The sequence below is a fragment of the Eublepharis macularius genome, chromosome 2 (assembly GCF_028583425.1).
Source record: "Eublepharis macularius isolate TG4126 chromosome 2, MPM_Emac_v1.0, whole genome shotgun sequence".
Classification (NCBI taxonomy): domain Eukaryota; kingdom Metazoa; phylum Chordata; class Lepidosauria; order Squamata; family Eublepharidae; genus Eublepharis; species Eublepharis macularius.
The window spans coordinates 11,029,892-11,087,555 of NC_072791.1; the positions used below are offsets into that span (position 1 = coordinate 11,029,892).

Consider the following 57,664-nt stretch of genomic DNA (forward strand, 5'->3'; position numbering starts at 1 on the left):
TCTATAAGAAAGTAAGAGAAAAATTTAGATTAGACATCCTAAATAAAATCCAAGTATTAGAATACAAACACAAAAAATACAATAGTGAAAAGGCTTATGAACAATTATTGCTAGAATAAAAAAGAATTTACTTTTTTTGAAACAGAAATACTGGCACAGCAATTCTAAGACACTGAGTTTTCTTGCTTGGAAGGTTAAAAGAAAAGCCTCCTCTCAATAAATTCACCTAATCAAAAAAAGCAACGAGGCTTATACTTCCAACAACAGAGAAATTTTGGAAGTATTCCATGCTTTTTAATCTTTATAAAACCATAAATCCCCTTCCATCAGAAATGGACAATTTTCTAGCTTCCTGTACTTCTCTAAAGCAACTCATTATAGCACATAGGGAATTTTTAGACTCTCCCATTTCCACTCAGAAAATCACAGGGATCATTAAAAAGCTCAAACTTAATAAAACCCTGGGCAAGGATGGTTTCCCTGCAGAATTTTATAAAAGTTTTAAGCACATTCTAGTGGAACGTCGAAGGCTTTCACGGCCGGAGAACGATGGCTGTTGTGGGTTTTCCGGGCTGTATTGCCGTGGTCTTGGCATTGTAGTTCCTGACGTTTCGCCAGCAGCTGTGGCTGGCATCTTCAGAGGTGTAGCACCAAAAGACAGAGATCTCTCAGTGTCACAGTGTGGAAAAGATGTAGGTCATTTGTATCTACTCAGGAGGGGTGGGGTTGAGCTGAGTCATCCTGTAAAAGTTTCCCAGGGTGTGGAATGCTAATGGCGGGAGGCTTCACTGTATCCTGAGGAGGTTCTTTTGCATATGGATTGGTGCTTGATGTGCTAATCTTCTCTGCAGGGCTATTGTCGGGGATAGAATGTTTTGTTAGCCTGGTGTTTTTCAGAACTGGAAACCATGCTCTGTTCATTCTTAAGGTTTCTTCTTTCCTGTTGAAGTTTTGCTTATGCTTGTGAATTTCAATGGCTTCCCTGTGCAGTCTGACAAAGTAGTTGGAAGTGTTGTCCAGTATTTTGGTGTCCTGGAATAAGATACTGTGCCCTGTTTGAGTTAGGCTATGTTCAGCCACTGCTGATTTTTCAGGTTGTCCAAGTCTGCAGTGTCTTTCATGTTCTTTTATTCTTGTCTGGATGCTACGCTTTGTGGTCCCGATGTAAACTTGTCCACAGCTGCAGGGTATACGGTATACTCCTGCAGAGGTGAGGGGGTCTCTACTGTCTTTTGCTGATCGTAGCATCTGTTGTAATACAAAAATACTGCTGGAGAGGCTCGTGGCTGTCTCCCTGCCTGCATTCCAGTACAGTCTCTTAATATTATCAACTACTGTAATACTAACCAAATTGTGGCACTGTTATTGGCACTGGACACAGAAAAGGCTTTTGACAGCTTAGAAACTAATTTTCTTTTGAAACTCCTGTCAAAAATGAGTTTTGGCCCATCCTTTATACACTTGATCAATTTGCTTTATGCCAACCCTACGGCTCAGCTGAAAATAAATGGAATGATATCAAAGAGCATCAAGCTAACTAGAGGGACCTGACAAGGATGTCCCCTCTCCCCATTATTTTTTGCCTTCTCTATTGAACCATTGGCAGAAACCATAAGACAAACATCTGAGATTGCAGGTGTTAGAATCAAAAAACATGAATATAAAGTCTCCCTCTTTGCAGATGACATGGTACTCTATATTGTTAACCCACTTGCCTCATTAACTCCCCTGGAAAATATCTTGTATAAATTTGGGCAACTATCAGGCCTCAAAATTAATAAATCCAAGTCTGAAATTTACCCTATTAATCTAACCCCAGCCATATGTTCACATATAGCTTCTACTTTTGAATACCACTGGATTTGTAATAATTGGGACTATTTAGGTATCATGATTCCCTTAAATTTAGCCAATCTAAAAGATTCTCATTTTAAACCCCTGGAGGTAAGGGTTAAAAATAAGTTTTATGATTGGGACAAGTTAAATTTGTCCTGGGCTGAAAAAACACTGCTAGTCAAATCCATGATTTTACCTCTTTTCTTATTTAACTTTCGTATGCTGCCTATTCATCTCACGGATCAAGATGTCCAGTCATGGCAAAGTCTCATAAATAAATTTATCTGGGCTAACAAACGCCCTAGAATCAACTTCTCAACCACGAAACGTGCCTCCAATAGAGGTGGATTGGCTATACCTGATTTAAAACATTATTACATGGCTGCTCAATTAGCTAATATAGTGCTTTTGTTAAATCCTACAGAAAATTTAGACTGGAGCTATGCTGAAACAACACACATTTCCCCACATGACATAAAAGATATAATCTGGACAGATCATAAAAGTAGACCAGTTCAAACATTTACCAATCCTTTTCTGAAATCTACTCTAATAACTTGGGACAGGGTAAGGCAGTATCTAGCCCCCACTCCTTCTCTGTTATCATCCTTCCTGGACCAATCTTGGTTTCCACCTGGAAAGGATTTAATCTCATTCCAGAAATGGAAGATACTTAAGAAAAGTAGAATTATGGATATAACCAAACAAGGGGCCATCCTAAGTAAAGGGCAAATTGAAAAAGATGTAGCTGATACCTTGCCATGGTACCAATACTTACAACTGTCACACCTTATAAGCAGCCAACCAATTGCAAATGCTTTGAAACATGAGCTAACAGACTTTGAGTTCCTGCTAAAACAAATATCATCTCAACGTAAGGGACTTATAGCAAGAATTTATTCCATTTTAAACCTAAAAAAATGAACATCCACCCTTAAAATACCAAATGAAATGGAATAGGGATTGCAAGAACATACTAACGGACAACCAATGGGCCCTGACTTGGTCAGGCAGACACCTAAAAACTAAAGCAATCAATATTAAAATGTCATCTTTTAAAATAATGTCGAGATGGTACGTGACACCTAGTTCCCTCCACCACCTTAATCCTACTATAGCCCTGCTTTGTTGGAAGCAATGCGGCCAAATTGGAGATTATATTCATCTCTGGTGGATGTGCCCTAAAATCCAGTCATTCTGGGACTTAATCTTGAGGTCTGTTACAGAAATCACAGGCTATGATGTACCTAAAAATCCTGAGACAATCCTGCTGGGTCTCTGGGAAGACCCAACAGTACCAACGATCAGGAGAAACTGAATACTCTTGTTATTAGCTGCAGCGAAAATGCTTCTTGCGTTATACTGGAAACAAGACAGACTTCCAAAATTGCAGCAGTGGTACCAGAAAGTGTGGGATATCTTCACCATGGAGAAAATAGCGGATTATCTTCACTCTACTGATAATCCACAGCATCATTCAACGTTCTTTACACAATGGATACCTTTTTTGAACCATCTTCATGCTACCAATCAACTGCCGAATGCAGATATGAACATTTTCAGCTTTTTGGCAATCTTATGAGTCTTCTCTAGTATTGTACCTTCTCTAACAATAATGTACTTTTCAGTGATAGCTGATCTCTTATTGACTGTTCCAAGGTGCCCAGTGGGGTGCCACAGGGCTCGGTCCTGGGCCTGGTACTTTTCAATATTTTTATAAATGATCTGGATGAGGGTGTGGAGGGGCTATGCATTAAATTTTCAGATGACATCGAATTGGGAGAAGCAGCAAACAAAATCAGTAGATAGGGATAGAATTCAACGAGATTGGAACACATTGGAAAAGTGGGTGGATGTGAACAAGATGCAATTTAACAAGGATAAGTGCCAAGTTCTACATCTGGGTAGCAAAAATGAAGAACACACATACTGGATGGGGGATACACTTCTGGTTAGCAGTGTGAGTGAAAAAGATCTTGGGGTTCAGATGGAACGTAAGTTAAATATGAGCAGCCAGTGTGATGAAGTGACAAAAAAGGTGAGTGCGATCTTGGGGTCTATCAACAGAGGCATAACATCCAAATTGCGTGATGTCATAGGGGGGCATGACTGCTCTCTTTCAGTATTTGAAGGGCTGTCACTTAGAGGACGGCAGGGAGCTGTTCCTGTTGGCAGCAGAGGATAGGGTTTAAATTATGGGCCAGATGATACCAGCTGGATATTAGGAAGCACAGTAAGATGGACTTCGGAGGGGTATAATGCCACAGGCACTGACCTCCAATGACACCATTATCTCTAAGAGAGATAACGTCACCATATGGAGTTCAGTTGTAATGGAAACAGATCTCCAGGCGGGTTGGCAACTACTGTAAGGAGGTGCTTCAGACACTCCAGTTGCCAATACCCAATACCACCATTGTCTCCAATTTAGGTAAAATAGGACATACGGAGTTCAGCTGAAATGGAAGGAGATCTCCAGGTACGGCAATCATAATATGGAGGGTCCTCAGTGGGGTATAATTCCACAGAAGCCACACTCCAAAGCCACCATTCTGTTTGAGATAATTAAAACTTGTCATTTGAAAGTCATTTGTAACTCTTGGAGTTCTCTAGGTGGGTTGGCATCAATTATCAGGTAGTACCTATGTGGGGTATAATTCCACATAGGCCAGCCTAAGAAGCCTCCATGTCTCGGAGCATGTTAAAACCTGTCAACTGGAGATCAGTTGTAATTTGTGGGGATCTCCAGGAGGGTTGGCAACCACAGTGTCATCAAGCCAGGTGGCCTTAGCATGGACCTGCCTGCTGCCAGACCTGCTGCTGTCTCCCAAAGAACCTCAGGAGCAGCGAAGGCTGAGGGTAAGGGCAGAGGCATGGACCAAGCACAGGAGCGCATGCCTGGCAGCCCACGGCCTTCCCCCTGCTGAAGAAATGTCAGGAGAGCCAGTGCAGGATCTGATCTACTCCTCCTGAGTAGCAGAGATGAGCCAGCTTGGAGAAAGAAGCTTAATGAACCCAGCTTCACCTGTAGGAGAAACTCCCTTTATAAGGCCTCAGCTGGCATGGGATTAGCTAGTCACAATTGTGGTGTTCTGGACTTGGCTGTTGGTGAGCTCTTAGGTTCTGGCTGCCTGAGCCTTGGTGGGTCACAGTCTTTGATTTTGGAATCTGTTACTTGACCATGGAGTTTGACCTGAGAATCTTTGTTGTTGGCCCTGTTGTCGTCAGAACTTGCCTCCAACCTAGTGAGCAGGATACTTTTAATCCTTCTGTTTCTATTTGTTGGTCTCCATTATACTCTTAGATTATGTTGCTGCTGTTTCTGTGGGTTTGTCATGAAAATATGGTTTAGAGCACATTATACTAAGTGATACATGTGTATTCTAATGAACTTTGTTTTAGAATTTCATTAGGCTGTCTTGGTTTGGGGCATAAATTGAGCCAAATGTGTATGTTTGGTTTTCTATAGTGCCTTTAATAAATATGGATCTGCCTTTCAGGTCTCTTAGTGTATCTTTACGTTGGAAGGGTAAATATTTTTACTTTACCCTTCCAACATAAATTTTAAATTTCAAGCATGGGAGAGATGGAGCTCTTTCAATGTGCTATCATTCTCTTCATCACCAACACCACACCCTCCGCTTTTCTCCATTTCTCAGCTTCTTCTGGTGGTAGCTAGGATAATTCACCCCATGAAGTAGGTTCAGGTATTTCTGCTGTTCTTAGTGCAGAGGTAGTCAAGTCAAGTTTATTATTACAGTCTGCGACCAGTACATATAAAACCATTTGCAAATCAGTTTAAAAACAGTCGAGACTGGATACCGGGGAAGAACGATGAATAAATATAAGAGTAAAAAAATAAGATCATCATAAATTAGTTGTTTAAAAGGTTAAAATACATTCAGTCTGAATTATGTGATTTACGTTGCTTGTAGACCTGGGCACAGAATCTTGCTACTTGATGTGGTGTCTGGTGATTCCGATCAGACAAAAGATAATCAAGTTTGATTTTATTTGAACTTCCAGGGAATCTTTCTACTAATGGACTGATGGTTTCCGCTCTGATTTTACTATGACTTGGGCAGTTAAAGAAGCTCCTGACACTGATGTGACACTGCTCCTGACACTGATGTGACACTGAGAGATCTCTATCTTTTGGTGCTACACCTCTGAAGATGCCAGCCACAGCTGCTGGCGAAACGTCAGGAACTACAATGCCAAGACCACGGCAATACAGCCCAGAAAATCCACAACAACCAAGATGTGCTCCATTGAGTCCATTTCTCTTAGGGGACAGGAGCAAAGCCTAAGAGAGTAGTGGACAGCTTTAAACTTTCCTTCCAGAACGGCAGAGGGTAGAGTTGAACTTCTAGCTAAACTAAATGCCCTTCTGGAGTTACTGAATTCAAGAAAGTAAAAATAGGCTGCAGGAGTGGCAATATATTTAGTAGTATCTGAAGAAATAAAACCTGGTGCTCTAAGTAAATGTTTGTCTTTCAATGTCTGTCACTCTCTGCTTAATGAGTGATTTTGCTCGGTCTAACCCCATGACTAGCAAACTTTGAGGGGAAAGACTCAATTTTCCCAGGGATTTCAGAGTCGCCTTTTGCCAATTAGATTGAAATTTGTCTTGGAATAACAGAGGGAGCAGACCTTGCGGGTTTAGACGTCCTGACAGCCATTTGAAAATTGAAAGGATGGTGATTCTGGCCTCTACCCTTAACATTCCTGTTTCCAGTCTAACCCATGAGTTAGGCATGCATTTGGGCACTTGTAATAGGGCTCTAAGGAATTTGGACTGCACTCTCTCAAGTTGAGAGAAAGAGGAGGATGGCAGCCCCAAGAATGATCCGTATACTAATTGGGCCAACGGTTTGGCTTTAAACAATCTGAGTGCAGCCGGTACATACTGCCCCCCTTGTGATCGATAGAATTTCAGTATACCGTGTGCTGTTTTTTCTCCCACATCAGCAATGAAGCTGCTATGTGTTGTTTTGGTACCTGAGGCTTGCAAAACTACACCCAAATATTTGAAGCTCGTAACTTGTTCTAACTGATGTCCCTGAAGCTCCCATCGTCTGATCTTTGGATTTTTACCGAAAGCCAGGATCTTAGTTTTTTTGGTAATTAGTTAGAAGGTGTTCAGTATCGCAGAATTGGGAGATTTTTTTAGGGCTCGTTTCAGCCGTATGGGGGTCCTAGAAAGTAATACAGCATCATCTGCATAGAGCAGTACGTGAATGTGCCTATTTGCTAATTTGGGAGGGTGCAATCCAGGGGCATTCAAAAGGTTTACCAAATTGTTGACGTAGAAGATAAACAGAAAGGGGGCTAGAAGGCACACCTGCCTGTAAGTTTGAATGGGGTCAGTCAAATGCCCAATTCGGCTGCACCTTACTCAGGGCAGTTTGCTTGTGCATAGCCCCCCAAAGGAACAGCAGTCGCCTATCAATAGAGAAGGCCTGCAGTTTCCTCCAAAGTCTATTTCTAGAGACTGTGTCAAAAGCTGCTTTTAAATCAACAAATGCCCAGTAAATTGATGCTTGGTCTCCTGTAGCGTGTTTCTCTACAAGGTGTTGCATTGCTAGGCAGTGATCTATTGTTGACCTGCCAGCTCTAAACCCAGCTTGCTCAACAGCAATTATATCCTCCTGTTCTAGCCAGTCTAAAAATTTCTCCAGCAGATGTTTTGTAGACAACTTGCTTACAATGCTTAGTAAGCTGATGGGTCTATAATTGGATGGATCCTCCTTCTTTCCCTTCTTATGGAAGGGGACTACTATAGCCATTCCCCAATCATTGGGGATGTTGCCGGTTTCATCAATATAAGTAAATAAGGAGGCTAGGAAAGTTGCCCACCAGTCCTTATTTGTTTTTAGTAATCCTGGAGATATTCCATCAAGCCCAGGGGCTTTTGCATTCTTTAACTGGCTAATATAAGCTTTTACCTCTTCGGCATGAACTGGGGGGCATTTGGCCAGATTTTCTATTGTTAGGGCAGGAGAGGGTTGAATAGGATCATCATACATTTTTTGGGAAAAAGAAGTCCATTTATCTGGGGGGATACAGGAAGCCAAGGGGGAGGCATTTGACACTAGTTTCCAGAACACCACTGAGTTTTTGCTCGTAGCTGCTTCAGTTATATTGGCCCACAGTTTTCTGGTATGTTCTTTCTTACAGCGGGCAACCAGTGATTTATATTTCTTTTTGAAAAATGAAAGAGAACAATATGCATCCTGTCTGGTCTTTTCATCAGCTCTCAGTGCTAGCTTATAGGCATAGATTAAAGCATTTTAAGCACAAATACAGCTTTGATCAAACCAAGGTTTAGATGACAAATTGGTCTTGACCAGTTTTCCCTCTCGAGCACCTACCAAAAGTGGCCTTAAGGATTGGACGAGGTCATCATAACTCTTTAAAGGATTTTCAGATTTTGAGGAAACCTTAAAAGCTTGACTATATAGTTGTAGGTTCTAGTGCAGAGGTATTTTCCCCTGCATTTGTTCCTCTGCAGCAAGTATGCTCTGTGATTTGCTACAGCAGAATTTCCCTACTTTCCTCCCTTTTATTGCAGCCATGAAGCTGACTTTCTGCCCATTTCTTTCCAGACACAGCAGAATAGCTGTGAAGATTTTAGTGTTTTCCACTCTGCCTCTTCCCTTGGTGTTGCTGGGATACAGTTTGCTCAGTGAAGTGGGTTTTTTTCTTAGCTCTGGAGGCAGTTTCCCACCTTTTCCCTTTCGTTTTCCTTTTCACTTCTTGCTTGGCTTCCTCAAGTTGCTGAAAAGTTTCTTTTTGTAGCATTGGAAGCTATTTCCCCACCTTTTTCCTGGCTGGCACAACAGAGTGTCTTCTACTCCCACCCCCTTCTCATGTTTGCTGTGAGACAATGAGAGAGAGAATTATGTTGTACATGAAAAGGAGATACTTTTGTCTGCAGTTACTTAGTTTGTTTGCTTTCTTCTTTTTAGCTGGCTCTCTGGAGAGCTAAAAAGGAGTAGTTTCAGTAAGGATTGTTCCTCTCAAGTTGACTGAGACTTCTGAGATAGCCTTGAGTCTCCTAGACTATTTTGAGATGCAGCAATGACTGGCAGTATTATCTGAAAGCTGGATGATATAGCTCATAAGGTTTGCCTTGAGAGTTAATGATCTCATATTGCCTATCCAAAGCCATACCATACTGCTGTTATTCAAAGAACAATATACACGAATCACTAGCATCTTTTTCACCTTAATAATTACTTCAACTGGTCCACTTTGTGGGAGGAAAAGGTTAAAAAATAGCTTTTCTTCAGAGGTGCAATGGATCTTGAATCAATAGAGAGTCAGCACAAGAGTTTAGCTTTTAAAATCATTTACTTCTAAAGGAAAAAATGTTAACAGGATTGCCTACAAAATAACAAATGCCTGGAGCTACATTCTCACTACTGGTTACAAACAAAGAGCTGGGATAACTGAATGGAGAATCTTCTTCTTCCTCTGTCTTCTTGACTCTGAAAGAAAATCACCTGACCTATTGACCAGTAACAGTTTACAAACACTCTCAAGTTTCCCGGGCTTGCAGATTATTGGCTTTGAGCCAGGTGTGGGCCTGGTGTGGGATGCCAAGGAGAGTATAGCCATCTGTCTGGTGTACCGATCGCCCAGCGCACCAGCAGATGCTGTGCCTGGCCTGTTAGAGGAGGTGGCTGGCTGGGCCTTGGAGTAACCCAGGCTTCTGGTCTTAGGGGACATCAATGTCCATGCCGATGATGCTACCTCCTCACAGGCCATGGACATAATAGCCTCCATGGCAGCATTACGACTCTCCAAGTTTGTATCAATGCCCACACACATCGAGCAGGACACACACTGGATTTGATCTTTGGATTTGGGATACAGGTGGATCTGGATGAAGCTATAGCAGTGCCATGGTCAGACCACCTCATCCTGAGGGCTTGTCTGGGCACCATGACCCCCTCCTGCTTGGGCGACGAGCTGATTTATGCTCGCCCGTGGAGTCAAATGGATCCAATTGAATTGCAGAACGCTCTGCAGGATCCTATGCCCCCTGGTGGCTCATTGGATGAGCTGATAGAGGACTGGAATGCCCGTTTCTCTGAAGCTATTGATGAGATCACTCTCCGTCGCTCTCTCCACCCCCGAACTAGAGTAGCTCCTTGGTATACTGATGAACTACGACAAATCAAATGGGAGCTGAGTCGGCTAGAGCGAGTGTAGCGGCGACTCCATGATGAAGTGACAAGAACATCTTATAGGACATTTATGAAGGCCTATGAGATGGCTCTGAAAGCTGCAAAGAGAGACTACTATGCAGCTTCCACTGCATCCACTAGTTCTCGCCCAGCACAACTTTCCAGAGTAATTTGGTCTTTAACGTCCCTCACACATGGGACAAATAAAAATGTAAATTCGGTAATCAGCTGTGAGGCTTTTGGAGACTATTTTGCGGATAAGATCTTGTCACTCCGCCGGGATCTGTCCACCACAGTTGATGCAGTATGTGTACTGGAGGCCCCTTGGTCGTCCTCAGGGTTGGTATTAGATCAATTCAGGCCACTCTCCCGGAGGAGGTGGGCAGGGTCCTGCATGCTGTGAAACCTACCACGTGCCCACTGGACCCATGCCCATCATGGCTGGTGGAAAAGTGGTGGTGATGGGATTTGGGCACCATTAGCTGACATCATTAATCTTTCTCTGAGTTCTGGGTTTTTTCCAGACTCACTGAAAGAGGCAGTGGTGCGGTCCTTATTAAAGAAACCATCACTGGATCCTGCTGATCCAGCCAATTATCGCCCAGTTTCGAATATTCCGTTCCTGGGTAAGGTAATTGAGAGGGTGGTAGCGGAACAGCTGCTGGTATACCTGGGTGATGCCTCTATCCTGGATCCTTTCCAGTCCAGCTTCAGGCCTGGCCATGGTACAGAGACGGCTCTGGTTGCCCTCACAGATGATCTGCGGCGACACCTGGACCAGAGTGTGTCAGCACTGCTGATACTTTTAGATCTTATGGCAGCATTTGACATGGTCAATCATAATCTTCTGACCCACTGCCTTGCCGATGTGGGGATTTGTGAAACAGCCCTGCAATGGCTGAACTCCTTCCTTCACAATCTAGGACAGAGGGTGGCACCCGGGGAACAGATGTCTGCCTACCATTCTTTGGTATGTGGCATCCCTCAGGAGGCGATTCTTTCCCCGATGCTATTTAACATCTATATGTGCCCCCTTGCCCGGTTAGCCCGCAGCTTTGGGCTAGGTTGTCACCGGTATGCGGATGACACTCAGCTCTATCTGCTGATGGATGGTGTTATGACCTTTACTTCCTTTAAGGTAGATTTGTCTTTTAATCTATCCCTTAACCCTCTGGGTAGTCTGCTGCCACCAGGAATATTTTATTCCAAGATATTTTATTTAAATTTTCCCTTTGGTAACGTTCCTAAGCGTCAGGCTCCTTCATGGTTCTATGTGGCCCTGAAGATAGGAATGGGATATAGCAATGACAGCTACACTGGGATATAACAAAACAAAAATAAACTTTTATTTAGTCAAGAAGCGTATTGGTTTCATAAACATAGTTCTCGGTTCTTAAAGTTACTTCATTTACTCTCATTCACACAGCTGGCCTCTCTTTCCCTGACTGAGTATCCTTTCACAAACATGCTCAGTTCAGGTTCCACACACTTCAACATATTCAGGCAGCACACAGCTAGCCTGCTTTCTTCTGACTAAAAATTTTCTCTCTACTCTCAGTCTCAAACTGCATTCACTCCACCCACCCTCTCAGTCTTCAACCAATCATATCACTCACTCATCCATTTCCTTCACCCCCCACTCTTCACCTATCTCATCAAGCATTTAAAGATACATGCACACATTTACTTGGAATCATTACAAATCCCCCCCTTCTCCTTAAGCGGAACACATCTCTTTTCCAGAAGAGTTGTGTGCAGCTTCCTCTGGCTTAGGGTATGTTTTATAGTGTCTGCAGTTCCAGTTAGGTCCATTTCTCACTCTTCTGTGGTTTTTTTTTTGTTTTAAAGTCTTGTGTTTCTTTATCTTGCATTCCTCCTCTGCTGGGGTGTCATCTTACTCTCTGGGATGTTCCACTGCTGGGCTGAGGTCATCTTCCTCTCTGGGATGTTCCATTGCTGGGCTGAGGTCCTCCCGGCTTTGGCCTTCTCTACTAGGTCGTTGTTGGCTTCTTCTGGTTGTTTCTCTATCAATATTCTGTTCCAACCTGGCTTCACATCTGGATAAGGCATCTGCTACTACGCTATCTTTGCCTTTGATATACTGGATGTTAATACTGAATTCCTGAACCACCTTTGCAATTGTGTATTGGTATTTTTCATTGATTGAAGCCACGTCAAAGAGTGATGGTCCGTTAATAGCGTGAATTCTTGTCCCCATATATAACTTCTCAACTTGTTTAAAGCCCACACTATTCCTAGACATTCTTTCTGCACTGAGTAGTTCTTCTCCCTGTCTATTAATTTCCTGCTTAGATAAGCCACTGGGTGTTTTATAGCATTATCTTCTTGCAGTAACACTGCACCTAATGCTAATTGTGAAGTGTCTGTGGCGATGTAAACACTTTTCTTATAGTTTGGTGCTCTTAAAATAGGCTTTGATGTGAGTGCTTGTTTTAGAGAGTTAAATGCTTCTTGGCATTTTTCATTCCAAACTGTTTTATCTGGGTTCTGTTTCTTGGTCAGCTCATGTAAGGGTATTGCTAGTTCCCCAAAATTAGGAATAAACCTTCTATAATAGTTCACCATTCCAAGAAAGCTTCTTACTTGTTTCTTTGTCTGGGGAATATCTAGTTTCTGGATAGCTTCCACCCTATCCCACAATGGTGATACTTTTCCATTCCCTACTCTGTGACTCAAATAAGTAACTTCTGGCAACCCAAACTGGCATTTGTTGACCTTGATGGTAAGCTCTGCCTCCTTTATTCTAGTAAGCACTACTTCCAAATGTTGTATATGTTCCTCCAGGGTCTGACTAAAAATAGCAATATCATCAATGTAAGCGACTGCAAACTCATTAATTTCATTTAACAGTGAATTAATTAGTCTTTGGAATGAGGCTGGAGAATTCTTCAAACCAAAAGGCAAAATGTTAAACTCGTATAAACCATCAGGGGTTATGAAGGCTGTTTTGCATTGAGACCCCTTCTCCATTCCTAGTTGCCAAAACCATTTACACAGATCTATCATGGATATAATCTTAGCTGCTCCTAAGGTTTCCAATAATGTATCCACTCTAGGCATTTGATAAGCATCTGACTTTGTGATTGCATTCAACTTCCTATAATCTACACAGAAACGGATAGTGTGATCTGGCAACAGCACTAGTACCACTGGTAATGCCCATGGACTAACAGAAGGCTGTATAATTCCTAGTCCTAGCATCTCTTTCACCTCCCTTCGTATGTTGTTCAGCACTTCCCCATCTGCCTTATAAGGTGGCATTCTAATAGGCGGGTGATCTCCTGTGTCTGTGATGCTCAGCTAAGGGTGTCCTGCCAGGTTTAGAAGAGAACAAACTCTGAAATTTCTCTAGGAGCTTATAGATTTTTTCTTTGATGTTAGGCCCTATAGGATATTCCCACATCAGCTGTTGAAGGGTATTGTCCCCCCTGGTCTCTTCTAACAAGTCCATAAGGGTGACTTCCTCCACCTCCACCTGTCAAACTATCTGTAAGGTGCCATCCTCCCTGGAGTAATAAGGCTTCAGCATATTCATGTGTACAGTCTTCCACCTCTGGTCATTTTTATTCCTAGAGATAGCATATGTGAGCAGGTCTTGCCTATCCCTTACTATAAATGGTCCTTCCCAGGCTGCTTTTAACTTATTGGTTTTTACAGGTAAAAATACCATCACTTGCTCTCCCACTTCAAAAGCTCTTTGCCTGGCATTCCTGTCATAACAGAGTTTTTGCTTTGCCTGTGCACTTGCCATATTGCGCTGTGCCTGCCTCATCATGTCTTCCATTTTTCCCCTGAGACTTAATACATAATCCACTACAGATGTTTTTCTTTCTGATATCTTTCCTTCCCATTCCTCCTTCACTAGACTAAGGGGTCTCTGAGGATAAAGCCCATACATTAATTCAAATGGGGAGAACCCTGTGGATTCTTGAGGTGCCTCCTTATATGCGAAGAGAAAATAGGGAAGCTTGTCATCCCAATCGTTTGGGTGATCTTGCACATATGCCTTAATCATGCTTTTTAAACTGCCATCGAACTTCTCCACAAGACCATTGGTCTGAGGATGAAATGCAGTAGTCTTCAAATGCTTTATGCCACAGCATTCCCATATAGCTTGCATAATTTCAGACAGAAACACTGTACCTTTATCAGATAGTATTTCTGCAGGGAATCCTAATCTCAGAAAAATCTTTAAAAGTGCTTCTGTAACTGATTTTACATCCACAGAAGATAGTGCCTCTGCTTCTGGGTATTTAGTTGCAAAGTCTATCAAGGTTAAAATATATCTGTGTCCCTTTCTGGTGGGTTTAGGGAGTGGTCCCACTATGTCAATTCCCACTCTATAGAAGGCTTCTCCAATTATGGGTAAGGGATTGGGAGGAGCTTTTGCTTTATGCCCTTGTTTCCCTACCCTTTGGCAAATCTCACAGCTTTGGCAGTACTCTTTCACATCTTGTGAAATTCTAGGCCAGTAATATTCTTTCCTTAACCTCTTCTTGGTTTTGCTAATTCCTAAATGACCGGCACATGGAATGTCATGTGCCAGTTCAATCAAGGATTGTCTGTGTATTTTTGGAATAACCAGCTGTTTTTCAGGTTCCCAATTTGACTTGGTCCCCTTTGGTTTCCAGATCCTGTAAATTAGCTCACTTTCCCACACAAAAACGTCTCTTTCTGTGTTCATTTCATTCTGCCTGGCTTTCTCTCTTATGTCTTTTAACTCACAATCTGTCATAATTTCTCTTTTAAACTCCTCAGTTTTTATTTATGGCGGCTCCTATTTCTTGGGACATTCCAGCAGTAATACTACTGACAAGAGTGTCTCTCTTTTTCTCTCCTGCAATGTATCAATTGTGTCTGTTGCTAAGATACCTAGGGACTTGTCTTCTGCTCCCTTGGCCTCAATCTGTGGAAAATCATTGGAGTCAGTGCATATTTGAATTCTTGCCTTTGCTCCCATTACATCTCTTCTTAATACTACCGGTATTTTCTGTTCTTTAATAACTGCTACAGGAAAATATTCTTCTTTCCCTCTCCAGTTAATTTTTAGCTGGGCTAGTGGCACTCTTTTAGAATTTCCCCACACACCTTGCAAGGATATTTGTTTATCTGGAATCAGGTTTTTCTTATCAACAAAATCCTCCCTGACCAGTGTTACTGAGGTGCCTGTGTCTAGAATGGCTAAAGTATCTCTCCCATTTATTTGTACCACCTCTCTCAGTTCAGTATCCTGAGTGACCTTCTCTATCTTTACCCCACACAAGTAGACTGTTTCTTCAGTGTTTATGGGTAAGGTAGTGTTTTTACTGGGTGATTCATTTGTGTTTGTTGAGCTTTTGGAGTTTCTAGCATCTTCATCACTCTGATCATCTGAGGCAGTTCTAGTGACCCTCCTTACATGCTTAAGTGTTGTTTGCTTGGGTTGGTTCTTTCGACATTTGTAAGCTAAATGTCCTTTCAGACCACATACAAAACATCTTTTATCATTCCAGTATCCATCTTGGTTTCTCTCTATATTTTTATCCTGACCTTTTATAATCTGAGCTCTCTCATATGTTCTTTTACTTGATTTAAACTCTGGTTTGTAGGAATAGTCTTTCTTTTCACGGCGATCCCAACCTCCTCTATTAAGTGTCAATCTATCTGTCCACTCTGATGCTTGGTTGATATTCTCTGGAAGTTTATCTTTAACTAGAAGTCTGATCTCTGAAGGAAGTTGAAATAAAAACTGGTCCAAAATCATTAGATCCCTTATTCCCTCTTTAAAGTTAGCTTTGGCAGAGGAAATCCATTTATCAAAATAGTCTGTCAGTTTGGCTCTAAAAGACTTATATGACCTCTCTTTCTGAGGCACTAGGCTTCTAAACTTCTCTCTGAAGTAATCAGCACCTAGCCTAAATCTGTCATATACTGCCTCTTTGTATTCAGCATAAACAACAGCTTTATCTGAGGGAAATGTGTTGTAGATCTCAGCCAATTCCCCTCTAATTAAGCTGGGTAAATACTTCATATATTGTCTCTGGTATTTCCCAGTTCTGAGCAGATCGCTCAAAAGTGGACAGGAAAATTAGAGGATCTTTTCCTGACACATACACCATGAAATCCTTTGGGGTAACTCGAGGTAAATCAGCTCTGGGTTCAGAGTTTCCCTCCTTTTTGTCCCCATTCTTAAGTCCCTCTCTTTCTAATTGTAATCTTTCTGCTTCCAAACTGGTGTGTCTTTCCATCTCTTGAACTCTTAAGTTCCATTTCAGCTTTCCACTTTTCCCTCTCAAACTGTTTTTGTTCTATTTCAGCTTCCCTTTCCCTTTGTTTTTGTTCTATTTCTCGAGTTCTAAGTTCTGCTTCAACTTTCAACTTTTCCCTCAGAAATTCTAAATATTCTGGACTAGGGTTGTACATTCCCTCAGAGTCTCTCTCCTCTGCAGTTCTACTTGGCTCCACACTGCTTTGTATTAGTATAACTCTCAGTTCTTCTACACTTTTCCCCTCATGAGGTAAATTTAACTCATTGCACTTCTGAATCAGAGCCTCCTTTTTCATCCCCATAAACTCTGCCATTTTCTCTTTTACTTGTATTTCCTTCTACAATTTTACTAAACTTCACCAGAATATGTTCTCTCTTATAAATCCTACTAGTTCTTCTGTGTCTTTCCTTTATAAAATTCTATATTCCTCATAGGATTTAACTGAACACTCGGTCTCTTTGGTTATCTGTCCCCTCAGAATGCTTTTCTCTCAGAATGTTCCCTCCTCCCAGGCTATTATATCCCACTTAAATATTTTTTTCTCCTCAGGATGTTTGAGATCCCACTGCTATGCCTCCACTTGTTATGACCTTTACTTTCTTTAGGGTAGATTTTTCTTTTAATCTATCCCTTAACCCTCTGGGTAGTCTGCTGCCACCAGGAATATTTTATTCCAAGATACTTTATTTAAATTTTCCCTTTGGTAACGTTCCTAAGCATCAGGCTCCTTCGTGGTTCTATGTGGCCCTGAAGATAGGAATGGGATATAGCAATGACAGCTACACTGGGATATAACAAAACAAAAATTACTGCAAGACAGTAAGAATCAACAGAAAATGGTTTCTTTTAAAAAGGATTGCTTTCAAGTGCCAGATGAAACAATTACCGATCATATCTGAGATTCTACTGGAGGAAAGTCATAAAAGAAATCAGATTACTTCATGCTGCTTTTTATTTTCCACCCACAGAGAAAGTAAAACATGTTTATTTCAAACTAAGGAGATAGGAACAATTCCTTTTGTGCAGGAGAATAAACATATTCAGGCATTACACTAAAAATTAAAATTGACTTGTTAATATTGTGTACTATATACTTTATTTTATTTAGTACATTTTTATCCTACCCCTCCATCCAAAGACTTCTGCACGGTGTACATTGTAATGTTCTCTCTCTTCCACTTTATCCTCACAACCTTGTGATGTAGTTTAGGTCCAAAGTCACCCAGCAAGCATTGTGGAAGAGTGACGTCCTGAACGTGGGCCTTGCAGATCCTCGTCTGACCCCTTAACCACTAACACCACACAGGTTCTTTGTTACTTATACTATGTTCCCAATCTTCTGAAGAGAAAGGAATTGATACAGGAGACGCTAGTCATGATTTTGCCAATAATTTGTTGTTTGCAGTAAAAATGCTGTGGGTTACGATTGAAGGCTCTGAGAAGGTAATCGTTTTGGATACGTTTTATTTTTTAAAAGATGGTTTGGGCAGATGTGAGACTTATGCTAGAGAGAGATCATGATATCAAGGCGCAAGGAGAAAGAACAGAAAGATCATCCATGTGGTAAATGGGAGGGTTGGGTGTCAGTTTATGATTTTACACAGGATAGTTTTCCGATATGGAGGTGCACGATGGCAAACTCCTCGATGTTTTTAAAAATACACCCTTGGGTGAAATGCCTGCAGGGACCCTCTTTTGCTGATGGAAATGTACTGAGAAGCACAAAATGGACAATGACCAAAGAAGTCCATAACAGGCAGCTGAGCTGAGTCAGACAGCCTTGTAAACGTTAAGGTGAAGTCAACTTCAAAGGATGGGAGAACAAAGTGGTCATTTAACAGGAAGGCAATGTTGATTTCTGTGCTATGGAATAAAAGGATCCCAGATGGAAACATTTGTAGGTCAGAAGCATCAATAGTCAAGGAAGAAAAATTTTACCTTGGTGTCGTTAGAGTGAAGCGTAACAAATTAAAATAGAAAATAATGCCACCAAAAGTTCATTTAAAAAATCTGATCACATTAAAAGTACCTTGTTGCAAAGCCTTTGCAAGGGCAAGGCCAGAGGTGAGCAACTAATGATTGGCAGCAGCTCCAGTGAGAACCTTTCATGATGCATGTGTATATAGTCTGTAAAAAGTGCTCCTGCCAAGGCTGTGTACACAAAAGTATTGCTCTAAGGTAAAGGAACATGGAAAAAATGATTTGCAAGGAACAATGTAACAAATGTTCCCCAGGAATGATTTTAACACAATAGGTTGTGTGATCACTTACTCCCATACCAAATCCTAGTATTCTAGAGGTTCACCCACACGTTATACCTTACAAGTTATTCACTTTGAAATTTAAAAGATGGGTTGAATATCCCCACACTCCCACGCAGAGTTATGCAAACAATACACTTTGACATTGGGACCAATCTCCAGAATGCACAAATGGGAACTGGTATAACCGACTCGATACTTTACAACAGTTTCAGGAATTGAACATACAAGAATTGCCATTTTGTCTAAAAAAGTTTACTGTGCTGTTTGGCCTTTCCTACAATAACACTACTTCCACTATCCAGTTCCTTGCACTTTATTTCCAAGGTGTGAGGCAGAGCATTAGGGTCTTGAGTTCATGACTGATACATCTCCATGAAGCTTTTCATGTGTGCTGACAACTTCTGAACATCTTCTATAGTCACAGCATTATATAAAGAAGCACGGATTCCTCCCACAGACCTGAAATACAAAGAGTTATGTTTTTACAAATACAACGCTATGTTTTTGTCTGCTTACTTTTAAAAAACGGTATATTAATTGAAGGGTTACTCAATTTCACAAGTTTATTGTATAGAAGAGCATGTGTATAAGTAAGAGACCGGACAAGAGTAAATCCCTGGTCAAAGGTATCTATGCTGAACCATTCTTCATTTAGCACTACTTTGGAAAAACATCAGATCTCAATAGGAAAGCTGTCCCAATGCCAAAAGATCTCAGTATTTAAGACTATCTTGTATGCTAAACTGCCAGTCTAAAGAGCAGGATATGAAGAAAAGGTAGTTTCAGTGGTGTATAAAAAAGAATTGGGAAATAACTCCTATAACATTATATATAATTTTATCATAATTATGGCTTCACCAAAAGAGGGCCTACATGCCATTACTCTGCCTCTTAGTCTAGATTTTCTCATCAAGTACCATAGGAAGGAAGTCCCTCTTTTATTCTATACTGCCCCTGTTACCAGAGGATGGGGAAATCATCCAATATCCTTTTTCCGTAGCAATTCCACAGCATTTTCCACAGCAATTTGAAAATATTTTTATTCATGTCTAACACTGATTTTGTTATATCGTGGCAAAGTTGTGAATTTGGTGATGTTCCCTTATTGAACTGTTTAGTTATTTCCCCCTGATCCCTTAGAGCCAAAAGCTTGTGCTATAGTTTCAGTTTCCCTTCTGGTTGTTGGCTGTTAGTTTCTACTCAGCAAGAGGCCAGGAAAGGCCCTGCTTTTGTTCCAATAAAACTTTCAATTCTTCTGGCATGGTGTACTTACAGAATTATTACAGATTTATTCCACCCTTATATATTTCACAACATCTTTAACAGGAAGAAAATTAACTCTTCCCTTAATTGAGTCACATTTTGAGCTTTAGTTGCCTTGGATCTAAATTTGTCGGGAACTTATTCTCCCTCTAGAGTTAATTCTTCTTTCCTTCCCGAGGCCTCTAGAATTCTCGGGCTTTAAACTGAGAGCCAAGCTACAAGTGACGCCTTACACAGGTTGGACACTTGTCAGCTTCCCTCAAGTTTTGATGGGAAATGTAGGCGCCCTGGTTTTACAGCTTGGCTCTCCATTATAGCTGCAAGACCAAGATGCCTACATTTCCCATCAAAACTTGAGGGAAGCTGACAAGTGTCCAACCTGTGTAAGACGTCACTTGTAGTTTGGCTCTGAGGGAAATATTTTTAGAACCTAATTTGGAGTGAATGTCTTGAATCTCCATTAGAGGGAGCAGTTGAAATTCTTTTTCAGGGATAGAAGGATTCTCCTTATTCTGAGTGCTCAGTTCTGTAGTACAATGGCAATACACATTCACGTAACTGAAAATATCCAGAATGAAGTAATATCCAGATTTTCACACGTTTCCATAAAATTAATGAAAGCTGCCAGCTCAATAAAACATTTCCAATTGCTTATCATGGTTCATGATTATCATGGGCTGAATTCACACTTACCGGCATAGAGCTAAACAGTCGGAATGACAGCGTCTTCCTGGCGCTTTTTCTGACCTCATCGTGCCATGAGAGCCGCATCGTGGCGCGATGACATCATAAAACGTGCCACGAAGACGCTATCATTCCGACTGTTTAGCTCTATGCCGGTAAGTGTGGATTCAGCCCATGATAGGAAGAATAGTTAGAAGAATGTATTCATGCTCTCTCAGAATGAGAGAAATGCTAAAAAGAATAGGGAGTGATTTACATACAGAATTAAATTCAGACTACAGCACAAATTACTGAGTTTTAAAAGCCTAAATTTACCCAACATATCCATAATTAGGTTAAATCCAAAAAGGTTTCCTTTTATTTATTTATTTAATGTATTTGTTCGATTTATATTCCGCCCTCTGCACATCAGCAGGCTCAGGGTCAGGTACAATGATTTCCTGTATTATATTCGGGGGAGAAGTTTTTAAGTTCTGATGTAGAGCCTTTACCACTTGTGCATATATATGAGAAAGATTAAACCTATCATTTGAACTTTGGAAGCTAAAACTGTCATCAGAGTTTTAAGATTTACTTTAAACATTCAATATCAGAAAGAAAAGATCCCTAGCTTCAAGGACCATTTTTTTTCCAGTTCAGGAATCAGAAATTTTAGTTTGTTTAAAAACAGGGAGGGATCGCAACACTACTGAGCTTTTGAGCATCTTACCTGAGAAGTAAAAGTTTATATAGATTTCTATACATATATATATTGCCCTGTGGAGTGAAAATAGGCATTGAAAGATATAGAACAAATACTTTTCTAAAAATTTAGAGACAATACATTTGAACTATATAATCCCAAACCAAACCTTCAACAATGTGGAAGTCTCTTAATATTATAAGAAATAATTACAAAAAACAGATTAAAGGATTGGCAACCATCGTATTGCAGAAATAGACAGTTGGGTTTTGAGTTTCCACATTCTTCCAGACTATCAAAGCACACACTGCTTTCACACACTGATATAAAACTCACAATCCAGGTAATTTTAAAATTTTAAACCAAAACAAAGGAACCCAAATTGAAAAGGGAAGGGGGGAAATGTGTAATTGTCTTGCCATCCCCCCTGCCCAGGTCAGGGGAAATCTGCTCCTACCTGTAGTGATCTGGCCCCACTCACCTCACCAGCAGGGATGGGGGGAGGCAGAGACCCAGTGGGAGGAGCACATGATTTTCCAGTGCAACGGAGGAGCTGCAGGGCATGCTGAAACCCAGTTCACTAAAAATCACCTCCAAGTAACTGGCAATTTTTACTGATCTGAGCACACTCCACAGGTACTCCATCTTCTAGTGAAACTAGAGAGCTGTGGTTTGTAAAGCTCAGTTCAGTAAGAAATTTTGCATCAATATCAGGGGATGGTGTCTTTTTAGCAACTGCTTCGAAAGGAGCTGAAGTTTTGTTTGCCTCAGCAACTTCAGCAGGAAGACGAATCTATATGGTCCTTGTTTAGCTTGAATCATTTGAGGAAAAAGAACAAAGCCCAAACTAATGGGGGAAGGGGATGACATTGAGCACAAGCAAAATGAAAAGGGAAAATTGCAACAAAAAACATCAGAACGGGTGAACATAAAGCATTTGAGGGGAAGCACTAATTCCAACCACCACACAAACTGGTAAGAACAAATAATCAGTGCGGCTTAATAACAGTATTTTTTCAGACAATTCTGAGAATATGAGATAGTTTTATTGTGCATCATTAGCATTGTCTTTCTTGTGCACCAACTGATCTCTGACAAACATTCTTCAGTGATTGCCTTACCTATGTCCTTTCAGAGATATCATGTTGTATTCTCCAGCTTTATCAAGGAATTTCTTCTCCAGGGCCTCATCTCCCTTAATACTGCCAATCCGGAAAGGAACATTCATCCTGCTTCGGTTCTTTCTCTCTACAGGGCACCTGAAAATTTCACAGAAGTATATTAAGATGCAGAGGCAGGCAATGGCAAACCACTTCTGTTAGTCTCTTGCCATAAAAACCGTGTAAGGTCGCCATAAGTCAGCTATGACTTGAGGGCACTCTCCACCACCACATTAAGATGACCTTTTATTTATTAACTAGCTATTAATCTACTACATTTTAAGTAAGACAGATTGTGGCTGGGTTCAATGCTGTTGAGAAGTAGGTTTTTTCCAGCTTCCTCATAGCATTATGGTCCATTTAAGCACATCCCGAAGTTTCACTATTTTTTGCCAATCTTTCTCAAACCTTCTTTGCTGTGAAATTTTGAAAAAAATCACAGCAAACCTTAGATGATTGCAGCGTGGATGAAAATGTTCCAGATTTGCCTTGTCTCACCTACATGGCAGCCATTTTCCCAGTCCCCATGGCAGCCACCTCCCCCCACCATCATAGGGCTTTAAAATTGGCATTTGTTATAGCAATATAATGCTAGGACAATCTGTTTATCCAATTCTCTGAAATCCCAGCTTCCCTTTTTTTAAAAAAAGCTAAGCATATAGCCCTTTCATTGGGGAAAGGATTGTGCTAAAGGTAATGGTACACAAAAATGTGAAACACTGTAGACTGTAAGGGGAAAGAAGTTAATATTTGGTTGTTGTGGGTTTTCCGGGCTGTACTGCCGTGGTCTTGGCATTGTAGTTCCTGACGTTTCGCCAGCAGCTGTGGCTGGCATCTTCAGAGGTGTAGCACCAAAAGACAGAGATCTCTCAGTGTCCCAGTGTGGAGAAGATGTTGGCAGGTTTGGGCTGAGTCATCCTGTAGGAGTTTCCCAGACTCAGCCCAAACCCACTTTCCTGAGTAGTTATAAATTACCTGCCAACATCTTTTCCACACTGTGACACTGAGAGATCTCTGTCTTTTGGTGCTACACCTCTGAGGATGCCAGCCACAGCTGCTGGCGAAACGTCAGGAACTACAATGCCAAGACCACAGCAATACAGCCCATAAAACCCACAACAACCATTGTTCTCCGGCCGTGAAAGCCTTCGACAATAGATTGATTAATATTTATTTGTATTTATTTACTTTGTATATAGCCTGCCTTTTCTCCCCAATGGGGACACAAAACAACTTACATTGTGCTCTTCTCCTCCCGTTAGCCTCACAATAGTCCTGTGTGCTAAGTTAGGATGAGAGAATGTGACTGGCTGTGACAGAACCCTGGGATTCAATATGGCTCAGGAGCAGCACCTAAAGTGTCTGGGTTCTTGTATGCCTGGGGCTGACATAAGAAAAACACTTTATCCACCAGTATCAGGAGAAGGGAGCTCTGAGAGCCAAGCTACAAGTGACGCCTGACACAGGTTGGACACTTGTCAGCTTACCTCAAGTTTTGATGGGAAATGTAGGCGTCCTGGTTTTACAGCTTGGCTCTCCATTACAACTGCGAGACCAGGATGCCTACATTTCCCATCAAAACTTGAAGGAAGCTGACAAGTGTCCAACCTGTGTCAGGCGTCACTTGTAGCTCGGCTCTGACTCTCTAAATCTTACACTCTGAAAATCATGTTGGTCTCTAAGCTGCCACTGGCCTAAAATCCTACTTTATCCTCCATTTCACATTGGTGTTGCCTGGACAACTTAATCCTTTTTTGACAAAGAGCAACTGGTTTGTGCTAGATCCCCTTTTCGTCATGGAAGTGTAGAGAAATTAATGTGGGACTATCCTGTTCTCTGATTGGTAGCAGTAGTCTTTGACATCAGCGATGGAGCTTTGCTGGGGATTGGTTAGATCCACTAATCAATCTTGCTGAGGAGGCTGGCTTAGGTCAGACTCCATTGCCCATAAATATCTGGGAGCTCTGGACTTTCCTTTGTCCCCACTTCAGAACATCTGGAGACCCCAAGACCAGCGGGCCAGGAATTACAATCTCCTCTACTATCTTGGTACTGCAAGGAACTCTGTGTATGCTCTGAGGAACCTGCTATAACCCAGGCAAAAGTGTCCTTAGATGAGTTAGATCAACACTATTGATTTTATCTGAGAGACTGTGCGCTGTGTGACAGTGTGTTCTTCCCTGTGTTTTTTATTTTGTCCTCTTTCCTACCCCTTTTGAATCCACCCACCCCCTTTTTTTCTAAAACAAACCTTCTTTCTATAAAGACATTTGAGGAAGGGCTTCCATAGTACAATAGTTTTCTCTGGGATATTTCTCTGAATCTCTTCCCTATGTGCCAGACTGCATGGGTGCTACATAATTTGCTATAAGGTACTGTATGTAAGGAGTGAGTTGGAAGGACACCTTCTCAGAGGGTCAGTCTATATGTTCTCAAGAGGTCCCTGTGTGGCAGCAACTGATTACCAGGGTGCTTTCCAAGGAAACTTTCTCAGTAAGAAAGGTCACTCTTTCCCCCCTCCTAACCATAACGCTGACCCAAAGTCACCCAATGAGCTTCCATGGCACAGTGAGGCTTCAAACCCGGGTCTCCCAGGTCCTACGCTGACCCTCTAATCACTACCTGCCTCAGCAGGACACTGACTTGGAAGTAAGGCACATTGAACTTGGGGGACACTTTCTAAGTTAAACGTATTATTGTTATTATAGGTATTTTGTGGATCATGCTGAACATTTGTTCTTTCCGCTCAAAGCTCTCACTTCATGGCAAGCTTATCATTTAAGGGACTGAAAGCTGTATCTTTCCAAAACTAACACCCACATATCACAATGTCCTGGAAACTGGGGGAGGCAGTTTTATCACATCCATTGATCGCCAAATCTGAGTCTCTTCTTTGTATTTGTATTTGCAGATGATACCCAACTCTATATCTCACTATCCAGGCACCCACAAGATTCAGTAGAAATCATGGGTTGCTGCCTGACAGCCGTGGTGAAATGGCTGAAAACATTTGAAACTGTACCCAGACAGGATGGAAGTGATGCTTGTTGAGAAAGCAGAGATTCTGAAGGACATTGTCCTCCCCACTTTCGATGGAATTCGTCTGACCCTTGCAGACTCAGAGCGGAACCACAAGTGACGCCTGACACAGGTTGGACACTAGTCAGCTTCCCTCAAGTTTTGATGGGAAATGTAGGCGTCCTGGTCTTGCAGCTTGGCTCTCCGACTGCTGTCCAATGGACTTTTCAATTGTCACTTGTCCAACATTCCGCCAAGCTGCCTACATTTCCCGCCAAAACTTGAGGGAAGCTGACAAGTGTCCAACCTGTGTCAGGCGTCACTTGTGGTTCCGCTCTCAGTTAAGAGCCTGGAGATTGTACTAGAACCAGTACTATTTCTAGAAAAACCAGTTAAGGCAGCCACAAAAAATGCTTTCTACACCCTCTCCCTAGCCTGGAAAAAGGCGGACTAGAAATTAAATAAAATACATAAACAAACAAACATTGTAAAAGCAACATAGAGGCCAATACAAATTGTTCCAGGAGAGGTTCAAAATTAGTTTTTAAAAAAACTGCCATTTTCACTAACTTTCAGTTCCAAAAGGTTATTAGCCTCAGAACACAGAAAGGAAGGGAACATTAACCAATGTTGACCATTAACGAAACCTAAAGCAAACCAACAGATCTGCAAATCTTGCAGATTTGAAGGAGGGTAGCGGAGTGGTGTAATCTAGCCCCACTCCGATCAATAGCAATTCTTCCTCATGAAGACATAGCTTTTAACCATTAACTCCTCCCTTCTGCAAAGAAAAAAAAAGCGTCACGTGGATATTTTGCAGATGACTCATGAGAGAATCTAGAGCAGAACCACAAGTGACAAAAGGCACAGATTGGACACTTGTCAGCTTCCCTCAAGTGTTGATGGGAAATGTAGGTGTCCTGGTCCTGCAGCTTGGCTCTCCAACTGCTGTCCAATGGACTTTTCAACTGTCACTTGTCCAACATTCCGCCAACCTGCCTACATTTCCCATCAAAACTTGAGGGGAGCTGACAAGTGTCCAATCTGTGCCTTTTGTCACTTGTGGTTCTGCTCTAAGCGACAGGGTGTGCAGGAGAGCCCAAGTACCAGGTTTGATTCCCCACTCCTCCACGTATAGCCAGCTGGGTGACCTTGGGTCAATCACAGCTTCTAGGAGCTCTCTCAGCCCCACTCACCTCACAGGGTGATTGTTGTTGTGGGGACAATGATAACATACTTTGTAAACCACTCTGAGTGGGTGCCAAGTCATCTTGAAGGGCGGTATATAAATCGAATGTTGTTATTATTCGAATGATCCAAAACACAATCAACAATAAGCAGAGGTCACATGTTATTGACTGGCCTTGCTAAGCTGATACAGGTTTCCACCAGAGACCTAAGTATCAAACAGATATCGGCATAATATGTACGCTGTTCCTAGGAGCGCCATCTTTTGCAGTTCTGTAGGTGTTATGTCAGAAAGCTGTTGTTTTTCCATACAAATTGCAAAGTTCTGCAGGAAAATGATTTGTCCTTAAACTGCGACTTCATATGTCCAGTAAAGCAGGTACTGTATATTCAGATGTGCATTTTTTTATTTTAAAAAATTGCTCTGAGGAATCACAGCAGAACAGGTAATAGTTAGGCTAGAGGCCAGTAAATTGCCCTACTTGACCCCATCAACTAGACAAAAAGGCAGCAGTCAAGTTAATGCCAGCTGGCCCGTTTAGCCACATCTGATGACACAGTGGAAGGATAAGATTGTTTCACCATGGCCGTCGTCACACGGGCCCTTATTTCGTCACTAGACTTATTTCGTCACTAGAAATAGTTTCTTCTGTTATCATTATTAGAACAGATTCTCCCATCTTTTGACGACTGCTTGCGCTTCCAATCAGTCACATTAAAAAGGAAAAGCGCAATTCGACAGTCTGTCAAAGTGCCTCTGGAAACGGGGACCAAAAAATCCCGCCCCTTTAAAAAAATTTTTTTTTGCATATTTGTGCTATATCACTCTTCTATTATACCAGTGTTGTGCTAGGCCAACCCAAAAGTCAACCGTGATAGGTAGCAGAGGTTTCCCGCCCATGGCAGAATAGTGCTATAGCACTATAAGGCTGACGTTTTTTTAAAAAAAAATTACTTTGAGGCTTAATTGCGGGTCCCGCTGGGGCTTGTGGGAGTGTAGGGCAGGAGAATCAGTGTCACGTGAGACAGATGATTGGGGAGAGCGAGCGTTTTGGTGTTGCAAAGCATTCATAGTCGATCCAGGGCATTCACATGGAAGTGGATAAAGACGACATAAAGAGTCACAAAGCGTGAATTGGGGGAAACGGCAAAACCGCAAGAGAGCGGGAATAAGGTGAGCATTCAGTGGGAGTTGGCGCTAGTTTGGCACTAAATTTATGGCCGTGTGACGACGGCCCATATGTAAGCTTGCAGATAAATATGAGAAGCAACTCCTACTCTTTACCACAATGCTCTCAACAACTCATGCAACAACAAACAATTGCTGTCTATAACCACAGGCACAGAGAACAGGTATTGGTTATACAGAGCGGAACCACAAGTGACGCCTGACACAGGTTGGACACTTGCCAGCTTCCCTCAAGTTTTGGCAGGAAATGTAGGCAGCTTGGTGGAATGTTGGACAAGTGACAGTTGAAAAGTCCATTGGACAGCAGTCGGAGAGCCAAGCTGCAAGACCAGGACGCCTACATTTCCCATCAAAACTTGAGGGAAGCTGACAAGTGTCCAACCTGTGTCAGGCGTCACTTGTGGTTCCGCTCACAGTCCATGTCAGTCCTGGTCAAAACAGGTCCATATCAGAACAAGTGTTCTGTTCACAAAACGGTCAGATCCTAAAACTGATCACTTTTTTTCAAATAACCTTACTTGTTTGAAAATTTCCACAACGTTTTGTCAGGGCTAGAGTCTGATACCCTTCAAATTAACATGCATAAGACATTACTGCCATAGCAATTGTTCATACTGCCATATAATACAGACAGGAAATGGAAGTGGAAGGGAAGGTTCAGAAAATCTTGCAAGGCAGGACATAGACAGTTCCCAGTGCTTTAAAAGGCATGTTACATTTTGGTCTGTCCAGTGAAGCATTTCCTTGCCTCGGTGGCATTTCCCAGGTAAACAGCCCTACTTCAGATAAGACTTTGCCTTCAGTCAAAAGCACGACACAGACATTGCCACCTAAGCTGCAAACTGTAGCAGTACTTACTGATAAGGTAGATACACAGCTCAGCAGTACTGTAATTTCACTGCAGTAATGACCACCACTTTCATTTTAAATTTCTAAATTTGCTAGAGGCAAAAACTGAATTAGGTATCTGGAAAGAATGCTCCTCTAGGCTTTAATCTCCAAATACCTGATGACTAGATGTTATATGCAAGATGAAGGTGCAAATATTACAATCTACAGACCATTCAAAATGTGTTTTTTTTTCTGTATGATTCAATTCTCATCAGACCTTGGAATGAACATGAAGTTAACTTTTCTTTGAAAGCACCCCTGAAGCTCTCTGCATGATAAAAGCTAGCACATCAAGAAGGAAACCTTCCTCCTGATGTGCTAGCTTTTGTCATGCAGAGTGACCCAGACTTGACGCCTTCACACAAGCCATTTCCTGTGTACATTCAGAAGTGGCAAAATACCATAAAAGGAGTGCCTTTTATCTGAGTTGGTCCCAATTTGGTTAACCTGGTTAACATCACTGCTCAGAAGATCTCAGTGGAACCTGTGACAACCCCCCCCCACCTTGTTTCCTCCCTCCCCATCTCTCTCTCGGCCTAAACTGCCTCAAACATTTTGTTGTGAGGATAAAGTGGCGGGGAAGATAAATCTGTATGATGCCCTGAGCACAGAAATTAAATGAAGGCATGCACCTGATCACCAGCATAGGTGAAGGCAAGAACTGGGGGAGGGAATGACTATGGTACAGAAGTAATGCAGAGGAGGGCTCTGGTAAGGGTTAAAGATCTAAAAGAAATGAAGTTTACGAAACATGCAGATAGCTCTCTTCTGGAGTCACTAACAAGTAACACGCTAATCTAATCAATCAAATAAAATCCCACTGCCTAAATATACTTAAAAATAAAAACAAAGCTAGTTCTGATTCATGATTTTATCTGAGTCAAGTTCCACTTTTGATCCACAATGAAAACACAAGCAAGTACCTCGTGGATGTGGACTGTTTTCCAATATCCCCCCCAAAGCTAAATTTCACAGAGTGAGTAACATCGGACAAAGGAAATTATAGTAATAACATTCAATTTATTATTATGTGTTAAGATAGCTTGTTAACTCTAGTCTGAATTTCTGCAAGTTTGCCTACAGCTTTGTTGCCTTTTTGCCCCATTTTTACTTTCCCTGGTCAATCCCAGACCACTTTCTCGTATTGTACAGAAGTCTGGCATGTTTTAAAAGATATCAGCTCCTAATTATTCAACGTGAAGATTTTTTAAAAAAATCTAGCCACCGGCAAGACTCTTCATCAGGGCTTTTTTTCTGGGAAAAGAGGTGGTGGAACTCAGGACCGCACAATGATGTCACTTTGGGGCAGCTGGAACAAGAGGGGAGTTTTTTAAAGTTTAAATTGTCCTTGGCAAAAATGGTCACATGGCCGGTGGCCCCGCCCCTGATCTCCAGACAGAGGGGAGTTTAAATTGCCCTCTGCGCTGCGCCATCTGCACAGTGCAGAGGGCAATCTACACTCCCCTCTGTTTGGAGATCAGGGGGCGGGGCCACCGGCCATGTGACTATTTTCAAGAGGAGCCGGAACTCTGTTCCACCGTGTTCCTGCTGAAAAAAAGCCCTGCTTTTCATTACCTCTTTCTAACATGTACTTCAGCTAAAATTTAAGGCATGTTTTCCAGAGTATTTCTTCATGTCCATATCAGAACAAGTCTGCACAGACAAATCATTGTCTTACTGTTGCTAGCCAGTCATGTTCTTCCATGCATACTTATCACAGAAGAGCAATCTTAGGTCGCCCTTGAGATCATTCGCTTTTTTGCCTGCTGCTCACAATTCTAACATTTGGATATGTTTCAGCAGCAGTTTTATAAGGTTTAGTCCTACCACTTCACGAAATGAAGGACATGCAGGCAGTGATCTATATCTTACAGTAAGCCACTTTGCGGTACGATAAAAATCATGTAATGAAAAAAATGAGAACAACTTACACATAGAATCCATTGGAATTGTCAATGATGTCATAAATCATTTGGGATTTAATTTGGCTAAGTTTGTCCATAGCCACAACTCCTCCATTGTTTTTTATCCACTCCAGGACCAAACCCATGATGTAGACACTAGGATCAAACCAGAGGAGGCACCCGTTACTTGAAATAAACTATCATCCATTCATTTTGATGATGTTTCAATAAAACAGGAAGACATGGTTTAGCTTACATTAGATCCAACAACTACCACAGAAGCAAAGGGAGAAGTCATCAGTTTCCAAGGCAGAAGCCTCATTATCTCTTTTAGAAACACACACACACAATCTACTCGCAATAGTAGAGTGGTTAGAGTGTCAGGCTAGGGTCTGGAAGAGCTCCAATCTCCATTTTGCCATAAAGCTCTCTTGGTGACCTTGAGCCTATCACACTCTCTCAGCCTCACCCACCTCACAGGATTGTTGAGATGATAAAATGCAGGAGGGAGAATGATGAGGTCCTTGGATGAAGTGCCCCCTCAAAGAGTACTTAATAAATAATAATTTCAGGTAGGTAGCCATTTTGGTTTCCAGTAGGACAGCAGAATTTGAGTCCAGTGGCACCTTAGAGACCAACAAGATTTTTAATGTATAAGCTTTTGAGAGTCAAAGCTCTGTCTGAAGAAGGGAACATTGTATCTCAAAGCTTATACCTTTGAAAAATTTTGTTGGTCTCTAAAATGCCATTGGACTCAAAATCCTACTAATAAATAATAATAGGCAAAGCATCCTTTAATAGAAAAGTGAAATTTCTCAGGCAATGCAGGATAACTTTCTGTGTGAATTTTTAAAATTTGTTTACAACAAATGTAAGGCTGCATATAAGATACAGATTTAAATAGGATAAAATATTCAGTATAAACTTCTTCAACTGTACTGATTTGCAGAAATTAAGACTTAGACTTTAGAAAGAGAAGGGATGATTTCAAACATTCCTGATGTTTCAACAAGAAAAATTCTCTTTCAGTTTCATTTCTCCCATGTGTGAATTGAATTTGTGATTCTTTATATTTGTGCCATTTTTTTCTTTCCTCACACCAAATTTCCCCATAAAACACATTTGTGCATCAATACATTGGCACAATCCATAGACATATAAATACATATACTATTTTTATAAATACAGTACAAAAATAGCACATAAAAAGCACGACTTGGATACACACAACATGCATACACAATGCAGTTAAATCTACAAAACAGCAAGAAGTAGAGAATTTACCTCCTGACAAAAACAAATACAAAGAGAGACAAAACAGGGAATGTTTGTCCATCTCTAAATCAAAGTGCCAAGCTTTGAATGATCAGGTGACATTAATGAATCTTGCCTTGAATAGCAACTGAAACACGCCACAAAGATATTGTCTACACTGGTCTCTTCATTGCATGAACACAAACATTTTCACCACAAATGCATTTCAATCAAAACATAAATTTTTACTTGATCTTTTTTTTCTAGTAACTAGATAGTTCCTTCGTAGCTTACTTTTCAAACCAAAGTTTTAAAAAAGCAAACACACCAAGAGTCCAGTTGCTTTCATGCGCTTATGAACTAACCAGTTATTGAATGAAAACGCAAACATCCATTGCTCACTTTTTTGTGATTTTAACTGCAGAACTCTGCTTAACAGAGCACAGACAGTTCCCACGGATGCCACTTGGCATAATACATAGCCAGCAAGGTTTTTTTAAGTGGCACCCTTCCAATAGGTCAGCTTTCATTAGCCCCACCATTAGACTCTCCAAAGGAGTGTTTCAAAAATAAGTTACGCTTAGAATTTCTCTCAAATGCAAATGCAAGTGTTCCATTTTTCATTCTAATCTCTTTACATTATTAAAGTTTAGACTTTTTTTCAGAGCCATATCATCAGACCTAAGGTCACAATCCCAGACCTGTATGTGATTACTAAATTATAGTCTTGGGAGAAATTTAAAATTCATTTATGTGATCCTTGTCCCAGCATACACTGCAAGTGTCCACAAGCCATAGATTGCAATTACATTACAAACTTGAAAACTATGGTTTCTTTCTGTAAACTAGCACGCAATGCTTATTTGCAAGCACAGATCAGATCTTACTCATAATTAAAACCAAACAGTGGTTAATTATTTCATGGCATGTGAAGGCAAGAGGGATGGACTGGGCAAGCAAACCTCAAGTTCTTTTCAGTATTTTTCAAGTAGTACCCAACTATGGTTTGGCACTGCATCTGAACCAAGTTATAATGTTTAAGACTTTTCATACAGTATCTCACAGTCGAAACACACGAGATGAAATACCTAGATTCAACTCGTGTTCTCTTACCTAAAGGTTTGTCGGGAAGTGTAGGCGTCCTTGCAGCTTAAAGTTTAGCATTTACAGAGCAGAGAGGGAAGTGCGGGCATCCTTGCAGCTTAAAGTCTCCCGGTGCAGCCAGGCGTCGCTCTGCAGGGCCAGGCCGGGTGAGCGGAAGGGAAAATGCCGTGATGCACCTTTAGAGTGGGAGGAAAGGCGCCCCACGCCTGCACTTCCCTCCTCGTTGCTCTGTAAATGCTAAACTTTTAGCTGCAAGGACGCCTGCACTGTAAATGCTAAACTTTAAGCTGCAAGGACACCTATACTTCCCGGCAAACCTTTAGGTAAGAGAACACAAGTTGAATCTAGGTATTTTGTCTCGTGTGTTTTGAGTCTCAGTAATCCTTGCAACAACCTGTTGATATTCCAGTACTGCATATGGGAAGCCCAGGGACAGTAGCTAGCCAAGGCTACCTAGAAAATCTATGGCTGAAACAAGATTTGAAGGAAGAACTTCCCACATCTCAGGCCAGTGACTATACTACTTAAAAGGCAAACAGGAAGTTTTTCCCATTTAACTCAGTGTGGCCATGACTCGCACTTCCTTCAGATCCCTTCTGAAAACCTGGATTTCCTTTGCAGCCTTTCAGGACTCCTTTGCCCCCCTCTCCTACTATAACCGAGTCTAGGCATAAGCAAATAGAATGAGTATATTCTTCCACTATTTATCTGCACCTTCCTCTCTCCCTTCTGTTGTTTTCTTTGTCCCACAAGTTAAACTATAAAGCTCCTTATGGGAAAGACCTGTATCAACTTGTACTCTGTCGATGACAACTATTCAGTATCAGCCCCATAAACAGCCCCATCTGCCTAGTCACCAATGAAACCTAAGCCTAGGAGTTTCATTTTATTTATAAGGAGTTTATTGTGCCGGTTGTGGAAGAACTCAACATAGGACAGATCTGAATGTTTCTAGGGATGGGATGACACTTTCAGTGCCACAATGTAAGCCACTGTTTGTAGAGCAGCATTACAACAGATTTATAGGATCGGGCTTGTTTTGCTGATGCTCATCATGATGACCTGTCACATGTGTAGTACAAGGAAGATCTTGCTTTACTTTACTAAAGTACAGTTCTTCATTCACCCTCTCTTCTCTCTGCTTTGCAAACCCATAGCAACAACAACTCCTTCCAAAAAAAATCCTGCCAACCCATCCAGCTAAACTAACGCCAGATTCAGAACTCACCCTATTTGGCATCAGACTAAAATATGGAAGTCTTTACTGTCTAGCAAAGTGCACCCGCTTAATAACTGGGCAAGAAGGGAGTGACCCACTTTAAAACCATTCAGCAAGTTTCCATGCCATCCACAGGACAGCTTTAGTCACAGATTGAAATATCAGAAAAATCCTTGTAGCCAGAAAATGAGATTTCTCCCAGGGTAAAAAAAACCACTATTAATCTCCACTCAGGAGATTAATGTCAGGAAGACAGGGCTCCGTTTGGCAAGAGGTTAAAACGATCAGCATTGCACTAATTTAATTCAGTGCTTCGCTAGGCCACTCATGGACATTCAGTTCAGGTTTCCAGTCCGTTGATGCCAGCAACGTAGTAGAAAGAGAAGCAGTGAAAAGGAGGGAAACAGGGGGGGGCAATTTCTTGCAATACAGAAGCAGAATTTTAAAATCAAGTCACAGGCAAGGCAAGGGCCGTTTCCAGATGGCTTACCTTCACCCGGGACATCGCGCCTCGTTGCGGGGAAAATGCAAAATATCGCGTTTCCTCGCGCGACTTTTGCGCGACATCGCGCAAAACTCACGCGAGGAAACGTGATATTTCGCATTTTCCCCGCAATGAGGCGCGATGTCCCCGGTGAAGGTAAGCCATCTGGAAATGGCCAAGGTATCCTCCCACATTTACAACTTAATATTAAGACATCGATACAAACGTCCTTCAATATGGGCACCAGCACACACACAAAAACGATGGCAAACGTTTTAAAATTGGGAAGGTTTCAGGTGTGCAAACTGCTTTCACCTTCATTGCCATACTCAGTTCAATGTATTATAGAATTCTGAATTTTTGGATAAGAATTCAGAGGTCGCTGCATACATATTTGCACATGCATGAACTAATGACCCACTTGACAAAGCAAAATTTCACCAATGCCAGCAATTTGGATCAAGTTTGCAAATACAACTTCTATGGGAATTCCTTTTTCATAACCCCAATGCTGAACTGGCAATTATTTATTTTTATTTATTCCATTATACAGCATGTATTGTCTACCTTTCTCAAAAACCCTCAAGTCAGACAATTATTAAGAAGGGCAGCATCGCCATTTCCCAAGACTACAGCAGAAAAACGCAATCTGGAGAGATTAAACACTAAACGAATGAAGGAAGAATTGAAAGGATTGTGGAAATCATAGACAGAAAAAAAATTATTCGCATGAGCTCCTGAATTTAGATCATCCACAGAAGACTGACCCAGGAGAAGCAATACTGTATCATTTACTGGGGTTGAAAATTAGTTCTAGTGCGCTAAAGACTTCCACCATGCCATTTTATACCCAGAAGAATTTGATTATGCAACTAGATCAGCCTAACATTACATTGTGACACTGGCAACACAGCACAATGCAAAAGGCTATTTAAATTAGAGGATTGTGCTATAAAAATTCTCTCACAGAAGATTGTCTTCCTTCTCGTTACTGACCTATCAGAAAGCAAATACGTATTTTCTCAAGCAGCTTTACATAGTAAACAATATGTAAACAACTAGCGGGATATCATATTTTTCCAAATTACCTGAAGCAGGGAGGAGTGTTGTATAATGAGGCATTCTCCGACTGTGTTTTGTAGTCTAACACTATCGGGCACTCTTTGAGTGCAAAGCCAAGTAAGTCCTCCCGAACTATTACGGCTGTGACTCCAGCAGTGCCTATATTCTTCTGGGCACCAGCAAAAATTACACCAAACTTTAAAAAAAAGAAGAGAAAAATATTAAATATCAAGTAATGCATACATTATAAGCAGAAATTCCACATATAAGTACTTTCATATGTAAATGTTCAGTAGACCATGACTAACAGACATCAAGAACTCCACAGAACTAGCCTCTTCACAATCTGGAAAAAATATAAGGTTTATATGGAAGATGGAATTCTTTCATGGGTGGTACCATACGAAGTAATAGATCCGAGAACTGTCGATAACGAGCAGCAATGTTTAACTTACAAGGAGATAACACAAATACAAGATTCAAGATTAAAAATAAAGTCAGAAGAAGAGTTGTCTCCTTGTTATGGATGGTTTCAATATAGACAGATCAGAGATCTTTACAATTCGGACTGTTTAAAAGGAGGAATAAGAATGGAAAATTCAGAAATAGAAGAAGCGATATTACAAGAAGATAAGAAAGAAATTTCAAGAATTTACAAAATTCTTCTAAAATGGTATACAGAGGATGAGACAGTGAAAGTACAGATGGTGAAGTGGGCAATAAACTTTCATAAAGAGATATCAATGGAGGCCTGGGAGCACTTGTGGAAAAATACATTGAGGATTTCAACTTGCATGAACATTAAAGAGAATGTATATAAAATGATATACAGATGGTATCTAACACCAAAGAAAATCGTGCTAGGAAACATTAATATGTCAGATAAATGCTGGAAATGTAAGAAGCATGAAGGATCATTGTACCATATGTGGTGGACTTGTGAAGTAGCTAAGCAATACTGGGGAGATATAATTGAAGTAATTAAGGAGATTTTACAAATCCAAATAAATAAGAACCCAGAATTGTTGCTACTAAACTTGGGAATGGAAGATGTTCCAATGCAGTATAGAACATTGCTATTTTATATGATTACATCAGTGAGACTTTTGTATGCGCAGAAATGGAAAGTACAAGAAGTGCCAACTGTAGAAGACTGGATTTACAAATTGCTGTACATGGCAGAGATGGATAAAATGACAAGAAAACTCAAAGATCTTGATCCAGGACAATTTACTGCAGAAACTAAAATAAAATAATTCTTGGAAAAAAAGTGGGATGTGAAAGGAGAATTGTGGCAGTTTGAGACTTACTAAATTGAAGCATTTTATGTGGAAGAGAGAAGCGACTTTACCGTTAAGAACAATTTTAAGTATTTTACACTAAGCTAAAATTATAGTTAAGTATATGGTATGTAGAATATATAGTTAATTAATGGAAAGTACGAGTGAATTATTAGTAAATTTAATACAGTATATATATAGAAAATTTAATATAGTGTATATAGTATATATAATGGAATTTTAAATTTGCTTAGAGTAAGAAAAGTTAGATATAGATTTTTATGGTAAAATATGTAAGATAAAGTTTGTTAAGTAATACGAGGGGTTTAGGGTTGGAAAGCTGTTGAAAGTCAATAAGGAGGGGGGAAAGGGTGGGGGTTAGATAAAATTAGATAAGATGGGAATGTAATCAATAAATGTAAACTATACTCACCTAATAAAAAAAAATTTTTTTAAAAAAAAGAACTTCACAGAACTGTTGTGAGATTGAGATTGGGCAGGGGAGGGGAATTCTATTAAGAATTAGCGAGGGGCCAAATTTACCCTTTTGCCTAGAAAAGTAAATACAATGACTTAATATAAGAAACTGACTACTAGTTGGCTTATAACATATATGTAATAAAGTAATTTTAAAAAACTCACAAAGCCATCTCCACGTTGGAATCCTTAACCCAAACTATGAATCTTATATGGCATATCCATGCAACACAGTTAAATTGCAGTTAACAGTTGTTCTCTGTTCCCAGTGAATCCTTGGAACTGGAGAACATGCTAATTTGTATACACTTAAAACTAACCAAACACTACAGAGAATTTGAAAAAATCAAGTCCCTGCCAGAAGGCTCAAGATGTAAATATAGGCAAGAATAAAAAATGACAGAGTAGAAGACCAGAATGCTGGGGCTTCAAACATAAAATGCTCACAAAACATTCCCAGGGTTCTTTGAGGGAAGTCATAATAATTATAGTGATATAAAAGCAATCTAGGCTTACAGATATATCCCATCTACCAGCACAACAAATCCCTTCTTGAACCTAGGTCTAAGTTACACCTTGCAGAATCAGCCCTGTAGGAACTTTACCTTAGAGACATCTACTGGCCTGGAAAGGAAATTTGAGGACATGTCGCAAACTAGGACTGCCTTTCCCACGTCAGGTACAAAATCAAACTCCACACCATGGACAGTCTCGTTTGCACAGTAATAGACATAAGAGGCGTCTGGGTTAAGGTTCCAAGCGCTTGGGTCAGGGACTTCTGAATCAGGTAAGAAGACAAAGAAAAAAGGGCGATTTCTCAACTCAGCCATCTAATTGCAAAGATACATGGCTTTCATTTAAACAGCGAACTTCCAGTTATGATTCTGCTCAACATATTTCTATTAGTTTGCCATCCATTCTTGATCATCCATTCTTTGTTATTTTAACAGAAAGCATCCTATTCACCAAATGAGTATATGCCAGTTATTTTGGACTTCACTAGCTACCTTACGGATGAAGGGCCACTGTTTATCCAAAAAGGATGCTAACTTCATGGCAGATGTCATCCTCTCCCCAAAAGAAGATGATGCCCAATGTAAGATGGTGGTGGTGGAAAGTACCATCAAGTTGTAGCCAACTTATGGTGACCCTTGCTGGGATTTTCAAAGCAAGAGACTAACAAAGAGAGTTTGCCATTGCCTATCTCTGTATAGTGACCCTAGTCTTCTTTGGAGGTCTCCCATCCAATTATTAACCAAGGTCACCCTGTTTAGCTTCTGAGATCAGTATGGCCTTGACTATCCAGTCAGGGCAACTGCAAATGGCCCTCACCAAAAAATTAGAAAGCCAAAGCGGGGCGGTGGGGGGGGGGGGAGAGAGATAACACTGAATTTAAGAGAGTTTCAGATGGGTAGCCAAGGACATAGGGGGAGAAACTGCATTTAACCTCCCCCACCATTTTCTTTTTTCATTCCCTGAAAGCCCCCACAGCCTCTTCAACTTCCAGCTTTATTCTCTCCTTCCAACCACCAGCCAACATACCTTTATCTGCCTCCCTGTCTTCAAGCTTTCCCTCCTTCAATGGCGGCATCACCCTGGGAAAACTTGGGATTTGCAGCACCAGGAGGGGAATCTGCAAAGACTTTAGGTGACCTTGTCCTGTATCTTCATCCCCACATTATTTCTTCTTTCTCTTGTCCCAGCAGCTCCCGTATCCTCTCCCCTTTCCCAGCTTTCTTCTCTCCTTCCCATCCACCTACCAACCTCTCTCTTATCTTCCCCAATCTTCAGCCATATTTATTTACTTCACTTATACCTCGCCTTTCTCCACAATGCGAGACCAAAACATCATGCGTCTCTCCTCCATTTATCCCCACAAACCTGTGTAGTAGGTTAGGCTGAGCATGTGTGACTGACCCTACATAGGGTTGCCAGGCCCCTGGGGAGATAAACTGGTGGATAAGGAGGGTGTGTGAGGGGAGTCCTGCAGGGGGGAACTTACCTCATGCACCCTTAAAGTTGAAGCATGCTACTGAGTGCCCTACATCATGCGAGGAATGGCATCATTCCTGGCACAACACAGAAGTAATGAGTCATGTCAGGTGCTGATGGAGTGAAAATCACTCCCCCAATTTAAGAGTCTGGAGCTGACTTTCATTCAGTCAACTCCTAGCCTTATGTCACTCAATGAGCTTTCATAGAAGACTAAGAATTCAGATCTGGGTCCTTCCAGATCCTAATATGAAACTCAGCCACTACACCACACAGACTATTGCGGGATGGCTGCTGTTAAACAGTAGCAAGCAGGCAGGACTGTGTGAATCATGCAAGTCATGAGGAAACGTCAGGAACTACAATGCCAAGACCATGGCAATACAGCCCGGAAAACCCACAAAAACCATCGTTCTCCGGCCGTGAAAGCCTTCGACAATACATAGGAAGCAAGGTGATTGCTTCTAGGCCTCGTCCCCAATGGTTTCTCCCCCAAAGACTAAAACAGTCCTGGAAAGAGCCCTGCATCTTCTCCCTGCCTTTGAATACTGTTGTGGTTGCAGTCCCAATTTCTGGATTTAAGTATCCACAGATGATGCCATGTTGAGAAATAGATAGGTTAATAAACCTGAGAGAACTATTTCTACTTATAGTGACTGAATCCTAATGGAATTCATTACCTTAGAATTTACTATTGTTTCTATCATGCTTACAGATTCATTGTTTTCAATTTAATGTATATAACAATGAGCCACAAAAAAAATTGCTAGCACATAGGATAGAGTATTTTTCATCCATATGCAGAATCTGAAGAGATCTTACTTGTATAACTAGAAAGTTTAGGATGAACAAGGTTCACTTTAGCATATTTCTCCGCTTCTTTAGCAGCCTTAGCTGACCAGCCTCCAGTAACCACATAATCAGCAATCCTTGCTTCTTTTAATCCAATAAGATTAAGAGGAACAGCACTAAACTGTCCAGATCCACCTCCTTGGAGAAAAATCACTTTGTAGTTGTCAGGTATATTTCTGTGCAAAGGAGAAAAAAGTTTCCTTTTAATTTATCCCACCAATTCAGCTTGCAAATTTGCCACTCCATTAAAATTGTCCGCCAAATTATTTGAGCATATGTCACTTGATCTAGTTGATTCATCAATTCTTTTAAAAAAATTGTCCTTCGCTCCATTTGGTCCATAAATTCCCACTATCGAAATCTTTTGCGAGTTCCAAATAAATTCCACCGCCACATATCTGCCTTCCAAATCATTAAATATCATTTTTGGTTGTAGCTCTTCTTTAGATAATTATTAACTGAATAACTAGAGAGGAGATGTTGATCTTTACAAGAAATATAGATAAGCTAGAAATGTAATCTATGGTTTAGAAATGTATTTTAATATGGAAAGCATTTAAAGAAGGTAATTAAGGGTACAAGAATTAATTATAGAAGTTAAATAGAGACATTAGATGTAGAGGTGGACAGGGGGTTGGAAAACTGTTGGAAGTCTAAGATAGGGGGGGGAGAAAGGGGGGGAATAAGAAAACAAGGGGATTAATGGGAAATCTGTATTTTTTTTCTGTCTTTTATTACTCACCCAATAAAAAATCTTTTTTAAAAAAAAAATTTATCCCACCAATTCAGAACTTATAACATTCTACCATTCATGCTATTTTTATTCAAATAAAATATCAACATTGTTTATGTACAAATAGACATAACAATCTGTATTCATTCAAAGTTAACCTGATTTTCCCTTTGACTTCCCTACCTACAGCCCCACACCCTCATAAATAGTCATTCAACAAATACAAGATGTATTGAGATGATAACTGTTTGTTGGGTAAACAACAAACACTAGTTCTGTTAGAGTGGACTTATATTTATCTATTATTAAGAAACGTACAGAAGGCAGTTTTAAATTATGTATTCAGTGCAGCAGCCAACTTCAGTCTGCACAACTGTTTTTAACTGTTCCATTTACTTGCCAGTTGCAGTTCTCTTCAACTAGATCAAGACTTTTCAAAGTCATGGCCCCCCATTTTATAGGGTGGCCTTTCAGAGGAGGTACACAGACCTCTCTCTGGCATTTTCCATTAATAATGCAAGGCAACCCTTTTAGGAAGGCTGTCAGTAGTAAATCGTGACCTTTCATAACTTAAAGTACTGCTAACTATCTGGTGTTAATTTTTTTTAAAAAAACGATGCTGTTTTTTAAACTTTTTCTGTTGTATAGAACACTTCAACCTTTCTGGAGACATGGGCCTCCAAGCTTCTCCAAGAAAGAAATAACATTTCTGCTTGGAGAAGAGGAGACAGCAATTTCTGCCAATGTCCCCTGCTGCTGAAAACAGGGCTAAATTCTTTAAATAATATGTTTAGTTATTTCCCTATCTGTACAACAGACACCTTAAACTTTCGACAAGCATGAGTCTTGCGGCATCTCAAAGACAAACAGAATTTATCCTAGCATAAACTATTGTAGACTAGAGCCCACATCTTCAGAAGCTAACATCTAGTCTATGAAAGTTTATGCTGAATAAATTTTTGTTAGCCTTTAAGGTTCTACAAGACTCCCTATCTATTTTTGTTGACTAATGTAGCTCCCCCTAAGGAATTGCTGTCTTAAATGTACATTTCAGAATCCATCTCTCCCATATACATGAAAAAATGACCCAAACAGCTTTAGTTTCTTTAAGGAAGTAACTGTTGTGATACAATTCAGAATGATAACTTACAGAAGTTCACGCAAGAGGTTTTCAGCTGTTCTGATGATTTTTGAAAAATCAGATGTCCTGTGGCTCATTTCTATGAGGAAAAAAATAATGTGATCGAAATAAACTTGGTTTCACAGAACTTTAAAATTTATTTATTTTTCTTCAGACATCTTTCAAATTACCAGAGTTGACATGACAAACAAATAAGATAAACAAAATTAATTCAATGGTTAAAGTCAGTCTGTGGAGAGTCAGAAAGCAGTGCCACACCTGCATCAGCATTCCTCTGGGCCCAATAGAAACTTATTACACAAACCCCACACACTTAGCCCAGCCCATCCATATAATTACATAAGTCACGAAAGAAAAAAATCTGTTTTATTTCTGAAAGAACGTAAGTGGAGCACACTATCGTAACTGGCTTGCCAGACTCTGGTAAAGTGCATTCTTCTCTACCTCCTTCAACATTTATTCGTCACTTCTCTCTCCAATGAGGACCCAAAGCCACTTACAACATCAAGCCTCCTCCATTTTATCCTTACAACAACAAATCTGTGAGGTGGGTTATCACTAATGGAGAGTAACTGGTCCAAAGTCACCCAGCACGCTTCCACAGCAAAGTAAAGATTTGAACCCGGGTCTCCCAGACTCTAGCCTGACACTCGAACCACTACACCATGCTGGCTCTCAATATTTGGGCCCTGAGCAAATGGCAAAAGGCACTTTTTCCTAGGAGAAAGCCTGAGGCAATCTTTGCTTACTGAATCTTACTGGAGATCTATATATCTCAGCCTTGCTCCATATCCCAGTATGCATATCAGTTAAGCACAGGAAACTTACGCATATCGTCTCACACATTTCAATGAAAACAGCAGATCTGTGGTTGCAGTTACTGTACATATGGATCTCTGGAATCCAGGGTATCCCAGTTGGGAGTTCAGTACATACATCAACGCTCCCATACATCAGGAAATTGATGGATCAAAGTGATCTCTTCTCTTTCAGTCTCTTACAATATTTATAATTTGGTGCAGGATTCACCATTCGCTTTATAAGTAACATGAGAGGGGCATAGCAAAGCCAATATGATATAGCAGCTACAGTGTTCCATTTGAACGCTTGTTTCAATACACTTACAAGAGATACAAATATTTTATCAAGTCAGTCTTTAACGCTTAGACAGGACTCTTCCAATGTCTTGTCCATTCATTTTAAAATATAATTAAAGATTTTTAAAAAACTTTAAGCAATAGTAATAAAACTAACCAAGAAAACTTACCAAGAACGCTTATGCCAAGACCTTTATAATCCAGCAGTTCTTTTTGGGCTTCTAATAATACCTGCAAAAGAAAATTCATTCAACACAAGTGTATGTATCAGCAGCAAATCACACACATTGTATATTCATTTGCACACACAAAGTATTACTTCTCCAAGTATCAACCCACTCACTTGCTGAGGTCCTCTGAATAGCTTCTTTTAGCCCTGCAGATTCAATTCTTGGCAACACTAAGAGCTTATCTTACACAGCCCTCGTTCTTTGGAAAGTGCTCCCCAAAGAAGGTCATAAAGCCTAATCTTTCCCCCTGAAATTGTGTAAATAATTCTTATCCAGAAGGTTTTCAGTCCTGAAGTCATCCGGTGTCATTGTTCATTAGAAACACCATTCTTGCTCTGAATGTAACTGGCCATTCCATCATGTTTTCATGGCTAGTTTGTAAGATGCTGATTTTTTAAAACAATTAAATCATTAGCTGCCAAGAATGTCGGAGAAATGGGATATAAACCATTTTAATATGAAGAATACAAATATAATTATAAATGTATCCAATTTCAAATAGATATCCTACTGAGCACTTCTAAATGATCCCACAGGACATTTTAGGAACAAGTCTGCTCATGGTTATTGCTTTACGACACCCGTATCTAGAGATGACCAGCTAGTCACAGAGTTCCGACTGTTTCAATTATACCATCCCACTCTGGGTTCAAGCGATGGACAAAATAACATATTGTATCAAAGTGTGTTCCTTCTCTCTGTTGACATGCAAATACTCTGCAAGAATAATTACATTCCGTGCAAGGCATTTTTGTCACCTGTTAAAAAGGGGATTTAACTATTTAGGGGTGCCTTATTTTCAGATAGCTGACAGAAGATGACTTTGCCAGGTTTTCAAAGATCAGATCTAGTGCTCCTTAATATCAAGCATCTTTGTTTCTATATGAAGTAAACTACTGACAAAAAGTTCCAGGTGGACTGCGTTGTTGGTCTGCAGTAGAAGAGAAAGATTCTGGTCCACAGCATCACTTTAAGACCAACTGGACTCTCAAAAGCTGATACCCTGGAAATCTGCTTGGTCTTTAAGGTACTACTGCACCCAAATCTTGCTTTTCTGCTGACCGAGGCAATTTTTAAAAGCCAGACATACATTTATTTAGATGCAAGTCTTATAAAACACAGAAGCTCCTTTCTCTTGATGTCACCCCACCAACTCATAGTGTTCAGCACCATGTCAGAGCTTATCAACCCCTGCATTATTTGACTTTGAAACAGAACTGAGATAAAACCCTGGTACTAAACCATTGAATCTTGTTTAAAGGTCTCTGAAGCGTGTGACTTCCAAAGGAAAGTGTTAGTAGTACTTTAATGCAACCAGACTTTCAACATTAAACTCTTTTTGATTTTGCTACTACAGACTAACAGGGCAAACTCCTTTTAACCTTTACACAAGCAAACTGATCCCCACATCAAAAGGAGCTGCCTGCATCTCCATATCAAAGGAATTGTTTACATCCCTCCTCTCCTCCCCGCCTCTATATTTGACTAGTTTCTTTCTGCCCTCCATGCATCTGACGAAGAGAACTGTGGTTCTCGAAAGCTTATGCTACAATAAAATCGGTTAGTCTTAAAGGTGCTACTGGACTCTTTTTGATTTTGCTACTACAGACTAACACGGCTAACTCCTCTGGATCTATAGCAATATTAGTGTTTCCCAGGAGTACAATAGGACAACTATGCTTAGGTATGTAATTCTTATGGAAAGCTAGGAAGATTTATTCCACGTGAACCACACCTCTCTCCAGATGTGATTGGAGACTACTGCTGATGCAACTTTCTGAACAGATGAATTTATTGCTTTCTTCTATTATTGCCATATGTTACTTAAAAATTATGCTGTTGTTTAGCATGGAACTGCCTGAAATTAAACGGACATATGTACAAACATTTATTACAGCATCTTTTTTTTTAAAAAAATATTCTTTTTAGTTTTGAGAAGATTCTTTAAATCAGTCTTCCAAATATGCAAACGAGCTGATTTTTTTTAAAATTACAAGCACTCTTGACTTTCCTAACTGGAAAAACTAGACAACCCATTCCTTTTTCATAGCTGCTGTTGGTGCAAGGAAGGAGAGGTGGACAAATACAAAGAACTTTTCTGAAACCATGAAATAACTCAAGCTGATGAGCCTCCATTTAGCAGAGCTTTCTCTTGCAAGAAAAACCATACAAATTACTTGTCTCACAAGAATAATACGGATTTAGACTTGGTAATCCAGGTGAAAAATTTGGTAATATTCTAAACAGAAGGGAGAAGCAGGATACTTTAATAGCAAAATAGCAGGGTACTTTAGACCCTTTGGAGACCAATGGACATGTTAATAATAGAAAGGCATATTACAGCAAATTGTGCACAAGTAAAACATAGAATGGTGATTCTAAATGCACGTCTATCAAAACCAGTATATACTGATAGTGTATAAAAAGGATCATATGCTTTAACAACGCATTTAGTAGATAAAAGGAGTAGGAACAGGGTCATGATGGAACACACATATTCTTTTTGCCTGATGTTCTGGGATATTGTTGAAAGAAATTCCCTTTTCCCCTGTTACCACCGTGCTTGGGATAGCATCAGTAAGTGCCTCTTCCCAAGAAGTGCTCTAGGTCTTTGCGATTCTGCAACTAGCAGAGAAAATGCTAAAAAGAGTACCCCAAGCAGAAAATGTTTTAAGCCATGATAAAGAGGCAAGCGAGTAGTAACATGCCAGCAAATTCAGTTTACTCAGCAAAGCTCTGCTCAAGGTAATTAAGGGATCGTCTATAAAATATAATCAGTTCTGAAGCTTTCCAGATACCTGCCCTTGCTAGACTTTGCTCCACTTTAACCAGTGCAGTTAAAGTTTTCCTTTGCAACAACTCGCCGTACTGGTCGATCCTTCACACGAGAACCTGAAATACCACAAGCTTGCAAACTGCCCCTTAGTTTAGATGTCTACGGAATTGTTCTTCCTTCCATAAAAGTTCTGAGGAACAGATATACGATCATCACCCCCCCCCCATTTGTATCTCTCGTTGTCGAAATGCTGATCTAAAAAATCTTCCCTGCATCCATGAGCAGCGCAGCGCCGAACGCAAATATCGCTGACGGGCAATCCAAGGTTGCAATCTTTGGGGCGCTTGCTTAGAAGCGAATTCAGCGGAACTTACTTCCGAGTAAACTATACTGGATCCGGCTGCACGCTGGAAACTCCCCCCCCCCTCCCCCGCGGTCTCTTAGGGCATCCAGTCAGCAGAACCTACTTCCAAGCAAACTACACAGCCTTGGGCTTGCACGTTGCAAATCCCCCCAAGCCACCTTCGGCACTTCTGCTGCCGCCCCTTCCTTACCGAACGCGGCAACTTAGCCGGCCCTGCGCCGAAGTTCGTTACGTGCTTCTGGGCATCCATGGTCCCGAGCGCCGCCGGCCAGTTCTCCACTTACTTTCCGCTTCTGTGCGCGGCGCTGCCTCTCTAGGTATCCCGACTCCAGCGGCGCACTGAACCATAACAACGCTCACCGCTCCTGCTTCTCTATTGGTTCCTTGCACATCAGTATGGTAATTTGCACGCTCCGATTGGTCCACGGCTTGAAGCTTGTGCAATCATTGGTCCGGCGTCCACGAGCAGGGTGCGTGATAGCCCCGTCCTTCTTAGATGCAAGACGGAATGGAGATTGCAACATTCTACGGTCTGGATGGAGCGGCGGGGAGACAGCGCCAACCTCACGCACACGCCTCCGCCACTCCCCCTCTGGCAGGGAGGCGAGGGAGGAGCAGTTGGCCCTTCGTTTTGGGGAGTTTGCGCCCACGTGAAAATAGCATACCTGTATGTTTGCAAGGAGTATTTTTATGTGCAGTTATGGGAGTACGTTTTAAAATGAGCGGCCGTCTACGGCTGCAAAGTGGATAGCCAGGAATGAATGGATCTATCCCCTCGCTGTCGCATGGCAATTATAGATTAACTCCGGGAGAGGAGCTGCATGACGTTCTGCTGGTATAGCCAATTGCACAGCAGATGACGCATAAGTAAAAGTGCACTAAACCCTCCGAAGCTCGTACTGAAAAAGGGCATCGAACGGACATAGGACTTCTCCGAATATCCATAGAATACATTGAATTTCCAAATAACCTCTGGAATGCAGTAACACTGGATACATTTAGGGAATGGCTTCTAAAGACTGGCTGCTCTTAGCATGTTTTGCAAGACTATAAACCTTCTACCAGCATATTTTTACTTCATCAGTTTGAACCTGTGATCTTTCTCATCGCTTATTCTTTCAGACATACACACTGTGAAGTTTTGACAGGATTCTCTCTCCCCTTTCCCTCCATAATGTGAATCATACTTAAAAGACTCATGTCCGAATTAACACTCCTCCCTAATCTGCCCTATAAGGATTCTATCTGAAGTAGCAAGTAAGCTCATATTAAAATAAATGTTAGTCTTAACGGAGCCCTGAACTTTTATTTTGCTACAATGGACTAATACTGTGTGATTTGCAAAATTTTAGTAGTAATTTTTAGATCACAATGTACTCACACTAGTATAGAAAAAGAGACATGAAATGTGTTCTTTGTGCATGTTTTAAAGTAACTGTTCAGCCTTGGCCTCTCTCTCCTTGTATGGGAAGGCTAAAAACTTGAGGTTGCAGGCCACAAAGGAGAACTCTTGGCCTCCATTCTCCTCCTACTGCCTAGGAAACATGAGACTGAGAGCGGGACCACAAGTGACGCCTGACACAGGTTGGACACTAGTCAGCTTCCCTCAAGTTTTGATGGGAAGTGTAGGCATCCTGGTCTTGCAGCTTGGCTCTCCGACTGCTGTCCAATGGACTTTTCAACTGTCACTTGTCCAACATTCTGCCAAGCTGCCTACATTTCTCATCAGAACTGGAGGGAAGCTGGCAAGTGTTCAACCTGTGTCAGGCGTCACTTGTGGTCCCGCTCTAGATGGGCTGATTAGCAACAAATAACAATACTGAAGTTCTGTAGTTTTTAAAGCATGTTTTAAGGCCTTCACATATCTTATTAATGCAGAGAAATTATGTAGCTACCCAACCTTTTCCAATGTATTCCTCTTGGTTTGGGAAAATAATAAGCACTGGGTCATTATAGGATCCTTTGGTGGCTTCATGTTCTTATGAATAATTAATTGTGTAGCTTAAGAGTAGGATCCCAACCCGTCCTACTGCATTGCAATGGCCAAGATGGATCTGCCTAGATCTGTGGGGCATTATAACCTATGTAGTGGCATTCTGTTGATTACATCCCATCCAGGCCACATGTGAGAAGGGTCAATGGTCTGTAGACACGGTTTTGTATAGCCACAATAGCACAAGGCAATCATGGGACTACACAGAGGTGAGCCACACACACAGACTTCACACTATTTCAGCTGGACAAAAGAACATTGATTCTAAAGAACAATGTTGTGCAACAGGGGCTTTCAGTTCACATACTGGCACTTTTCTGCTATCTTTGTCAGGGAGCTCTGGATGTTCTTTTACTTTTAAAATAGCAACAAGAAAAATAAAAGCACATTCTTAAGTCAACTAATTTTTTCAAACTAGAGAAATTAAGGCTAAAAAGGAAAAAATAAGAAAAAAACCCTGCGATAACGTATCAAGAAAACAAAACACAGAAATGCTAACAATCTTATGGTGGTAAGAAGTGACCTAATCAGGACTCTGCTCTAGGTATGCTCAGAGACTTCCTCAAGGGAGGAGATCTGTACACTAGAGCTCTAGGCATTTTCAAGACAGCTTTTAAACCAGCCTAGAACCCCTACATGTGATTGCACAAGGACTATGAGGAAAAACACAGATATCTCAACATTTATTCCTTGCACAAAGAGCTATACCCTTCAGAATACCACCATTGATGCCTGTGGAAAAACTGATCTGCCTGGAACTGCCAAAAGGACAAAGACTGGACTTCAGCGAAACAAATAATATAGTGGGACTGTTTTGGAACAAGCACATCATTTGAGGCAAAGATGGCGAACAGCTCCTTCCAACCTCGTCCTTTTGTTTGCCAGCTGGTATAGATGCTCTTCTATCACAAGCAAATTCATCAGTTGGTCACAGGCTCTACATCCCATAATGGTTGTCAAGAAAAACTGGATAGGACCAAACTAATGGCTTTCGACTGCAATCCTAAGAACACTGTCCTGGGAATAAAATAAGAGCGGGTCCACAAGTGACGCCTGACACAGGTTGGACACTAGTCAGCTTCCCTCAAGTTTTGATGGGAAATGTAGGCATCCTGGTCTTGCAGCTTCGCTCTCTGACTGCTGTCCAATGGACTTTTCAACTGTCACTTGTCCAACATTCCGCCAAGCTGCCTACATTTCCCATCAAAACTTGAGGGAAGCTGGCAAGTGTCCAACCTGTGTCAGGCGTCACTTGTGGTCCCGCTCTAAGACTTCCAAGTAGACCTCCTTAGGATTCTAATTAATTCAGTGAGCAGAGATACAATTTTGATTAATACAACTGGGAACAACCTGGAGCGCTTCCATGCCATTTCTTTCAGCGTCTGGTTAACAAAAAGTTGGAAATAAGTGATATGATTTCAGTATACTACTAAGAAATTGGTGGAAAATCCTTCTTTATTAGTTCAGGTAAAGGGTCAAGCAACTCAGACAAATGGTGCAACCTGCTTCCTTCCACTGAAAGTAACCAGGTGAAATCCCACTGGTTTTAATACACTACACATTTCACAGATTGCGAAATGGACAAACCAACATCATATAGTAAAGGACAAATACTTTAATCAGTTACATAGCAACCTGGCAACAATTTTTTGAAATTGCTGCAAAAAGATCTTTTGTGAGAAAGAAGAAACTTGTGCTTCAAACAGGGTTCAATAAATCTTCAAACAATTGAGAAGCTGTCCTAAACTGTCATCCTAAGCATAAACTTTTCCAAATTATTACAAAATGTCAGCAGAAGTCATAGAATGACAAACACAGCAGGACGCATTGCGTAAAAGAAGGTGGTCAGCATATTGATTTAAAGCTTTGGCCCTTGCAAATGTGATATGCTCACAAGTAAAACATTAACCACCGTGCAAGGTACTTCTTACTAGAATGAAACTATACTGGACAGTTTTATTCCTTTTCATACCAACATGAAGTCCTCTGAAACAGTACAAACTTAAAAAACCAAGCCTTGAAATCTGAGGGAGAACATTTAAATTATAGCATACGAAGTAACGAATCAGCTTTGTAGATGTCATTTAATCTTAAGTATATCACTTATTTGTGACCTACATGTTCTCCAAAATCAAAATATTTTTGAATAAATAGGGCTTGATGACTTTTTATTGTTAAGAATCTGATACACTTTCTGCTAGAGTAATATTCATGGAAGTTTACAAAATATAAACCAATAAAACGAAAGAAATCCAGTACTAAAATATACTAAAATACATCAAAGGACTGATAGCTTTTAATTTAGATGTCATGAAAACTGCAGGTAAATAGAACATACTTCTCTTGATGCCTAAAAAATAATAAAGCTAGCACTAGGCATACCTGTTTTGGAACGGAGCTTCATCATTGGGACGCCACTATGGAAAGGTCTTCTTTCTAATCACCACCCACTCAAATTCTGAGTGCAGAGGAATTTGACAAAGAAAGGACTTTTGAAATAGGTTCTAACGGATGGGCAAGTTCATATGGAACTGGTTCTTAAGATGCAAAGCTTAAATGGTCTTGGACTAGGGTAGGTCAAAGCCAGCACCTTGAATTGTGCGTGAAAGCCAGTCCAAGTCATGTTGTGGTCCATCCCATGCACAACATATTGAAGTAATCAAGCTTGGATGTCACTGGAATAGCATCAAAATATACTGATTACATAATACATGTTCCAACACTTGCTATACAGCACATACAGGAAGACAGGATCTGTACAAACAGACCCCAAAATTGACAACTTTTTGAAAAATGGAGTGCCATCCCTGGGTTTCTTTACACAATAGCAGGTAGCTAAATGGATTAACTCCATTGAAAAGCAATCCAAGTAAGTTGCTGTGACTCACCTGTGATGCTATACCTGGTGGTGATGGCCAATTGCCACAGTCAAACCATTGCAATGAACATGCATACGCAGCAGCCATGAACCCCCAACCGAAATGTCACATTGCTTTGCAATGTTTTATAAAGCAAATAAACCAATAGTCCTCATCTTAACCTTTAAACAGGCAAATGTAACACAATTGTAAAACATTGTGATAAGAAAGTGCAGATAGTTTACTTTGAACCTACAAATCTCTGCCATTTTTGTCACACTGCAAGCGACATGCAAAGAAAAACTGCAGTTAGCTTTGTGAAAATAGTAAGCGAAACAATAAAAAAACACAATGAAACCTAAAAAAAACAGTTAAGCTGCTGAATGCAGTATCTTCTTAGAAAGCAACCAGAATCCTGCTTAAAAGGCTACATCCCTTTGTGTTTGCATTATAATTACAAAAAATGTTTCTTCAGCAAGAAAGTACCCCAAATGTTGTCACTAAAAAATCAAGGCTGTAATTAAAAGACAACAGGACTCGGATGATAACTTCTGTATCTCATGTAGTTTATGAAAGAAAGTAAATCACTTCCTATTTTTTCAGGCGAGCAGTGATAGAACAGACCAGGTAAAATTATGGCCTGGCAACCACTTTGCAATGGAGAGGTAGTATACCTCATACCTGACTTGGGACTCAGTAATCAGAAAATGGGCTAAATACCCACCAGTGCCTATTCAATAACCGACATCATCAATTGGCAAGGCCCTGTGCTATCTTAATGAAAAAGGACTAAGAGCCAGAGTTATCACCACATGGAAGATTGTACATCAATGGTACTCACTCAAAAAAAAAAATGGTACTCACTCCATAGCCCATGGAGAGCAACATTCACAATTACTAATAACTGAAGGAGCCATGCTTACAAGATGTGTAAGGGAAAGATAGGCAGAGCGCCTGTCTCTTCTCAGAGCTGAAGAAGTGAGCTGTGACTCACGAAAGCTCATAGCCTACCACAAATGTTGTTAGTCTTTTTTAAAAAAAAATTTTTATTCAATTTTAGAACTGTAACAATAATCAAACAACAAACTAATATAATACATTGCATTTACAAATATTAACACAGTGCTTCATCTTTAATACATTAACAATGAGTGGTGTGAAGAGGGAGGTTGCAGATCTCTTGCTTCTATGAATTCATAAAATGGGATCCATTTTCCCCAGAAGTTTGATCCCGAAGATTGATATTCCGTCTGATGTAGATTGTCAGTTATTTTTTCCATTATCAAATGGTTCCAGATTTTTGTAAACCAAAGTTCTGTAGTAGGTGGAGATTGGTCTTTCCATTTGGTGGCTAGCTGCCACCAGGAGAGAGTTGATAAGGTCTCTTCTAACATTTGGGATTGATGTCTGATCCCACAGTCCCAAGAAGATTACTTTTGGTGACATAGGGACGCTGTACCCTGTTATTTCCTTAATAATATTTAGTATTTCTGACCAAACTCGAGATATCAAGCGACATTCCCACCAACATTGAGCAAAATTAAATGTTGTTAGTCTTAGAGGTGCTACTGGACTGTTGCTCTTTTCTACTGTTACAGGCAGGCAGACGCAGCTACCCGTCTTGATCTGTCCCTTGTTTGCAAAGCCCTTCACTTGGATCTGCAGCTACAGATGCCCACTAGGAAGACAGCAAGAAGGCAGAGATGGAAGTAAAAGGTGGGCTAGGCTTCCACTGCAAAATGCTGAGCCACAAGCATCGTAAAGGGAGGCTCCAAGCCAGGGAGCAAAACCTCTACCTCACTGTGGCCAGCTTGCTCTTTTCCTGGGTGGCTGCCATAGTGGTGGTGGTGATTTTACTCTCTCCCCCTGGGAAGGGTGAACCCCTCTATCCCTCACAGTCTGTCCATTCCTCCAGCAGCAGCTATGCCAAGGTGGGAGCCACTGGCCAACCATAAACCACAGGCAATGGCCATGCCCAATTTCTCGAACCATGAAGCAAGCACAACACTGGGGAACAGAGCTCAGAGAGCCACAGATGGCAAGTGAGCCAAATATGGTTCCTGAATCACAGGTACAGAAACATCTTTGCCCTTATAGTTCAACCCATCATACTGATTAGTTCTTGATACTAACTGTTCATACTTGTTACAGGACACATAACAACTGTAGCTCTGTTTCACGTTACAGTGAAAGTGTGTCTATTCTGCATGTATGTGTAATCATGTTTCTAAGAGCGGAACTACAAGTGACAAAAGGCACAGGTTGGACACTTGTCAGCTTCCCTCAAGTTTTGATGGGAAATGTAGGCATCCTGGTTCTGCAGCCTGGCTCTCCGACTGCTGTCCAATGGACTCATCAACTGTCACTTGTCCAACATTCCGCCAAGCTGCCTACATTTCCCGCCAAAACTTGAGGGAAGCTGACAACTGTTCAACCTGTGTCAGGCGTCACTTGTGGTCCCGCGCTAAGAGTCAACTTACAAATGGAATTGAAGGCCAGTACCTTAAATGTGGGTTTAAATCACACATGGTTCATTTACTGAATGTAACTTGAAAGTTAATCAACATGTGTGTATAAAGTGTATATTGTAATCTGGATTGTATGCATGTTTACTGTGGCTTGTGAACAGGGCTCCCCTCTGGGTGTGGCAAACTACATCCATACAGTGCTTCTGGTAACTGCCTATAGTGGCTTTCAGTCTCTCTTTGTGGCCCATGTCTCTGCGGAGGAGTTATAGAGCCCAAGCTCTGTCCTGGTTCCAACTACCATGTACTGGAGGCAGTGCAGGTCCCTTCCAAAATCAACACAAGCCATTTCCAACCCCAAGAAAGTTTGTCAAGGGGCTGCAGTGCAGTGGAGCGAGTCATTCCCTTTTGTCTCTTTCATCAGCTGAATTCCACTTGCACAGGAGGCAGGAGAGAGCAATTTGGCTCACAGCCTCCTCCCCACTGCAGCATCCTGACAGGGATCTGAACTCTAAACTTTCCCACGTCAGAACGGCTGCTGGGGGAAGGGGAAGGCTCTTAGCACTTTATACCAAATGATTGCAGGATCAACTCCATGAGACTCTCTCTGCACGGTTATCTATGAGCAGAACCACAAGTGACAAAAGGCACAGATTGGACACTTGTCAGCTTCCCTCAAGTTTTGATGAGAAATGTAGGCATCCTGGTCTTGCAGCTTGGCTCTCTGACTGCTGTCCAATGGACTTTTCAACTGTCACTTGTCCAACATTCCGCCAGGCTGCCTACATTTATCCTAACAACTCAGAACACAGCATGTTCTTCTCCAGTGACTAGAGTACAAATTTCACAAGCATGTAAAAGCTTGAAGCAAGCCAAGTCACTTGAACAGGCAGACTGTTAACTAGCTGTCTTATCAAGGACAAGATCATCTTATCTGAACTATGAGTGTTTCTGTCACTGGGTCACAGCCTTGGTTTCACTATTACTCTTAAGTACTTACTTCACAGTAGAATAAAAGTACTTGAAATCTTTCCCCAACTGAATACCTCATGGTTCACCAAATCTTACATTAACCAGAATTTATTGCAAGAGACACAAGCTGTTGATAGCAATAATTCTTCTGTTCCTCAGAGGCCCTAACCTATTCATACAATCCTAACTACACATGATCAGTGATTGTTTTAAGAGACACTGAGCAGAACCACAAGTGACAAAAGGCACAGGTTGGACACTTGCCAGCTTCCCTCAAGTTTTGATGGGAAATGTAGGCATCCTGGTCTTGCAGCTTGGCTCTCCGACTGCTGTCCAATGGACTTTTCAACTGTCACTTGTCCAACATTCCGCCAAGCTGCCTACATTCCCCATCAAAACTTGAGGGAAGCTGACAAGTGTCCAATCTGTGCCTTTTGTCACTTGTGGTTCTGCTCACTGGCTATGAAACATGTCCACTGGTAGGGGAACACGTTTTCTACCACGTCAAGACAAATAGTTGAAGTGAGAATATATATGCAAAACAAAAACTAGCATGCTTACCTTTTCTTTCTTAAGGCCATACAGTATAAAAAAACTGGATTGCTTACTACAAGCTTGCATGTTAATAATTTGCAGATCCCTTTATATAAGAAGAAACTGGAAAATCCAGAATCATCCCTTGCTGCTTTAGATGGGACTTGCAATCTTATGTATTTCAAGAACAGATTAAAAGGAGACCTAAAAACTTTCAGATTAAGTAACTGTCATAAAAGGAGAAGGCAGTTCTTCATTATTGCAATGCATAATAGAGGAAGTTGTCTTAAATCACAGGAGCCTAGGTTTAGATTAAACATTAGGGAATTTTAAGATTAATAAGGACAACAGAAGAGCGAGCTTGTTCATAATGTCAGCTACCAAAATTTAGCTTTTCTCCCATGCATGCAGATTTGACCATAAAACTCACGTTTCAAAATGCAAGGAAAAATGCCAGTAATTTTTACATGCTCTGCTGCATCTAGAATAAGCAAAAACGTGCATTGTAAGCAAATTCCATGTTTCTAACCAAATTACAGCCCACAGATCCTCATATCATAGTATTGCCAAATTTTCAAGGAAGTTTTCCTTTGCGATAAAAAGAATAAACGATCCGTATGAAGCACTTCTGTAATCTAGACAGCGCTTACAATTTTGTTTTTTTCAGACTTAAGGATCACCATCCTCTGAAGCTTTCCAAGTTTTCAAAGGCACCCGCCCCTTATATATCAACAGGATACGATTTCTATCTTGGACCTGCTCAAAATATATTATAGGTTGGGGAAAACATGCTATGTTTAGTGGTCTTCCTAATACTTTCAGCAACATTTTACATCTTATCCATTCCAAAGACTCAATAGCAGCACTATTATAAATACTACATTATGATCTCTACCATTTTCAATCTAAATCCTGCCTTACAGTTTGCATGAGGTATCCAGGCCTGTCAATCAATGACAGATGTTAAATAGGGTTGTACTTACCTGTAACCATTGTTCATCGAGTTCTTCTGAGCAGGCACACATCGGGACTATGCACATGCAGGCCTGCCGACCGGAGAAGTTTCTGTCGCTTCCATGGAGTTCCATTAGGGGGCTACTTTTCCCAGTTACGCCCCAGATCGTTTTCCCACCCAAATGAGCATGTGAGGGAGGAGTGATCCCTTGCCCTCAGTTCTACTGAGAGCCAAGCTACAAGTGACACCGTACCCAGGTTGGACACTTGTCAGCTTCCCTCAAGTTTTGATGGGAAATGTAGGCATCCTGGTCTTGCAGCTGTAATGGAGAGCCAAGCTGTAAAACCAGGATGCCTACATTTCCCATCAAAACTTGAGGGAAGCTGACAAGTGTCCAACCTGGGTAAGGTGTCACTTGTAGCTTGGCTCTGAGTCACAACCTCATACTGGATCTTGCCATAAAGTTCACTGCGGGACAGGAAGGAGGGAATGTGTGCCTGCACAGAACTCAATGAATAATAGTTCCAGATAAGTACCACCCTGTTTTCATCGTTATTCTGTGTAGTCCCACATTGAGCTTACAAAGCTAAACACGAGGTGGGGTGAATCTCTCAAGACGTATTTTATTAAAGGCTAAAGAGGATGCCTGTGATCTGGCAGAATGAGCCCTCAGGTGCGGAGAACTCTGGACAGCCCCATGATGATATGCCAACTGAATGATTGAAAGAATCTATCTGGAAATAGTTTGGACTGCGGCCCTTTTACCCTTATTTGAGCCCCTGAAACACACAAATAAATGTGGATCTGTACAAAACTCTTTTGTTCTATACAAATAAAATGACGTTCTTTTGACATTTAATTAGTGCTCTTTCTGCCCTGCATTGTGGGTTTGGACAAAATACAGGCAGGGTGACATCCTAAGATAGGCGAAAGAAGGACAGGACCTTTGGCTTGGATGGAGGACCACCCTATTCTCGTGAAATTAGAGAAATGTTGGGTCAGGCTTAAGTGCTGATAACTCACTCAGTCCTTCTGGTTGATGTGATAGCCACCAAAAAACTCACTTTCAGTGATAGTAACTCCAACATGCAAGTGGCTAGGCACTAAAAGAGTGGTAACATAAGGCGTGAGAATACTAACAATAGGGACCACTGTGAGACCAGTGGTGATCTGGGGGATAAAGATTGAACATCCCCTTGAGGAACTGGCGGAATTTTTGATGGCAGAACACACACTTGCCTTCAACCTGTATGTGGAAGGTAGAAATGGCTGCCAGCTG

At 41.0% G+C, this 57,664-nt stretch overlaps 1 protein-coding gene across 1 annotated transcript; it reads right to left on the minus strand.

Moving 5' to 3' along the window:
- Positions 1-17,234: 17,234 nt before the first annotated feature.
- On the minus strand, positions 17,235-46,952 carry LOC129324436 (phosphoserine aminotransferase-like). Its single transcript, XM_054971695.1, has 9 exons — positions 46,799-46,952; positions 43,409-43,469; positions 42,151-42,220; positions 40,238-40,443; positions 38,029-38,201; positions 35,693-35,862; positions 30,571-30,699; positions 22,315-22,452; positions 17,235-19,023 (listed from the first exon to the last, which is right to left on the minus strand). Exons 1-9 carry the CDS (start codon positions 46,856-46,858, stop codon positions 18,918-18,920), a joined length of 1,113 nt encoding a protein of 370 aa, XP_054827670.1. The 5' UTR covers positions 46,859-46,952; the 3' UTR covers positions 17,235-18,917.
- Between the last annotated feature and the right edge of the window lie 10,712 nt (positions 46,953-57,664).

What these genes read in the sequence shown, in the direction of transcription:
- LOC129324436 (XM_054971695.1), bottom strand. Translation starts at nt 46,858, where the DNA reads ATGGATGCCCAGAAGCACGTAACGAACTTCGGCGCAGGGCCGGCTAAG. An exon ending in CGGCTAAGTTGCCGCGTTCG is followed by an intron (nt 43,470 to 46,798) that starts GTAAGGAAGGGG and finishes TTTCTTTTGCAG; the next exon opens with GTATTATTAGAAGCCCAAAA. An exon ending in AACACTCCTCCCTGCTTCAG is followed by an intron (nt 30,700 to 35,692) that starts GTAATTTGGAAA and finishes GTTTGATCCTAG; the next exon opens with TGTCTACATCATGGGTTTGG.